This window comes from Polypterus senegalus, chromosome 3 (genome assembly GCF_016835505.1).
Source record: "Polypterus senegalus isolate Bchr_013 chromosome 3, ASM1683550v1, whole genome shotgun sequence".
Taxonomy (NCBI): domain Eukaryota; kingdom Metazoa; phylum Chordata; class Cladistia; order Polypteriformes; family Polypteridae; genus Polypterus; species Polypterus senegalus.
Genome location: NC_053156.1, coordinates 300,810,136 through 300,882,224, shown reverse-complemented (window position 1 = coordinate 300,882,224; position 72,089 = coordinate 300,810,136). Strand labels below are relative to the sequence as shown.

General features: G+C 40.6%; 1 long non-coding RNA gene across 1 annotated transcript; it reads right to left on the bottom strand.

Moving 5' to 3' along the window:
• Positions 1-18,189: 18,189 nt before the first annotated feature.
• On the bottom strand, positions 18,190-30,984 carry LOC120526361. Its single transcript, XR_005633132.1, has 4 exons — positions 30,896-30,984; positions 27,398-27,428; positions 23,926-23,953; positions 18,190-18,286 (listed from the first exon to the last, which is right to left on the bottom strand). It is a non-coding gene; the product is annotated as an uncharacterized LOC120526361 (long non-coding RNA).
• Between the last annotated feature and the right edge of the window lie 41,105 nt (positions 30,985-72,089).

The window sequence follows — 72,089 nt, the reverse complement described above, 5'->3', positions numbered from 1 at the left end:
ATTGTGTAGGCTTATCTACATCTTTTGGAGTTTCAGTTACCGACGTGGGTGCGCTGTGCTGAGTATCTGCTTTTTAATAAGCCACCTATGCATAGCCTTTGGTGTTACCAACCAGAAAGTAAAAGAAGAATGGAAAGTATACGCTGTTTTAATTAAAGAATGCGGTCAACAGGTTCAAAACGTGCTGCAAAATGTACGGCGAAGTAAACTGTGAGCAGCACGGTGCCAGTCTAATCGGAAAGCAACTCAGTTTTGAAAATCAAATGTTATTCTTCTTCAGAGTTTTCACTGAACAGACAGATAATTTCGCAGGGTGGGCACGGCTTGTCTCTGGGGGGCAGTGCCCACCCCAGCCCCCCCGTGGTCATGCCTCTGTTAAGACTGCACTTTTAAATTGAGTTCATGAGTTCAAGTCTTGATAATGACACTATGTGACCATAAACAAGTCACTTCACCTGTCTGTGCAGCGTGGGGGGCACTGGGCGAATGTAACTAGTAGTATCTAAATGTTGTATGTTGCATAAAGGTGTTTGTAAATATAAAATATGTTGCCTTCAGAATGAATAACTGGTTTCAAAAGTAGTGTGAAAAAGTACTGTGGCCGGATGCAAGCAAACATGATCCTGGAATCAAATAAGAAGACGGCCCAATACATACCTAACTTCAGCTTTGTGTTCATTACAGACTCAAGGGTAGATTCTGTTAAATAGTATTAATTACCACCAAGTCCTTTCGCAAACGTATTGTACGGAATAAAATATATAGTGCCGTTTAAACGCAGATGCGTCTTCTAGCCACTTGTCTTTACACTCCATGACTCTACCGGCCCTTGAATTTCTGTTTCTTGCCCCGCTCATTTCCACTGAAGATCACGTGAACAACCAATATAGTTCACACGAAGAACCGATATAGTTCATACACAGAGTTGTGATAGGGTGCGCACGCATAACCAATATGTTTCATACGCGAAACCGACATAGTGCACGCATACAACCAATAGAGTTCAAGCGCAAAATCGACAGGTTACCCACATGAAACCAATATAAGACGTGCATGAAACCAATATAGTGCATACGCAAATCCATTGTTAGACCGACACAGAACACAAGCCAATATAGTTCATACGCAAACCGATAACATGCAAGTGTAAACCAATGCAGTTCACTCACAAACCAATAACAAATCGTACTGGAACCAGTGATATACACATGCAAATCAATATAGTTCATATGCAAACCAGTGGTATGCACGTACAAACGGATATAGTTCACGCACAAACCGATAATATACGGATACGAACCAATATAGTTCATATGAGTGAAACCAGTATTGTACGCACGCAAACCAATTAGGTATGCATGCAAACCGGTAGTAAATATTCATAAACCAATAGTGTTCACACGTAAACCAATAGATTACACACAGAAATATATGATTTATGGCCTGTTTGGCCCCTCATAGAAACATAGTTTGTGTTTTTCATCCGTTGGTCACTGGATTTGCTGAATCTGGAGAATAAGAACATCTATAGATTTAAATTAAACTTTCATGCTTATAATACTTTTCACGAAATTCAGATTTTAAAATTCTTAACTCTTTAATTGACCATGTTACAAGTTATTCTGAGATTCGTCTAGGTCAATAAGTCATGGCGTTATTTAAACTCTGCATCTGTTTGCAGGCTTCAAAGACACAGACCAGGCACAGATTGTGTTATCAATCACCAGTCATGATCACGTATAGATATTCACATGTATTACAATTAACTTATTATATTATTATATGGGACGTCTCCCATTTTTCTAGTTTTAAAACTCTAGTTTTAGAGTTTTATTTAACCTTCTTAGTCAGCTGACGAACATAGAAAGACAGACTTACAAATGACATAAACACGCATCTGCCACCCCAGACTCTGAATAAAGATAATTTATTCATATTTTATTTTTCTTTTCTAGATTCTAAACCCTGCTTCATGCCCAAGAGGAAATTCATTCACTGGAGAACAGACAATCAACCTTCACTCGTTTCAGTCATTTTTACACACAGTATTTGGCAATTGCTTCATTCTTTCACATATCTTCACATACTCACGTTCTCTTTTACAATAACACTTCATTCACAGAATAAAGTTCTCTTCCACTTGTATTTCATTCACAAAGATCTCTAGCACACGTGCTATAAACTCACTCGAGGTTGTGCTTTTTTGTTTATCTATAAGGTTTCACCGTGCAACACACTTAAACGTGTCTTTTCATTCATGCTTATTATTAATCCTCAGGCCATAAGCTGATACTACTGTAAATATTAGGAGTATTTCTTACCTCAGTTTCATATGCGCTATTTTCCAGACCATGGAAATTTCGTGGCGAACTCCCGAGTCACCGGCAACAAGGACAAAATATTGTCCGTGGCGATCCGTGAATTCAGCAGCATCAAGAAGAATCCACTCGTGGGGAAAATCACGCGGCACAATTCCACAACAAGAAAGTATTCCCCGAAAAAGTTACGCGGTCACAAAGAATATCCTGACTTAACAAGGAAAACATATATGCTTGAACCTTTATCTCGTATCACTGGGCAAGTGTACTAACCACTGCGCCACCATACATTCCCTTAAGAGTTCCCAAAATACACAACCTCCATTCATGCACAATCGGGCAGATGCTGCTTTATCGCAAGAACTTGTCTCCCTTCTTATTTAGTATTATTAAAGAGCATTTTTCCTTTAAACTTGATCAGGGTTTAAAAGGGAAAATGTTTTGCAAGTTTACAAATCTTAAACAAAAGTAGAGACATTCTATTTTGATTTGCTTTAAGCCAATTAAACATATCGATAGTTATCTTTCTTTGTCTTATGAGAAACTGCCTCATGTTTTAACTTCACACTTATCCAATTTAATCCCTTCTTAAAACAAAGTTTGGCCAGTACTTACCAGAAGGTACAAAGGCATGTTTCTCATTGCAAGTTTTAACCCCAAATATATTTATTCATTTTCCAATTTTCAGTTAGAGCTCTTTTGCATTTTAGCGCTATATGTGTACACCGTTTTACAGTTTCTTTTTAAACATTAGCTTATAACGTAAATTCGTAATTTAAGCTATATTTAAAAGGCGATTTCAATAATTTCTGTGTGTTTAAACACACGGCAATTACTTAACAGTACCAAAATAGGTGGGGGTTTTGCCAAAACCTTTAACCTTATAGGTAGAATGATAGGAACAACTGGGCGGTTTTCAGACTGCTTTTAACATGTGGACGAAGCTTGTATTTTTTACATCGGGCTGCTAGGATGCCATTAAAGATTTCTACAAATTATTTTAGCGATCGTGATTGAGACGTTATGGATTCTATCACTGTTGGTTTTATTTTCATCATTAAGTTTCTCAGCTCTGCTAGATTATTACGCAAACGGCAAGGTAAGTAAATTGCCTGCATGTCTGTCTGCCTGCCTCAATGCTAAAAAATAACACGCAGTTCTGTATAGCCTTATAAACATATTGTTTTCTAATGGCTAATGATGTATTTTATTTTAAATACGTGTTCCCCAACACGGCATTTACTTTTCTAGGTAGATTTTGGACTTGGTACGGCCATTAATTAATCCCGTGAGTGCCGTTTCATTTTACTGGACAGCCAGTCTCGTGCTATAAGTTTCAATCTTGTTGTTTTCCATTTATTTTGTCCGATTTTATTTATTCCCACTTTATACTTATGCTTTGAACTTAAAAGTCCACCCTTAAAAGTCCACTCACATACCGTATGTCAGCCTCATGCACTGTGCCAATTTTGACAAGACCGCCTCTTGTCTTTTGATGGGATTAATTAATATCCATCCAACCATTTTCTAACCCGCTGAATCCGAACACAGGGTCACGGGGGTCTGCTGGAGCCAATCCCAGCCAACACAGGGCACAAGGCAGGAACCAATCCTGGGCAGGGTGCCAACCCACCGCAGGGATTAATTAATATCCCTGTTCCAATTCGGGCCAGGCATGTTAAGGCAGGTTTATTTCTCAGTCAGGAGTCCATGACAGTGCACTTGACCATCCAAATATTAAATATTTCAGACCGAGCCTCCCATATCGTCAGTATAAGCATATTTTAATATATATATATAGAATATTATAAATAATATATAGTTATTAATGTACCTGCAATCACGCTCACAGAGGCAATTATGTTTCCTGAAGAGGCATTAGCTCTCTTGGAAATATGTTCTTTTGAAATTGCGGCATATTAAGTAACTAAACAATATAGTAATATAACTGAAAAGGCGATATCCCTCCCATCGTGATTACGGCGGTACAAGAATCACATGAGAAAAAATATATTTTAGTTTACATTTACTGATGGTTAATGCAGTTACAGACGGGAGGCATATGACAGACTTTATCCAGGTGGGAATCTGGATCAACACAGTCTGCAATTTCTCGTCCCCACGCTGGGAGGTTTTTCGGAACTTTGCCGACTCGTGCCTCAAAGGGACTGGCTGTTATCCAAGCCTTTTATACTGTTCTTCAACTTGCTGGTCCTCTCTGTCTCCAAACATGGGCAGGAAAGGGCTGAACTCCTCCTCCACAAAATACAGAAATATCATAGTGCTTGCATGCCAGTTCTCATTCTCCCAACAAGGAAAGAAGACTTTGTACTGACAGAGGACAGAAATACTCTTCTGTGTTTAAGCTGACTATACAATCATCCAGTTGTCTTTGGCTATCTAATCCAATGCTTGGTTGGCAATTCAAACTGCTGAGCTCCTGTGTGCCGAATTTAGCATGCACATATGAATAAATCCATACCAGTGAGCATAGAGACAGTGACATTAATATTAAAGAAAAATGTAGTAGAACAACTATACCTTCAATAAATCATAAGAATCAATTCTCAGTACAATAATAACAATCCTCCACACCTCCCAGCAGCTCAGTCACCCTTCCTCCCAACTCGGCCCACTGCTGGGATCTCCCACAGTTCTTTTAAAGTCTTTGACCCGGAAGTGTTTCTGTCCCTCAGTCCATGTGACTTTTTAACACCTCCGGGTTGGGTGAAAACTCCTTCTTTTTCTTCAGCCCGGAAGTATGTCATTTCCTATGTTCTCGTGACTGGGATGTACTTCTGGTCTATACGAAAAATACAGGTCCTTGAGCCTTACTGCAGCGTCCCCTGGAGGCCACCACGTTATCCAGCAGGGCTGCGAATTAAAACTTCAAAGTCCATGATGCCCTGCTGGAATTCGGGGAACCTCTATGTTGCAGGGAGGGCTCCCTCTGGCTGTTTAGGGGTATTGGCCGGGATAAGCTGCTGGCCATATTCCACTGTACTGATAAAGTGCACACCTATTCCTTGTGTCTTCAATTGTCAATCCAGACTGAACACATAGATTTGTCATGCCACCGTGATGGCTCTCGTGGATTCCTTTGATTTCAGACATTTCTGTGAATGATCAAGTTTAACGGATGCTATACAACCACTGGAGATACCTTGTGTTTATAATCCTTAGTGAGGTATACAATCTCCTTTGATGATAATGATGATGACAGCAGAAGCTAAGACTTTCAAACCAAAAATCTTGAAAAAATCAGTCTGTTTAAATGTTATTAAAAACAGCAAATAATCTCTCATGCAGTTTAGCCAAATCATCCCAAAATTCATTTACCATTTATTCATTCAATTTGTACAACTTACCTGAAGTTGGGTCACTTGGCAACAGTCTTCGCAAAGAGGCCCATACGTCCTTTTCCTTGCCACACTTGCCAACTCATGCTGTGGGATTCCAAGGTGTTTCCAGGCCATCTGAGAGATATAATCCTTCTAGCAAGAGCTTGTACAACCAAAAGGAGGGATTCATGGAAAATGGAATCGGGATGTGCAGCACTGTCAGGCTCCCTGGGTGCTGCAGTGGGGTGCTGTCAGGAGAAGACTGTACTAGTTCCGAAACATCGCAGAAGTGTATGAAAAACAAAATTAGTATATTCATGTATTAGTATAAATAGATATAGAAAAATGTGTAAGCATTAACCTTAGTGCAGATATTAATGCAAGTCAAGTATCTATACTAATAAAAGGAAAAGCCCTCACTGACTCACTCACTCACTGACTGACTCACTCATCACTAATTCTCCAACTTCCCGTGTAGGTAGAAGGCTGAAATTTGGCAGGCTCATTCCTTACAGCTTACTTACAAAAGTTGGGCAGGTTTCATTTCGAAATTCTATGCGTAATGGTCATAACTGGAACGTATTTTCGTCCATATATACTGTAATAGAATGCAGCTCGATAGCCGTGGGAGGCGGAGTTTCGTATTAAAATATTTAACCAATCACATTTCAGCCGTCATTTGTTACCAGGCAGAGAGAATAGACTGCAGCACGATAGCCATGGGAGGTAGAGTTTCGTATTAAAGCATTTAACCAATCACATTTCAGCCATCATTTGTTGCCAGGCAGAGAGGCTTTCACAATCTTCTGTGGAGGCACTCTAATACAGAATAAATGTCGATTAACCTGTTGCTTCAACCAATCAGATTTTGAGTTGGTGTCAGTAGGGCCCTCTAGCAGGCGTACAGCAACGTCACCATATTCAGACCCATTGATTGGATAGAAGCCGATATGAGGAACTCTACGAGGCCATTGAACGCACCACAAACGCTTCGAGTGAAAGATCGTCGCGTTCACTACGGCCAACTCCATGGCAGGATTCTGGACAATATTATTTGCCAGACACAGAGCAGATTTCAAGACCATGAAAACCTGATGTTCGTCACGCTCCTCGAGCCCCAGAAGTTTCGGGAATACAAGAAAAATTTCACGCATGCAGCCTTCTCCACTTTAACACAAGAGCCACGGAGTGCTTTTTGATCTGTCTCGGCTAAAAACAGAACTGACTGTAATGTATGCCATGGATGATTTTGCAGGAGAATCTCCCACTGATCTCCTTGACTTCCTTCATCAGAAAAATCTGAATGAGAGCATGGGACAGCTGTTCACCTTGGTATATTTGGTGGTGAGCATTCTTGTGTACACTGCTTCTGTCGAGCGGACATTTTCAGCCCTAAAGCAAAATCAAACTTATGCCAGAAATACCATAGGGTGGGTTCGCCTTTCAGCATTAGCTTCGATGGCGATAGAAAGTGAGGTTTTGATGGAACTGAAGCGCACGGATAATCCGTACGACAGAGTAATTGAACTGTTTTTGAGGAATTAGAGGATGATGGATTTTGTTTACAAATAATCCGAATTTTTGGTGAGTAAAATGTTGCGATTTTCCTAAATAATATTGCAAGTTTCTGAGTTATTGTTGATGTTTTTTATGTGTGTTGCGGCTGTGGCTGCAGTAGAAAGGAACTTGTTCATCCCTGGTTTGTCTATAAAATAAAGGCATTTATTGTGGCTACAGGAGTATATATACACCCCGATCTACAAACTGTCAAATAAACGAACCACATGCCGTGGCGCAACACGAGAGGCTTCGCCTCTAGTGCTGACGTCCGAGGTTCGATTCCCGAGAGGGGGTGCAGTGAGTGTGTATGCCTGATGAGCCCAGAATTAGGGCGAAACACGCGTGCTGCACTGTTTGCATTATTTGACAGTAAAACTATTTCAATATATTCTATATATATATATATATATATATATATATATACTAGTAAAATACCAAGGCTTCGCAGCGGAGAAGTAGTGTGTTAAAGAAGCAATGAAAAAGAAAAGGAAACATTTTGAAAATAACGTAAATTGTCAATGTATTTGTTTTGTCACTGTTGTGAGTGATGAGTGTTGTTGTCATATATATATATATTTACACACACACACATAAACATATATATATATACATATCTATACATATACACATATATACATACATATATATATCTACATATATACACATACATATACAGACACACATAAATACATACACACATACATACATACATACACACACATGTATACACACAAATACATATATATATATATACATACATACACACACACATATATAAACATATATATACATATACATACATATCTACATATATACACACACAGCTATTTCGTATCAGTGAAATACGCTGCTTGTTAAAACGGATGACTCCTGCTCTTACGTGCAAGTCTGCGTGGATATTATGAACTAAATTTTAAATAGAAGGAATTTTTATTTAGTCGACAGAAATATCTTTGGTAGGAATGGTAAAAACAGACAGGAATATTATTCCTGAATAAATCAACTCAAACCTTAAACAACTTATAATATTTTGCTCTCCATAAAAATATATCCTGTCTAAATTATACAAGTTAGAAATAAAGTAAACGTTAAAAGAACAAACATTCAAATTTCTTTACTCTTATGTAATTTTATATAAAAATAAACTTAGATTTTAAATATCCCAAAAGATTTTGCTCTCCATAAAAATATATCCTGTCAAAATTATACAAATTCAAATATGAACATGCTGCATAACAAAACCTGGAAATATAAATAAAATGTGTTCCTTTCAGCAATAACAAATCAAATCATTCAGTTGTCTTTGCTCATATGTCATTTTAGAGCTGGACGCCTGGCATCTTTTTGGCAACAGGTTCGTTTCTGTTTGTGTGAGGTTCTGTGTTGTGGAGATTCTCAGGATGGATTGCAGGTGCTCATCAGTGAGGCGACTCCTGTGTGCTGTTTTGTTAGTCTTTATCACTGAGAAGAGCTTCTCACACAGATATGTGCTACCAAACATGCACAAGGTTCGAGCCGCATGTAGACGGACTTTTTTTGTTCTTCAAAGTCACCAAAGCGCCGTGCAAACTCAGTGCGCAGCGCCAGTTTATCAGCAAAGTGCGATTTGGGAACACCGTAGTGACGACTTGGTTTAACATTACTTGGCAACAGGGAAAGTGGGGCAAGGTGAACTGGTGCATTTGTGTCTCCCATAAAAGCAGCTTCACTTGAAATCACTTTGTGATTGTGCACGGGTAAAACGTCCGCTGAAGTGTCAGATTCTTATTTAATTATCTGCTTTCTGTATCTTCTGCATTGCATTCAGGTTACCCTGATGTTTTGTCTCGTAGTGCCGCCTTAGATTAAATTCTGTAATTACAGCCACATTAACTCCACAAATGAGACACACGGGTTCAGTAAACATATACTCAGCCTCCCATCGGTTTTAAAGGCTCTATTTTCAGAATCAACTTTTCTCTTCAGCATCGTGTGAGCTAGCTTCGCAATAACTTGCAGCATCATAAGGTAGACTTGATTAACGCGGTAAGTGTTCGGCAAGGCAGCTGAAGCGCTGCATTATGGGATCTGTAGTTTATTGTGTTACCAGCGCTTCATATACCCGGCTTTAATAACAATAATACAGTATATAAAATGATCTCGCGGTCGGATATAATTACACACGGGCCGGATGTGGCCCGCTGCCCTTGAGTTTGACACATATGGACTAAATAGAACTTGAAAAGATATATTTTTTCAAATGTGATCGCGCAATTCAGATAGAGTTGACGCCAAGACTACAGCCTGCATGCCTCAATAAGTCATCCCCCTCGCTCTTACTTTTTACCGCTCATCTAATGAATACACTGAGTATGGCTTTACCAAAACAATCATTGATGGCGAATAAAGTATCCATTATTCGAGTATGTAGATCGGGATATATATATACATATATATATATACCCGCGTATCGCAGCGAAGAAGTAGTGTGTTAAAAAGCTAGAAAAGAAAAGGGAACATTTTAAAAATAACGTAACATGACTGTCAATATACAGTATTTGTTTTGTGAGTGTTACTGAGTGTTGCTGTCATCAAGGATTTGATTATCATTATTTCTTTCAATCAGGTTCGTATTTGTAGGATGTGTTGTGTTCAAGTTACATTCCGTGTTTGTCAATCGCTGTAAAGATGACAGGTTTCATTCATCGATTCGTTTCTTACTGCATCAATAAACAGCTCGCCTTCTTCTTTATCTGAGACCTGACACACTGCATGCACGGGTTTTTTTTACACTGTCTTCCTTTAGCAGGACATTGACTTTTTCCAACGTGTGCTTTGTTTCCGCAGTAGTTGGATTTATGAATATGCTTGTATGTATCAGACGCTTCATATTTTTTGCTGCCTTTTCAATTGTGTAATTCGGTTTTGTTCAGCTTTTGGAACTGTTGCTTTTATCTGTGCACTGCGCCAGTTCACGTGAGCCGCTCGGTGTACATGCATCGAAGTTTCCCAGCTGTGCTGGTGCCATCTCGTGCTATGTCCATGGCTGTATTTAATGTTACCTTAGTGCTGGCACTTAAAACTTTCTCTCGCAGTTTCGCTGAGTTTGTGTCAAACACCACCCTGACCATCTCATCTTCCTCTCCATAAGCACAGTCCTTCACCCGTGAATATTTACCCGTGGCAGTTTGCTATTGGATTGCCGCTGACGGACGGCCTTATATGGGCAGGCACTAAATTACAAACGCCAGCGGCAGCCTGTCTATGAACTTAATTTAAAGTGTAGGTTTACATCGTGCTTTGTTTCCAAGTAGCAGAACTCATGTATATGGTTGTATATGTCACTCGCTCGCTTCTTATTGTTTCGCTGCCTTCTCAATTATATAATGCATGTTTTCTTCAGTGCTTTTTTGAGGTCTTCCTGGTTTTCTATGCACTGCGTGATTACGTGGGAGGCGTGATGATGTCACACGAAACTCCGCCCCCACGGCGTTGAAGCTAATCTCCATTACAGTAAATGGAGAAAACTGCTTCCAGTTATGACCATTACGCATAGAATTTCGATATAAAACCTGCCCAACTTTTGTAAGGAAGCTGTATGGAATGAACCTGCCAAATTTCAGCCTTCCACCCACACGGGAAGTTGGAGAATTAGTGATGAGTCAGTGAGTGAGTGAGTGAGGGCTTTGCCTTTTATTAGTATAGATATCAGCGCTTCCCGATTCATTTTACCCTCACACCCCCATGGTTTGAGAAGAACTATGAAAAAATATGAGGTAAATGCAGAAAAACAGATCACCAATTGAAGCTTTATGAATAATGGATACTTAATTCGCCATCAATAATTGTTTTGGTAAAGCCATACTCGGTGTAATCCTCCTTCCATGTTCTAGTTTTTTCGCGACTAGCCATGATTAAATGAACAGTAAAAAAGTAAGAGCGAAGCGAGGATGACTTATTCAGGCAGGCAGGCGACAGCTCAATAGCTCGAACTTGGATATAAGTAGGTACTATTTAGTCAACAGAAATATGTTTGGTAGGAATGTAAGTTGAATTAAGTCTTTAAATTTCTATGGTGAAGAAAAATATATGCAATGATGAGTAAATTTAACTTACATTCCTACCAAACATATTTCTGTTGACTAAATAAAAATTACTTATATTTAAAATATAAATAGAACTTGAACAGATATGATAGTTCATAATACCCACGCAACACTACAGTAAGTGCACGTAAGAGCAGTAAACATTTGTTTTAACAAGCAGCGTATTGCACTGATACGAAATAACCTGCAAAATTTAATTATTTAGGAATGGATAGATAAATTAAGATTTTGTACAAATAATGTTTTTCATTTATCTTCCTCGATGGATTCTGGCACCCCCAGCAACAGATGTTCGCACCTCAAAGGAGATAGATATATATTTTATATATATATATAACATATATAGAGATATAATATATATATATAGATATAGATAACAGTGACAAAACAATTACATTAATTACATTAACAATCATGGTAATGCTATTTTCAAAATGTTTCCTTTTCTTTTCATTACTTCTTTAACACATTACTTCTCCGCTGCAAAGCTGGTATTTTGCTATATACTGTATATATATATATATATATATATATATATATATATATATATATATATATATATATATGTGTGTGTTACTGTAGATACTGTATGTAGATAGATACTGTATGTGTATATCTAGATATATTTATATGTATATATGTATATGTATATATGTTTATATGTGTGTGTGTGTGTATATATATATATACTGTATATATATGACAGCAACACAAATAACAGTGACAAAACAATTACATTGACAATCATGTTACGTTATTTTTAAAATGTTTCCTTTTCTTTTTCATAACTTCTTTAACACACTACTTCTCCACTGCGAAGCGCGGGTATTTTGCTAGTATTAAGTAGATGGTTAAATAAAGGCACATGTCACATTTCTTTTTTAATTAAAGTTTAGTTCTAGCCACCAATATAAACTAGCTCGAAGGCCAAGGAAGGGGAAATGATAAGATAGAGACAGCTCAAGAATGGAAAAATAAAGATGAACAATAGACAGTAAAAATACTGATGGCCAGCTACAGAAACGAGTCAGGAGATAATAATGGTTGCCATGAAAACTTTGGAAGCCAGCTAGCCAGCTGCAGAAAGGAGTCAGGGGAAAGCAGCGAATGAGCTGCTTCGAGCGAGGTCAGAATGATAAGAAATGATTATATAAACTGTGATTTTTGAACTGTCTGCGACTCGACTCGATTTGGCAAAATTGGGTTGAGTCTGCGTTATTTTTTTATTGCAATAAAGTTATATACTCTGTTTGCCTATTTTATGACTCCTAATAGCCTCCTTTTCAGGTAAAACCTCAACAATTTCGCTTCAACAAGTGCTCCTCACAAGTCATGCTGGATTACCGGAAGCCATTCTGGGTCCAGAATAAAAGGAGTCCGCTGACTTACCTTGAGGATTCAGAGCTGGGAGGCAGAGAACTGGAATTTCATTATTTGAATGATTATTGGCTGTGCTTTATTGTTCAAGGTGCTTGGAGGATGAAAAATCCTTTATTTGAAGCTGTGATTGTGTTGTGCATTATTGGCTCTAGGTTTGGGGGTTTTGGTGGTGCAGCCAACCGGATACACTATGGAGGTTTAATTATGTACACATCCAAACCTTTTACTTTCAAAATTATTTTTCATCGCAGTCCTTGGAAAAAATTAATTTGCCTCCTGACATAGAGAAAGCTTACATTTTGTACACTGGATTGGGTACAAGACTGTCTTATACTTTGTACATGGAATCAAAGGGATGTAATCAGAATCAGAATCTCTTTATTGTCATTGTAAAAAATACAACAAAATTAGGTGCAGTCCCTGCGGTGTCAAAATATAAATAAAATATAATTTAAAAAGGATAAGAAGAAATATGGTAGAACACAAACATTCAGCATAAGACCTTAATTGCACATGAAACACTATTGCGCAAGATGTCATCTATTGCACTGCTACATTAGAGGTGATTACGTAGCATTCAGTGTCCTAATAGCAACAGGGTAGAAACTGTTATTCAGTCTATTAGTCTTTGTTTTGATGCTCCTATATCTTTTGCCTGATTTCAACAGTTGGAACATGTCATGAGCGGGGTGTGAGGAGTCTTTTAAGATGTTTTCTACTTTCCTGAGGCAGCGAGAGCTGTACAGTTCATCTAGCTGGTTAAGTTTGCAGATGATAGCAAACTGAGATAAAAGGCAAAAAGTGAAGAATCAATTAAATAATTGTTAGAAAGGAATACTGAAAAACACATCGGCTAAGCAGATTTTTGTAAAATGAATTTTATTGTAAATAAAACTAAATCATTAAATGTAGAATGTAAAAATTTTACATTCAATCCCGTATGCTCACCCATCTGGCAATAGTTATATAAAAGTAATTAAGTAGGAATGTACACATATTATAATATTATAATAAATCCTGGATGCTCATCATTCTGGGAATGATTGTATTGTAACTTCCAAAGCAATTGAAGCCCATCATCCAGTGTGTTTCTTCGTGCCAGTCCCAAGCCCGGATAAATGGGGAAGATTATGTCAGGAAGGGCATTCGGTGTAAAATTTCACCAAATCAATATGCGGACAATACAAAGTTCCAAACCGGGTTGGTTAACAACGACTGCCACCAGTACTGTTAGCCAGCACTGGTGGAAATTGGGCTACTGTTGGCTGAAGAAGAAGAGGGGGGGAGACGTATCCGGAGGCAGGAGGAGATGAGGAAAGTAAAGAGAGTGGAACTGAGGGTAGGAACTTTGAATGCTGGCGGTATGACTGGTAAGGGGAGAGAGTTAGCAGATATGATGGAGAGAAGAAAGGTTGATATATTGTGCGTGCAAGAGACCAAATGGAAGGGGAGTAAGGCCAGGTTAATTTGAGGTGGTTTCAAATAGAACTATCATGATGTGGATGGGAGTAGAAATGGGGTAGGAGTTATTCTGAAGGAACAATATGTCAAGAGTGCTTTGGAGGTGAAAAGAGGCTCAGGCGGAGTAATAATTATATAGCTGGAAATTGATGATGAAAGTTGTTAGTGCATATGTACTGCAAGTTAGATGTGCAATGGGTGAGAAAGAAAATTTGTGGAGTGAGTTGGATGAAGTGATGAACAGTGTACCCAAGGGAGAAAATTTGGCAATTAGAGCGGATTTTAATGGGCATGTTGGTGAAGAGAACAGTGGAGATGAGGAGGTGATGGGTATGGTGTCAAGGAGAGGAATGATGAAGGTCAGAGGATAGTGGATTTTGCCAAATGGATGGACATGGCTGTGGTGAATGTGTATTTTAAGAAGAGGGAGGAACACAGGGTTACATACAAGAGTGGATGAAGATGCACACAGGTAGATTACATCCTATGCAGAAGAGTTGATCTGAAGGAGACTGAAGACCACAAATTGGTGGCAAGGGAAAGTATAGTTAAGCAGCATAGGATTGTGGTTTGTAGGATGACGCTGGAGATCAAGAAGAGGAGGAGAGTGAGGGCAGAGCCAAGGATCAAATGGTGGAAGTTGAAAAAGGAAGACTTCAAGGTTGAGTATAGGGAGGAGGTGAGACAGGCACTGGGTGGCAGTGAAGAGTTACCAGACAGCTGGGAAACTACAGCAGATGTAGTGAGGGTGAAAGCAAGAAGGGTGCTTGGTGTGACATCTGGAAAAAGGAAGGAGGAAAAGGAAACCTGGTGGTGGAATGTGGAAATACAGCAGAGTATACAGAGGAAGAGGATGGCAAAGAAGAAGTGGGATAGTCAGAGAGATGCAGAAAGTAGACAAGAGTAAAAGGAAATGAGGTGCAAGGTGAAGAGAGAGGTGGCGAAGGCTAAAGAAAAGACATATGATGACTTGTATGAGAGGTTAGACACTAAGGAGGGAGAAAAGGACCAGTAGGCTAGAGAGGGACCGAGCTGGGAAAGATGTGCAGAAGGTTAGGGTGATAAAGGATAAAGATGGAAATATACTCTCAAGCAAGGAGAATGTGTTGAGCAGATGGAAAGAGTATTTTGAGAGGCTGATGAATGAAGAGAATGAGAGAGAGAAGAGGTTGGATGATGTGGAGATAGTGAATCAGGAATTGCAACGGATTAGCAAGGAGGAAGTAAGGACACTATGAAGAGGATGAAAAATGGAAAAGCCATTGGTCCAGATGACATACCTGTGGAAGCATGGAGGTGTTTAGGAGAGATGGCAGTGCTGTTTTTAACCAGATTGTTTAATGGAATCTTGGAAAGTGAGAGGATGCCTAAGGAGTGGAGAAGAAGTGTACTGGTGCCGATATTTAAGAATAAGGGAGATGTGCAGGACTGCAGTAACTACAGGGGAATAAAATTAATGAGCCACAGCATGAAGTTATGGGAAAGAGTAGTGGATGAAGTGAGGTGATGATTAGTGAGCAGCAGTATGGTTTCATGCCAAGAAAGAGCACCACAGATGCAATGTTTGCTCTGAGGATGTTGATGAGAAGTTTAGAGAAGGCCAGAAGGAGTTGCATTGCGTCTTTGTGGACTTGGAGAAAGCATATGACAGGGTGCCTCAAGATGAGCTATGGTATTGTATGAGGAAGTTGGGAGAGGCAGTGAAATACGTAAGAGTTGTACAGGATATGTACGAGGGAAGTGTGACAGTGGTGAGGTCTATGGTAGGAGCGACAGATGCATTTAACGTGGAGGTAGGATTACATCAGGGATCGGCTCTGAGCCCTTTCTTATTTGCAATGGTGATGGACAGGTTGACAGACCAGATTAGACTGTGGACTATGATGCTTGCTGATTACATTGTGATCAGTACTGATAGTAGGGAGCAGGATGACCCTGGAGAGGTGGAGATATGCTCTAGAGAGGAGGGGAATTAAGGTCAGTAGGAACAAGACAGAATACATGTGTGTAAATGAGAGGGAGGTAAGTGGAATGGTGACGATGCAGGGAGTAGAGTTGGCGAAGGTGGATGAGTTTAAATACTTGGGATCAACAGTACAGAGTAATGGGGATTGTGGAAGAGAGGTGAAAAAGAGAGTGCAGGCAGGGTAGAATGGGTGGAGTAGAGTGTCGGGAGTAATTTGTGACAGACGGTTATCAGCAAGAGTGAAAGGGAAGGACGACAGGACGGTAGTGAGACCAGCTATGTTATATTGGTTTAGAGACGTTGGCACTGACCAGAAAGCAGGAGACAGGGCCTGAGGTAGCAGAGTTAAAGATGCTAAGATTTGCACTGAGTGTGTCGAGGATAGATGGGATTAGAAACGAGTACATTAGAGGGTCAGCTCAAGTTGGACGTTTGGGAGACAAAGTCAGAGAGGTGACATTGTGTTGATTTGGACAGAGGAGAGATGCTGGGTATATTGGGAGAAGGATGCTAAGGATAGAGCTACCAGTGAAGAGGAAAAGAGGAAGGCCTAAGCAAAGGTTTATGGATGTGGTGAGAGAGGACATGCAGGTGATGGGTGTAACAGAACAAAATGCAGAGCACAGAAAGATATGGAAGAAGATGATCTGCCGTGGCAACCCCTAACGGGAGCAGCCAAAAGAAGAAGATCCTACACTGAGAAGGATTATCTGTGTGCCAATGATATTCTGTGCTCTGCTATCTGTTGTGCCCTGCGGCCCTGGGCTGAGTAGGTGCTACACCAGGATGTAATGCAGCCGGGGATTCTGATGTTCCTCTGACAATACAATCATGGCGTGTGTGTGATTGTGTCCTGTGATGGACTGCACCCATTTCAGGGTTGGTTACTGTCTAGTGCCATGTGGTCATTCGAGTTTAAAATGGGTGCATCAGGCTTTGTTACGTTACTTGTGCATCTGACATCCAGTTTTTTTTTCTTCTTTTTTTTAGGTAGAGTAGTGATGAGTAAAACTTTGCAAACAAATTGTCTGAACACCATTATCATGTATATATTGCATTTCTCACATTATTCTGCAAATTAAATTATTTATTTATTTATTATTTATTCTGTAAACTAAGAAAAATGAATCGGTTGCATGAATGTCTAAGTAGGCAAGTGCAGGAAATAGAAAAAAAGCATATTGTGCTTTAAGGAAGGAGATGTGGAACACCTGGCAGTGTTGGCAGCCTAGGGATGATGTAGTGACTATGGCTGTGGAATAAGACTTATTGAGAAATATTCCTTGCTTTCTAGCCCAGAAAAAAAAAAACACCAAACAAAACATTTAACTGAGTTTTGCATTTTGTAAATTGAGAGAATGCATGCCAAATGACCTTTGGGTAATGACTGAAAGAATGAGACTGCAGGTACACATGACTGAAATGAGCTTTCTCCGCAGGGTGGCTTAGCTCTTCATTAGAGAGGGTGAGAAGTGGAGACATCTTGGAGAGGCTCGTAGTAAAGCCACTGACCCTCATCATCACGAGGAAACAATTTAGGTGGTCTGGGCATCTGATACAGATGCCTCTCTGGAAGCCTCCCTGTGGAGGTTATACGGGCAAAACCAGCTGCTAGGAGACCCTGGGGAAGTTCCACTCTTGCTAGGAGGATTATATCTCTTAATTGGCCTAGAAATGCCTTGGAATCCCCCAGTATGAGGTTGCAAATGTGGCTTGGAAAGATTGCTGCCCTCTTCAGATAAGTGGTGGAAAACGAATGAATAAATGGCAAATTAATTTTTGGGACGATTTGGCTAAACTGCATGTGAAATTATATACTGTTTTTCATGTATTAAGCAGACATGCTGAAGGTTATTGGAATGAAAGTCTTAGCTTCTGCTGTCATCATCATTATCATCAAAGGGGATTGTATACCTCACTAAGGAACATAAACACAAGGTGTCTCCAGTGGTTTTATAACAGCCATGAAACTTGCTCATTCACTGGAATGCCTGAAATCAAAGGAATCCACGAGAGCGATCACGGTGGAGTGACAAATCTATGTGAGCAATCTGGATTGACAATTGAAGACAAAAGGCTCAGGTATGCATGACTGCTTTATTAAAGTTTATTAAAGTTTAATTACACAGTGTTTTAATAATTAGACGGTTCAGTGGATGCTTGACACCTCTGCATCTGAGAAGAAAAAAACGAAAGATGAATGAGCAGATTTACAACAAATGTAACAATTAAATATTCAATTAAAGGACTGCAGGACAACAAATAGAAAAGAAGGCCAGTTGACAGCAGAGGAGTTGAGACTAAGGAGCCAAAATGGATTATGACACACAAGAGATGATTTTTTAAAAAGATAATAAAAATGAGTGAAATGATTCACATAAAGTAGAATTTGCAGAGAACATAAGAAGCAACAGAAATCTGACAAACGAGAGGAGACCACTCAGTCCAGATCATTGATATTGGTCTATCAGACCATTTTCTTCTACTTTTTAATATAGAAATAATGATAAAAAACACTCGTGAGAAGCATATTGTTAAAAAACGCTTCTTTGACTTGGCAGCAGCTTTAAAACTTACAAACATTCTAAGCAATCAGTCTGTTTATAGTGCCAGCTATAATAACGAGGATAATGTAAATAGTAAGGTGGAAAGATTTAATACTAAAGTGAGAGCTGCTGTTGACATAGTTGCACCTGAAAAGACAGTGAAAAAATCTTCTAGCATTGGTATACCATGGAAGACCCAAAGAGTGTCTGATTTAAAGAGAACATGCCGTAGAGCTGAGCGTAAATGGAGGAAGACTAAACTACTATCCACTATGAAATATTAAAAGTCAAAATAACAGAATACAATAACACTGTCCGTCTTGAGAGGCGCTGCTATTTCTCCAAGATTATAAATAACAATGCTAGTAATCCCAGAGTCTTATTTTCTACAATTGATCGCCTACTAAACCCAGGTAACTCAAAGGAATGCCTCCTAAGTTCTTCCAGTAAAACCTGTGAGGCTATCGCTGTATTTTCAATCAAAAATTAATGATATTAGAAATAACATAGTATATCTCCCCAACACTAAGGATCCTCCTAAACCCCAGCATCCTGTTATAAACAAATTAAACTCTTTCACTAGGATAGATTTACCTGATTTACAAAAATAATCTCTCAATTAAAACCTCCACCTGTGTCCTTGACCCAATACCAACAAGGTTTTTCAAAGAAGTATCAGGCGTGCTAATTGATAATGTTCTGGACATAGTAAATTCGTCATTAGATACGGGGGTCTTCCCAGACTGTCTTAAGACTGCTGTAGTTAAACCCCTACTTAAGAAACATAATCTTGACCCTGGCTCTTGAAAATTTTAGACCCATCTCTAACCTGCCTTCTTAAGTAAAGTTCTAGAGAAGGCAGTCATTATGCAGTTAAATGACCACCTCAATAAACATGCTATTCTTGATAAATTTCAGTCGGGTTTTAGAACAAATCACAGCACAGAAACTGCACTCGTTAAAGTAGTAAATGACTTGCGGGTAAATGCAGACAGAGGCCATTTATCTGTTCTCATCCTCTTAGATCTGAGTGCTGCATTTGACACCATTGATCACAACATTCTTAGAAATCGCCTTAGTCAATGGGTGGGCCTCTCTGGCAGTGTCTTAAATTGGTTTGAATCCTACCTGACAGGGAGAAAATTTTTGTTAGTTGTGGGAATTACAACTCGAAGACACATGATATCCATATGGTGTTCCACAAGGCTCTATCCTGGGTCGCTGTTATTCTCAATCTACATGCTTCCGTTAGGTCAGATTATCTCAGGGCACAACGTGAGCTACCACAGCTATGCTGATGACACACAGCTGTACTTATCAATAGCACCTGATGACCCGATTCTATTGATTCACTAACACAATGTCTGACTTGTATCTCAGAATGGATGAATAGTAATTTTCTCAAGTTAAATAAAGAGAAAACTGAAATCTTAGTGATTGCAATAATGGATACAATGAGGCTATTAGAAATAAACTGGATACATTAGGATTAAAAGTCAAGACGGAGGTAAAAAGCTTAGGGGTGATTGTTGACTGTAATCTGAATTTTAAATCACATATTAATCAGATCATTAGGACAGCATTTTTCACTTAAGAAACATAAGTAAAGTTAGACCTCTTATATCACTGAAAGATGCTGAGAAATTAGTTCACGCGTTTGTTTTCAGTCGACTAGATTACTGTAACGCACTCCTCTCAGGACTACCCAAAAAAGACATAAATCGTTTGCAACTAGTGCAGAATGCAGCTGCTAGAATCCTAACTAGGAAAAGAAAATCAGAACACATTTCTCCAGTTTTAATGTCACTACACTGGTTACCTGTGTCATTCAGGATTGACTTTAAAATTCTGCTTATGGTTTATAAAGCCTTAAATAATCTGCTCCATCTTATATATCGGAATGTCTGACACCTTATATTCCAAATCGTAACCTCAGATCCTCAAATGAGTGTCTCCTTAGAATTCCAAGAACAAAACTTAAAAGAAGTGGTGAGGCAACTTCTGCTGCTATGCACCTAAAATCTGGAATAGCCTGCCAATAGGAATTCGCCAGGCTGATACAGTAGAGCAGTTTAAAACACTGCTGAAAACACATTACTTTAACATGGCCTTTTATAACTTCATTTTAATCGTAATTTAACTTAATCCTGATACTCTGTATGTTCAATTCATCATAACAACTATTCATGGTGGCTCTAAAATCGGTACTGACCCCTACTCTCTTTTCTGTTTCTTTTTCCGGTTTCTTTGTGGTGGTGGCCTGCGCCACCTCCACCTACTCAAAGCTTCATGATGCTCCAACAATGATGGACGGATTAAAAGGAAGAAGTCTACGTGACCATCATCATCATCAAGCCCTTCCGTGAGAACCCTAAATCCAAAGAGGACTGTTTCATTTATGTTAGGTAGAATGCCCAGAGGGGACTGGGTGGTCTCATGGTCTGGAATCCCTACAGATTTAATTTTTTCTTCATCCATCTGGAGTTTTTTTGTTTTTCTGTCCCCCCTGGCCATTGAACCTTACTCTTATTCGATGTTAATGTTGATTTATTTTTTTATAATTATGTCTTTCATTTTTCTATTCTTTAATATGTAAAGCACTTTGAGCTACTGTTTGTATGAAAATGTGCTATATAAATAAATGTTGTTGTTGTTGTTGTTGTATTCGTTATTATGTAAAGCACTTTGAGCTACTGTTTGTATGAAAATGTGCTATATAAGTAAATGTTGTTGTTGTTGTTGTATCAAGCCCATTTATTTAGCTGATCGCTAAGCTGCTTCAACTCCGTGTGAAATTCGTTGGATTTAGAAAGTATTCAGTTCTCTTCACTGTCTACGCATTGTATGGTGTTGTAGATTTATTTTCAGTGGATAAATTGTCAATTTTTGTCCATCAGTCAACATTCAGAAAACCAAAATGATAATGTGTGAACTTATTTTTCTGAACAGTTACCAAATTTTTAAAATCTATAACTGAAATCTCTCATATATTCCTCTAAGTACTCAGACAGTTTGCTGTGTCACACCACATGATGTTCACACACAGTATGTGCCTCTGCGTATAGAAATTCACACTGCATGTTAGGACAACAACCAAGCCATGCAGTCCAAGGATCTCTCTGTGGACCTCCTCAAACAAATTGTGGTGAAGTTTAAATCAGGGAAAAGTTATGAAAGTATTTCTAACATTATGAGTGTTCAAGGTGACCTCATGAAATGTGAAATGAAAGAAGTTTTGAAACACCAGGACTCTTCCTAAAGCTGGCCATCCTTCCAACCTGAGTGATGAGGCAAGAGGGTCTTAGACAGAGCGGCAAGTAAAAAATCAATGGTCATCTGCTGAGATGTGGGAACCTGTGAGAAGGAGAGCCACTTCGGCAGCACTTCATCCATCAGGTATTTATGGTAGAGAGGCTTGTCAGAAATCACTCTTCAGTAAAAGGCATATTACAGTTTAAAGGACGCTTAGAGATCGAAGAAAAACATTCTCTGGCCTGATAAGACAAAATCTGAACTATCTGAACCTGCCTGATACTATCCTGATAGTGAAACATGGTTTGTGGTATCATCTTACCATGGGGATGCTTCTCAAAGGCACGGACAGGGATACAGGTTAGAATAAAGATGAATGCAGCCAAATACAGAGAGGTCCCTGAAGAAAACCTGCTCCAGAATGCATGCCACCTCAGACTCGGGTGCTGGTTCACCTTTCATCATTGCAATGACTTGAAGCTTACAACCAAAACAAAGCTGGAGTGGCTTTAGGACAAGTCTCTTAGTGTCCTTGAGTGACCCATTCAAAGCTCACTTAAACACCACATTCAAAAACAACTTAAAAATAACTAAATCTGCCATTAGGAAAAAAAAAAACTGAGTTAACCTCCTGAGGGTTAATCCTGAGAATGACTCAGGCGCTGAAGTCTATGTAAATATGGAGTCACACATGTGGGAACTTGGGAACAGCTTAATGGTTCTGGTGGTGGTAATTCTTCATCTATCCACAACATGGCGCAATTTACTAACGTTCTTCTCCTCTTTCCTCTGCCAACTGGATGACTGACAGCAATACCACCTCTGAGATCACTTCCAGTGAACATTCTCCATGGACCCACCTCTTCTTCCCTGGCCTATATTTAATCAGAAGTGTCACCATCTTGGAACAGTCATTCTTGAGACTTGCGTCTGTGAAGACATTTTTATTCCCTTCTTAATGTGTTTCTATTTTGTGTTTGTTTTTCAGTTGTATGTGGTTTGCCCTGCAGGTGCCCCAACTCTTTATGCCTATTGGCGTTTCATCTAGGCGATGAAATAATATCATGATGCGGAAAATCATTTCTCTATGCGTCTACCACTTTATGGCAATTCTATTTTAATTCTTCAATATTCATGATGGGACAGAGATTTCAGACAAAAACACAATGACAAATGAAAAGCTCTGGAGCAAGTTTTAAAACAGAGTGAAACTGAACCATTGGTTGAATCGTGCAGTAGTGATGATGATGTGAATTGGTCATAAAACATTGACACAGATAGTGAAACTAACACCTGTCTGGTAGATCCTGACATGCCATGTTTCAGTGATTTTCGTATTTGTCATCTTCTTCTTGTAACTGCGGACAATCCTGCTGTTTTTCTCATTGCCCATATATGGGTAACCCCACTCTAAAGATGCCAGTAGATCCGGATTATCAGAACTATTTATGATTTGTCAACGACAGTCCGGTGGACTAAATGGTTGTTGTAATGAACTGCTATGCTGAGCATTGTCAGAAAAGTCACAGTAAACCAATTGCTTGTCACATTGACTGACAGCCTGTCAATGAAGATGACATTTGGGTGTTTTTCAGTAACCTGATATGGCAGGGAATAGTGGTAAAGAAAACCAGTCCAGAGATGGTGCTGGTCCACAATTCAGTTGTTACAGACACCCATTTTCAGTGAAGAGTGAATGTCGCTTATCGCTCATTATGAAATACCTGCATTTAACTAATTATAATGATTATGATGTAACACATTGCATGAAGGATATCAGTTAAATCTGCACCATTATTGCAGTGGACACGAGACTTGTCTTTTCTTCTGTTATTCTGTTAATGTGTTGATATTTGCATGTTTTTGTTACACATAATCCTTTTTGTTGTTGAAAATAAAGCTCAACCCCTTTTGCCCATTTCTGTCACGCTAAGGAGGTTAGTCAAAGTTGACTGGGACACAGACAATGAAAAGACAACGACAGACTCTTATAATATCTTACACTCAATGCCTTACCTTTACACGTTTATACACCTATGAGGGACTGTAAAAGAAAGAAAGCATTAAAATGACATACTCTGAAAAAAATTCCAGCATTCTGCTCAGAAGGTAAATATACTCAACAAAATCAAAAATATCTGAATGAAAACATCTGCACTTCAAGTGGACAAAAAAAAGCATGAAAACTGAAACCAAGGAAATTCAGCATTAATAATATTATTATGTATTATTATTATTCATGTGTTAATAATAACATTTCATTATATTTATGTAGTGCTTTCCTCACTGCTCAAAGCGCTTTACATAGTGAGTGGGGAGCCACTTCAACCACCATCAATGTGCAGCATCCATCTGGATGGATTACTCTCAACACACATTAGCTGTTAGGTGGTGAAGTGCTGAGAGATAGTTAGCCAATTAGAGATGGAGGATGATTAGGGGGACAGAATGACTAGGCCTTGGTTGGTAATTTAGCCAGGATATCAGGATACACCATACTCTTCACGAAGAATCTTTTATAATCACAGAAAATCAGAACCTCGATTTTACGTCTCATCCAAAGGACGGAGCCACCTTTACAGCACTAGGCAAATCATTGCTGCTGTCACTGATTGTAGAAGCGTGCAGTTTCATATTTTCCGTAGGCTTACAGAACCGTCTTCAAAGAGAAACAAATATCCTCCATGTGTCCTGACAATTATATGCACAGGTACTGTACTATCTCTGCATTGCACTGACATTTTCCACTGTCTCTTATCTTTTCTTTGCACTGTAATTTGCAGTTTTATGCATCTTGTGTAAAATAACAAAATTGCTCAGTTATGCTGTAATAACATTGGATTGAATTGAAAAATGGGCTACAAGGCCAAGGTTGGGTTCGGCTAAAAAAGTTAATCCAGAAGAAGCAGAAGAAGAGGAAGAGTGGGGAGGGGAAAGAAAAGAGTAAGTTAAAGGTAAGAGTGGGGATACTAAATGTTGGGACAATGACTGGGATTTGCCAGATTTGATGGTGTGATGAATGGCGAAAATGGGGCAGTATGATGTAAGAATTTTGGAATACCTGCTCCCCAATAGATGGCAGCATCCCTCGGCGGTGCTACTTGTACTGACACCCACAAGGAATGCTGGCCAATTAGATAGGCTTGTTGAATTCCCTGGGGGCGGCCATGGTATTGCAGCAGAGATACATGATCTCTACTTTGTAGAACTTCTACTGAACCTGGAAGATCTTCCAACGGGTTCTGCCTTGGCACTGTTCGACTTCATCCAGGTCAGTCGGAGTCAGGTGTGGTGATGGACTGGGAGATCAGAATCAGCAGGAGAATAAAACCAAAGCAAGCAGCACCAGGGATGAAGTGGTGGAGATTTAAAGATGAAGAGGCTGATGAACAGGTTTAAGAAGAAAGTTTGAAATGAAGTGCAGTCATTTGAGATTATGGAGGAATGGTGGGAGAAGAATAGCAAAGTTGTATTCATTAAAGGTGAAGAGATGTTGGGATAAAACAACAGGAAGGAGCCCACCTGGGGACAAAGAGACATGGTAGTGGAACAGAGAGGTGCAGGAATTGATAAAGGGTAAGATAGAGGCAAAGAAGTACTGGTACCACCACGGAGGGAGGAAGATAAAGTAATGTTTTGGCGGACAAACAAGAAGGCAAAGAACGCACTGGCAAGAGTCCAGGGACAGACTCTGGAGAAGGTGTAATAAAAATTGGAGAGAAAAGAGGTGGATAAAAAAATTTACCATAGCAAAGAATAAGAACACGGCTGGGAGAATTTTAGTCAGATAAAGTAGATGTAAGATGAGCCAAGTGTGGTCTTAAATGAGCATTATAAGATCATGAATAGATGGAAGAGGTACTGTGAAATGCAGTGGAATGAATCAAATCCAAGGGTGTCCCAAGTGAAGGAAAAACACCAAGAGTAAGGAGGGAGGAATTAAAGGAGGCACCAAAAAGAATAAAAACTTAACAAACAACAGGACTGGATGACATAGCAGTAGAATTTTAAAAAAAATTTAGGAGAGATGGAATTAGAAGTTTTGTGGGATCAAATGTAGAAGATCTGAGCAGGAGAGAATACCAGAAGAGAGGTGGAACAGTGTGATTGTACCCAAGAAGAGGGGCGATATTCAGGATTGAGGATTAAGAGGAAAAGCAGATTTCACACACAATGAAAATCTTGTAAAAGGTTAAAAAGAGAAGGGAAGAGACCATCATTTAGGAAGAGCAGTTTGGTTTTATGTCAGGGAAAGGAACAACTGATGAAGTCTTTACTTAAAGTTTGTATATTGTGTTTATTGATGGAGAATGTACCACGTCAAGTGGTCCGGAAGTGCATGAGAGTCAAAGGTACCTGAGTAGTAATTGAGGATTGTATGTGAGGATTGGGCAGTAAAAGGAGCGCAGCAGGAGAAGAAGTTAGATGTGACAGAAATGGGAATGTTGAGCTGGATGTGTGGAGTTACAAAGAAGAACAGAATAAGAAATGTGATACTCAGAGGTTACAACAAACACGGGAGAAATATCTAAGAAAGGACAGAAAGTAGGCTGAAGTGGTATCAACATGAAATGAGGGGCGACAATAAATATGTGGACAAAAGAAGGATGGGGAAGGAAGAGAAAATGATGGATGGAAAAGTGGAGGAATATGGATAAAGTAAAAGAAGACCTGAATGAATAGGGTCTGACTAAGGAGGAGGTGCAGGACCGAGCTGTATGGAGAAGGTTGATCAATCACACTAACCCCACATGGAAATGGGAAAAGATGAATAGGATGAAGAAGACTGAAATAATGGAGAAATCCTGACAACTTTTGTATAACTGGAGAACAGACCTTAAAAATGGCTTATATCAGGTGACACCTTTTAGGCTGACAGATTTCCGGTTAACAGCCAAGGCCTGTCCAGGAAGACCCAGAACATCACATTAATCCTGCATTTTTTTATTTCATTATTATCTGTGCAAGGAGTATTTTGTTTGCCCGTTGTTACTGAAAGCCGAAAAAACAAGCAGTGGCTCATGAGATGGCTGCGTTAGAAACCTGGCAGAACATTACGAGAGAAGATCCTCACCTGGTGATGTCTATGAAATGCAGACTTCAAGCAGTCATTGTATTTGAGGAATATGCGACAAAGTCCTAAATATGACGGCTTTAATGGGTCTGCCATTGCTGTGTCACAAAAATTATGGTGCACTGAAATCGACTGACCATGTAGACAAAGTGTTGTCATTTCTGTGTGGTGTTAATGAAATTTATGAGAATCCCCTAATGTGAAAGTCTACAATGTGCACTTCAATCCCATCTGAATTGTTTGAGTGTGGAAATTAAGGAAAAATGTGTCTATGTCTCAAACAGTATGGAGAGCACTGTATGCTCTATTTTGTATTCACAAAATCTCAAGGGAACTCATTACAAAACAAAATATATTGAATAATAAGTTCAAATTATTATAAGTTTCACATATTGTAATGTATGAAATTCTTACTTATTGTGCACATTCTCCAATCCGGAGCGCCCTGAAAGAGAAAAATATGTGACTGATCAGAAGAGTAAAGCATTGGAATTTGCTATTCTGTATCAGTCATAACCTCTAACAAAATCACAGGACATTGAAAATGAATTAAGTTAAAAATAAAGAATCCTTGATCGGCACTCAGATGACAGAGAGACGTTCACATCAGTAAGAGAGCAGCTACTCCATGGTAGGTGTCAGTACATTTTAAAAGCATGTGGTGATCAATCAGCTGCAATTATTGTTTGCATTTTGTAGACCTCATTGACAGAATCGATGTCCCCATCTGCTCTGTTAAGATAATATTTACCCTTTTCCAAAACAAAACAGGGAAATTCTTTGAGAAAGCAGCATATTGAAAATTAAAATGAAATGTATAACTCTGGAATATCATCACCAACACGTCAATACATTTCACTTGTACAGTGGATTCAGAAAGTATTCAGACCCCTCCACTTTTTTCTCATTTTGCTATGTTGCAGCCTTGTGCTAAAATCATCTCATTTCATTTTTATTCATCAAGCAATACCCAATACCCCAGAATGACTAATAGTGAAAAATACATTTTGGCACATTATTGTCACAATTTATACCCTTTACTCAGTACTTAGTTGAAGAACCCTTTGCAGCAATGCCAGTCTGGAGTCTTATTGGGCATGCTATGACAAGCTTCTCACATCTGGATTTGAAGAACTTCTAACATTCGTCTGTGCTTATTGATGGGTCCATTATGTTCAGGTTTCCCTAGAGATGTTCGACTGGGTTAAAGTCTGGGCTCAGACTAGACAATTCTGGGACATAATCAGAGGTGTCCTTAAGCCACTCCTGTGATGTCTTTTCATTAGGTTTATTGTCATCGTCCTGTCGGGAGTTAAACCTTCAGCACAGTCTGAGGTCCACAGCACTCTCGAAACAAGTTTTCATTAGTTTCAGCTTTCCCTGAAACCTTACTTGTCCCCCAGATGCCAGTCACACAGCATCGTGCTGCCAACACCATACTTCTCATCAGATTCTTAGTCACTTCCAGTCTCTCCTAAAAGCACAGTTTCTCCAGGTGTCCTGCTCTAGGAATGTTTTTCTAGCTTTCTTCTGGTCTGTCCCAACACAATACTCTCTTGTCTCTAAACACAGCAAATAGTTTCTTGAACTTCATGACTTGGATTTTGATTTTTTGATTTTGATATACTTTACTAATCCACAAGGGGAAACTGTCATTTTACCCAACGTTTGGAGACAGAGGAACATTATGGAGGAACAGATCTATTCTGGCAGTAGCAGGATTGAACTGACACCATTCCGGATACCAGCACAGATCCTTAGCCACAGGTCTAACACTTCTGCTGATCTGTTGGACCTTTTATAGACTGGTGTGTGTCTTTCCTAAATAGTCAAATCAAATGAATTCACCACTGGTGGAATCCAAACAGGGCAGCATGGTGGCACAGTGGTAGTGCTGCTGCCTCGCAGTTAGGAGACCCGGGTTTGCATCCCGGGTCATCCCTGTGTGGAGTTTGCATGTTCTCCCCGTATCTGCGTGGGTTTCCTCCGGGTACTCCAGTGTGTGCTTGGGGTGTGTGTGTGTGTCCTGCGGTGGGTTGGCGCCCTGCCCGGGATTGGTTCCTGCCTTGCTCCCCGGGATTGCCTTCAGCAGACCCCCATGACCCTGTGTTCGGATTCAACAGGTTGGAAAATGGATGGATGGATGGATGGATGGATGGAATCCATACAAGAGGTAGAAACACCTCGATAAATAAAATTGGGTGTACCTGATTTCTATTGTAACCAAAAAGAGGCTGAATATTTCTGTTGATGTGAGATTTCACTTTACTATTGTTATTCAGTTTTATAAGTACTATCTAAAGTACTGTTTCTGCTTTCATTCTGAGATACTGAGTGATGCTTGATGTGAGAAAAATTGATACAAATGATTATAACATAAAACAACAACATAACAAAATGTGTAAAACATTAAAATTGTCTGAATAGTTTTTGAGTATTATGTACTTCACACCATTGTGGACCACCTGGATAATAAAAACTGCTGTGCTAGACTTCTATTTATAGACAAGAGTTTAGTATTTAAAGGATAAGTTTGGTATTGTTCAAGTCAAAGTTACTTCTTCACAAACATGATACAGATGTGGACACATTAGCTGGTCTCCTTCTGGCACATTGACAAAGTGCTGTATGCCCCCTGAAAAGTGATGACATGAAAAGCAATTGTCCCCTGTATGTCTTTGACATGTCATTGAGTTAAGCAAAGAAAATGCGAACAGACATCAAGTAGTGCTTCTACTGCATAGAAATTCTGAAATGGCCTGAACATATTTATTCAGGACCCCTAACATACCCTAAATAATTGGATTGAAGTGATTTATCAAACTAGCAGTTCTCTTGAATTTGTTCCACACGTCTCCAATCGTGCAATCAGTCATTCTACCCATTTAAATGAAGAAATGTCGTCACTCTGCTGTGTGGTGTCATTGTGTGTCCCAGAAAGGAGTGAGATGTCTGAGGAGACCAGAAGAAAAATGACAGGCAAGTACATTTTATGTCCTACTGAAAATATTTATACTACATTAAGCCGTCTAAAGTTATTATATTTTTGCATGTGTAAAATTAAGCAATGCAGTTCAATTTTCAATGTGTGTGTTGTTAGCAATTTTAACTACATACTGAGTAGAGCAAAAATTTTTTTTGTGTAACCAAGCTTGGTTTCTTTGTAACTCTTTCGACATGCAAGAGAATGAATTTCGACTGCCAGCTTCCACCTATTTGGCGAGATGGTGAACTCTCTGTCTTATCAACTCCCTTTTGTTCACCATCTAATTTCCAAGAACAACACAATCATGATTGGACTGCCTCTTTCCCCAACTGTTGGTGCCCCGCCTTTTGATGCTGATTGGTCAATTCATTACATTTAGATTTGACACGAATAATCTTCCAAAAATGAATGCAAACGGGGTTACTAATAAGATATTGAACAAATGGTCTGAATACTTTGATGAATGTGAGATTTAAGCTTTTCATTTTGAATCAATTTCCAAATCAATTTCCAAAACTTACTGAACACACATCTCCACTTTGTCATTATGGGCAACGGAGAGTAGATTGATTGGAATGAATGGCAAATTTCTTCATTTCAGATATTAAATGTAGGACACAATAATTTGTGCAGAAAGTGGAAGAAGTCTGAACACACTCTGAACCCACTGTAACAACGTAAAGAAATCTGCAGATGTCAAAAGTGCACAAGTACTACTCTCCTCTTCACTCCATAGTTACACTCCATAGTTATTTGTAAAATATGTTAAATTAACATTTAAAAATCAACAATAATTTAATAGCATTTAATTCAGTTAATAGCATTATATCTGAGAAGACCCTGCAATATTCATTTCACGTTTAGAGTAAATAGCAACACTGACCAGACATATTGAAGAGGTCACCTAATAGAGCGTTAATACTCACCGCTGCCACCATTGCAACAAGCATAGCGACGGTGGCGATGAGGCAAACTGCTTTCACAGCGAACATGGTGATCGTCTCAGAGGATGAGGTCTCAGGATCTCTAAATGCTTGGACGTATTATGCACTTTTATATATTTAGACTATTCAAATACATCAATGATAAAATTTAAATGTGATCTCACTGATTTGCATTGGTGTGTAAGGTGGGCAGAGTAGGAAGCATTTGCTTCTTTATCAGTAATTCACAAAATTGAACTATTAGGACATAAAAGGTAGTCTTATTAAGGCACGTGTTGATTACAGTAGTGTTAGAAATGAGAATAAATTATACACTTTAAAGTGCAGAGGTGGCCTTTACTTTTGAAATAATCAAGGGAGTGACATAAGAAATAGTGAAATTAGACAAAAAAGAACTAAATAAATCAGTTAGTATGAGCTCAGGCTGTCAAGTTTTTTGAAAGAGCAGGTCTCAGATGTACTGATAAAAGTGAAGAAAAGGAAAACCTGACTGGAGTGGGGGAACCAAATGTCCTGACCTGAGCAGTGGCTGAAGTGGAATAAACATCTGGTGGCACTCGTTGTGGTGGGCCATGAATAGCAGAGGTGCCGTAATCCTTGTTTCAACAGTACGGGGCATTGGAACACCACAAACCCCAAGACATAACCACAGTGACACAAGTCCCGCATTCACATAAAATGTTTATTATTAAAAATTACCTTCACAAAAGGCTTCTTTATGATAATGTAATAGTGACCATACTACAAGCATAAAACTCATCTTTTCCTTTCCTCCACTAGACCCTGAAGAGCTTTTTCATCTTCCACCCAGCACCAACTCATCTGGATGATATCCAGCAGCTCCTTTTATCTTAGACACAGGAGTACTTTCAGGTCTGTCACATTGCATCTAGGTTAAGGCAGAACTTCACTCTAGAGGTACCTGAGGACCCCAGAAGTGCTCCCCACCAAAACTCCAACTCCCATGCAGCCCAATGAGTATCAAAACAGGAAGGACACAGAGGGTATAGAATTCTTAATCAATGTATAATAATCTTTAACAATCTATTACAAGTATATACAGTATATATATATATATATTGGAACTGGACCCGGACACAGACAGGCGGACATCGTTGTTTCACCCAACACACTCCTTTATTTACACTTATATTTACAGTGAAGTCAGTGCACGAATCCAGTGCCTCCAGCACCAATCCCCCAGAGTCCAGGCCTCACAGTCACAAAATGCCTTTCTGGCCACCTCCACTCCTCTCTCCAAGCTCCATCGTCTTCCACCCGACTCTTGCTAATGAATGGAGGGAGGCGGCCCCTTAAATACCAGCCCGGATGGGCTCCAGCTGCTTTCCCGGCAATCACCCGCGGACACACCCCCGTGTGGCGGAAGTGCCGGCTGCGCACCCGGAAGCCCTCCGGGTGTCCCCAGTCTTCTTCCCTCCAGCACTTCCTGGTGTGGCAGAAGTGCTGAGGTCCAGGGTTCTTCAGCCACCAGGGCACCGCCTGCCGGTGGCCACGGGCCCCTACAGGGTTGGGCTTCCAAGCCCTCTACCCGTGGCCCCCAACACAACCAAACTATAACAAATGAATTATTAAATATCAGGAAAAGCATTGAAAGTATCTTGAGGGTTAACGAAATGTAACTTAAAGCTAAAAACGTGAGGTCTCTGCTTTGTCTTGGAGAGGCCATCAATGTAATTTTCCAAGAACTGAATGAAGTAAACAAAGTAACAAACACAATTCCTTAAAAAGTGCTACTTAGATCAATGGGAGAATCCTCTAAATATTACTTTAAATGGGGCCGTGTTCAGAGTAATGGGAGAATCGATATGAGTCAGAAGTTATTGGGGGTCTACTTCAACTCTTGTTAAGGAGAAATCTTCAGAAAAAATGAGCAGAGTCTTCAGAAAGGCAGTCAGAATTCCGACTTTATTGCAGAGCATAAGAAACAATTGCAGAACACATAAAGCCGTCTCAGCTCATGGAGTGAGCCTGGTGGTTTGGGCATGGTTCATTTTTATTTCAATTCTAAACATGAAAACATCTCCATTTCGTACATACTGTATATCTCATCATCCACTTTACATGTTGCCTTTGTAATGATGACCTGATGCTGCACCTGTTTTCATAACAATTACCCCGCCTTGTATACTCCTTTCTCCTAATAATCATCAATCCTTTAGGACATTATCATTAGGACTCGAAGGTCGTGCTTCCCGCCTGGCCTGGAAATGACCATCATCTGATCATGTTTTACATTTCTCACATTCCTTTAATTGATCAGTACTCATCATTAAGTTGGAACCAGGGTGACCCACATATGAGGAACTGCACTGTTCAGTTAATAATTGCTTGTTGCACCCAGCATCTAGTAAGGCTAAAATCATAGGCAGCTGTGCTGGTAAGCGCCACACGCAGTTTTACTGATAAGAGCTGATCTTCTTTGAGCTGGAAGCAGGCGAGTGGCCTTGAGTCAGCAAACATAGTGCTAAAGCCTTTTATTAATGAACCCTTACATTTTTAAATTGCTCAAAGCCAGCTGATATACTACATGTTGTTTCACCTTTATTTATTAAGATATTGATTCATGAGAAAGCACTGACATAGGAACTTAAATGCTTTCTGCAATGTATGTATACAGACCTATGTTGCAGCCAGTGAGCAAAGGCAGCTGCGTCATCACCCAGTGATATGTAGCCACATACAGTCTGGAGTACCAATACGGGGGATAATCTTGATAATCAATTCTTAAAACCACTGTATAATACAACCTAACTAACACAATTCAGCTTTCTTTTAATGTGATCATCTGAAATGTTCATGAGCCTTAATATATAAATTTAAATGCTAAAATGTTTATATGTTTAAAGTGTTTATGCACCATTTAAGTTGTGGGTGTTGAAGGTTTTTCCAAAACCTTGTTTAGACTTTGGTGAGTCAAAAGTCCCAGCAGAGCTGCCATGTCCCAAAACAAAAACCTGTTTCCTCAGTTCCCTCAAAACACAGCAACCTTTATCCTTAGACAACTAGCCAAGTGAAAAACAAGTAGGCTTGCTAAAAATAAAAGCAGCGGCCTGTAAAATAATTGTGCCTATTCAAGCCACAAAAGATGTCAGGCAACTCCTTTTAGTAGTCAATTGTACTAAAATTAATAACAAAGCATAGTGATCCTTGATCTAAACCTCAACATTCTCTGACGGCAAGACTATCGGCAAGCATCACCAAACCACTGCAGATGATTCAAAGATGGAAAATATAAAATAAGGCAACAGGCAAGAAAGTCATGTTGAAAATAATGTCTGAGTTTGAGAAGCAGGACTTATGTGAGGACAATCGAGAGAGGGATCACCAGTTAAAAGATGTCTGCACTCACGCGAATACAGAGGAAAGGTGCCAATGGTATACACAGGGCAAGAAACAGCAAAATTTTAAAAATATTTTCTATTATCAGTCTATGATATGTACTGTGGCTAGAATAAAAATAAAAACAAGCATAAAGAGGCTAAAGTCTGTTCCTATCTCCAGAACACAGCTGATTAACTGAAGTCTGTTGGCATCTCCTCTTCTTCGTGCCACTGCCCCAACATACCGTTCACTAAAAATTGCCCACTTGCAGCCACTGACTATTAGAAAATGTACAGGAATGTCGTGTCCAAGAAGCCTCAGGAGTTGCCGTCAGCTCTGCCCTATTTTTGCATAGTTGTTCAATTCATTTATTTTAATTTTACATTGTAAAACTGACATGTTAATTTGTGCCTTTACCTCGTCTTTATTAACTCTTTACCTCTCAGATTCAGTTGTATTAAGTGTTAGCATTGTGGTAAAAAATATCATAACAAGACAAATTAATTAATAGTTGTTTGGTTTGGATTTTTAATCTTAAAGTAATTAAGCACATGTATCAAAGTTCACTATATAATTTAAAAGAGTTTCCAGGTAACTTAGGGAAGCTGAGTCGGGATGAAAGCAGACAACATTGGGCCACCAGCAGGAAACTTTCTGTTCATTTGCTGTATGAGGATGGCATCTGCCTTCATCTTCTGTGCTAATAAAGAAAGGAGCTGAAAATGGCAAAGCAAACATGCGAGGCTTGACATTAATGATTTAAGTGATTTTGCTGACCATGTTTACTTATAATTCAGTTTGGTTAATTTTTTTCTTTTTCTAGCTAGCAACTGGATGCAGCTAATGACGACAGAAACATTGTATGATGTAATCTAATTCTGTAACTTTTACTTGTGTATAAAAAAGACTTCATCTAGCAGAAATGGTGTGCTTCTTGTTACAGAATGCTGCGTTCATCAAGTTACACTGTCCAGTAATAGAAGTGCTCCCACTTTGAAGGGAATAACAGTTATGATTTAAACTTCCTTCTGCCTGTTTTCTCTTACAGGTTTTAGTTCACCCAGGGGGTGACGATCGTTGCTTCCACAGCATCATCCGGAATTCTGCAAAAGAAAATGGAGAATATAATTTGAACTTTACTGCCAAGGAACATAGCAGGTAGGAATTTCTCTTGGTGTTCTATACATACACATAATAAAGTAAAAACAATTTAATCACACAATATGCAATACATGACATCATCACAAACAGAAGTGATGAAAACTATATTCCAAAAAACACAAATATCTAAAACAAAATATACTGTAGTAGTAATGTACTGCAGAATTGCACTCCCGCCTAGTAATACATTAAGTAAGTCTTCGTAAATGAAACACAAAAGAAACATAATTTATTTTGGATGGAGGAGTTTAGATATCAGGTAAAGAGAGAGAAGAATCAGAGACAATGGTATCTAATCATCGTAACTTCCATAGGACATACAGAAACTCTTTACATGTCTAGACGTTTGTGCCTTTACTGGCAGCTAAAGTTTACATGATGAGAATAACTGAAAGAGATGGTTGCCTGAGTTAGTGTTGTCTCCAATTACATTTCTGATCCATGATGTTCACAGGACCTTGAAAACTGTATGGTATTTCGTAGTACCCTGAGCCCCAGTCTCAAATCCCAGGTTCAAACACAAGGTATAAGAGCCAGTAAAACTTGAGGAGCCCCTGGGTTGGGGTGCCAGCCAGGCAACATTGTTGAATAAAGACAAAGTTATTAACAGAGTAGAAAGAAAAGTCAGCCAATCCAGTCTTTTTATCAAACAAATGGCCACAGTTACTTCTGTTTTAGAAACAATGAAATAGGTCGGCTTCTTTTAGGTCAGGAGCTCCTTCCACGACCAAGGCTAAGGTTCAAATGAGATGTGGGGCTTAAGGCACACCCCTTTTTAATGCATCTCTGGCACAAAGGGCAGAGCCTACAGCGGGCCAAGGGCATGGGGTCAGTGAGGCTGACCAGGTTTGTGATAAATAAGAATGGGACAACCATGTCTACTAACTGCAGCCATCAACAAGAACGTCATAACCAACTGGTGTTATAAGCTTGACATTCAATGGTTTGTGTCCTATGATGGGCCTTCTGTATAACGTGTGATGCACTTTTAAGAGCCCTAGCACAAACTTTTGTTCTGCAAGTATTTTTTTGTTTGGATATCGACAGAATGTGCTGGTGGTCGAAATATTATGATATGTTACTGAATAATTTGGTATTTAAGTTACGTTTTCTTGTAAAACCGGAGTAGATTCAGTTGTAAAAACCTTTTACAATTTGGACGCAGAGTACACGTCTTTCACAAGGGACATAAAGCTAATCGCGTTTTAAGGAGCAGGCAACCCTGCACTTTCTTTCTGTGAGGTGCCTGCTAAATTAAATTCCTACACTTCATTCAAAAGCAACTCGACTGTCCAAAATGGAAAAATCCACAAGCTGTGCCACTCCAGTATCAGTTTTACAGGCTTTGTGGCAAATGTTGTGGTTGTGCGAAGTACGACAACTGGACTTGAAAATGGTGGGGCACCCTGATGAATAAAAATGGTGTACAATGGTGGTGTACAGAAACTTAAATGTCCATAGCAAGGAATCCTTGTCTGATTTGGAGCTCCTTCTCTCATGAGTGGGGGTCTAGACTGAGACGCCACCTTCTCTGTGCATCTCGCTTTTATACTCCTCAGTGTGAAAGGTGCAGAGTCAATTACCCTCAATGGGCATCTTCTCCTGGATGCTGGTAGAGAAAGAGATGTGACCATTAGCAGCAGCGCCCCCTCTCGTCCCAGGGTTGGGCTTCTTACCCAAGATGAGTCAGGAGGTTGATCCACAGACACTCGTGTGATAAAGACACCTGTAAATACCTGAAGGAAAAGACGAGGTGATGCCTTCATTGTGATTTTGTTTCAGTGCATATCTGAGGCACATTTTGCCTTTGCCATTAAATTAAACTTGGCCCCGCCAGGCTGCCCCTCAATCACACAATCAGCAATGCAGTGATTCACCTGCCCAGGACGTGCTTAAAATCCAGCAGCATCGTAATGTCATTACTGATCTTTTGGTGGAACAGCAGAGACTGGCTTTTCTTCCTGATTTGTATATTCAGGCACTCAGTGGAGATCCTCTTGATTACAAGTTTTTCATTAAGCTTTTTAAGCATGCAATTGAGGACAGAATTGAAAGTAGCAAAGACAGGCTGTTTTTCTTGAAGCAGTACACCAGCAGACAGGCCCAAGGTGCTTGTTCACAGTCGCCAACATATGGATCCAGACAGAGGTTATAAGGAGGCAAAGAAACTGCTACATGAATATTTTGGTAATGAATACGTAATTACTACGGCATGTATGGACAAGGCTTTGAACTGGCAAAGTATCAAATCAGGAGACTGTCACTAGTTATTGTGACACCACAGACAGTCCCATGTTAGCGTGTCCCTGTGTGGCCTATGTTGGTCCCATATGGGCTTGGAAGTGGGACCACCTGTGCAGCCAAACTGGGCCCCACCAACTTTTGTCTGCAGGTTCTAGATGGGCCCCACATGGGATTTTTGTGGGGTAGAGTGTAACTTCAGTATCGGGTACACATAAGGGTTATAAGTGGGCTACATGGGCTACCTTAGATTATAGTAACCACTTCTGAAACAAAAAAAAAGAAAAGAAAAGGAAGAGCCCAATCAAAAAATACAATGAATGTTATGTCACAATAATGAGACATACTCAGGTAAAGATTTGGGGCAGCCACCCATATAATCTGGTGTCCTGGTTGCAAAGTCGTTCTTTTATGAAAATACACAGCAGTGAAGTGCATTTAAATGAGTCCAAAACAAGACTGAGGGAAAAGGGAAAAAGGGCAGGCTTTTAAAGGGGAAGACAGGAAGTGAGGTCATAAGGATCGGGCGCGTGTTCTTCGATCATTGGATCGAACCCGGACGTGACATCACAGGGGCCGGAGCTGGTAAGGTCTACTTTCATTGACTCGGTCCCGGAAGTAACATCAAGAGAGCCAGGTGGAATCTCCCGGGAATGGTCTACAGGAAAGGGAGAAACAGAGTCAGTGCACCCTCCCACATCCCAGCATGCCTCGGAACCGCCTTCACTCAAGCCCTTTAGCTGCCTCCCATGTGCACGTGTGTGACAGTTGTTTATTATATAAAGTAATAATAAAATATTACATTTAAAAATTTTAATAATACAAATAACTAATAATAAAATGACCAAATTATTAATATGAATAACCAGAAATTGAAACAACAATTCATTGTTTTTGATTTCTATATTTTAATATTATTCAAAAATGCAACAGAAATATTAAAGAATGCAAAATAAATGAACAATTACAGTAATGCATACACTTAAGTATTATTTACATATTGTATTTTAAAATGAAATCATTGAACAGCAATAACTATCACAAATTCAGTTCAAAAAATATTTCTATATAATAAAGCTTGATAGTAAGTTAAAAAAGAACAATACAGGAAATAGCTTGAAAAAATGTAAGGGTAAAATGCACAAAACAACAAAAAATGAAAAATTGTGCAATAAAACAACAATACAGTTCCAGAAGCACGGATCTCTAATTATATTACAATTTTGATATCTAAAATTGTACATCATCAGTAATATTTATGCATCAACAAAATATTAATACATATACAGTAATCCCTCCTCGATCGCGGGGGTTGAGTTCCAGACCCCTCCTAGGTGAAAATCCGCAAAGTAGAAACCATATGTTTGTATGGTTATTTTTATATATTTTAAGCCCTTATAAACTCTCCCATACTGTTTATAAATATTCCCCGCACAGTTATACAGCATAATCCCTTTGTATTCTCTTAGATATTAGGTAAGAAAAGGGAACATTTTAAAAATAACGTAACATGACTGTCAATATACAGTTTTTGTTTTGTGAGTGTTACTGAGTGTTGCTGTCATCAAGGATTTGATTATCATTATTTCTTTCAATCAGGTTCGTATTTGTAGGATGTGTTGTGTTCAAGTTACATTCCGTGTTTGTCAATCGTTGTAAAGACGACAGGTTTCATTCATCGATTCGTTTCTTACTGCATCAATAAACAGCTCGTCTTCTTCTTTATCTGAGACCTGACACACTGCATGCACGGGTTTTTTTTTTAACACTGTCTTCCTTTAGCGGGACATTGACTTTTTCCAACGTGTGCTTTGTTTCCGCAGTAGTTGGATTTATGAATATGCTTATATGTATCAGACGCTTCATATTTTTTGCTGCCTTTTCAATTGTGTAATTCGTTTTTGTTCAGCTCTTTGGAACTGTTGCTTTTTATCTGTGCACTGCGTCAGTTCACGTGAGCCGCTCGGTGTACATGCATCGAAGGTTCCCAGCTGTGCTGGTGCCATCTCGTGCTATGTCCATGGCTGTATTTAATGTTACCTTAGTCCTGGCACTTAAAACTTTCTCTCGCAGTTTCGCTGAGTTTGTGTCAAACACCATCCTGACCATCTCATCTTCCTCTCCATAAGCACAGTCCTTCACCCGTGAATATTTAGTGGCAGTTTGCTATTGGATTGCCGCTGACGGACGGCCTTATATGGGCAGGCACTAAATTACAAAAGCCAGCGGCAGCCTGTCTATGAACTTAATTTAAAGTGTAGGTTTACATCGTGCTTTGTTTCCGAAGTAGCAGAACTCATAAATATGGTTGTATATGTCACTCGCTCGCTTCTTATTGTTTCGCTGCCTTCTCAATTATATAATGCATGTTTTCTTCAGCGCTTTTTTGAGGTCTTCCTGGTTTTCTATGTACTGCGTGATTACGTGGGAGGCGTGATGATGTCACACGAAACTCCGCCCCCACGGCGTTGAAGCTCATCTCCATTACAGTAAATGGAGAAAAACTGCTTCCAGTTATGACCATTACGCGTAGAATTTCGATATAAAACCTGTCCAACTTTTGTAAGGAAGCTGTAAGGAATGAACCTGCCAAATTTCAGCCTTCCACCCACACGGGAAGTTGGAGAATTAGTGATGAGTGAGTGAGTGAGTGAGTGAGTGAGTGAGTGAGTGAGGGCTTTGCCTTTTATTAGTATAGATAATGATCAGTACACACAGAGGATATGAGTTTCTCTTTGAAGAAGGTCCTCTAAGCCTATGGAAAATATGAAACTTCCATGGACTTGGTGTTGGGCAAGGTCATGGGGTCCAGCGGCTGTGGGGTATCTGTTGGTGAAGGGAGATTCACTGATCTTGGTTTTGCAGATGATGCTTTGATCTTCATGGAGTCAATGGAGGCTCTGATCGGGGCTCTTGAGAGTCTGGCAAAGGATTCTGAGTGTCTGGGCTTGTAAGTGTCCTGGGTAAAAATCAAGGTCCAGGTCACTAATGACCTCTTGGGAACAGCAATCAGGTGGCATATATTCTGGAGGAGGTTTTATTCAAGGACCTCTCAGTATTTGGCTGCATTCATCTTTACCTCAATTCTAATTTGCCTCTCCCCAGAATGATGACACCACCACCATGTCTCACCATTAGGATGATATTAGGCAGTTTCAAAGAGATCAGTTTTTGTCTCATCAGTTCAGAATCTTTTTCCTCAGGCACTCACAATCTTATAAACTGTCATGTGCCTTTTGCCTAAATGTAACTTAGTCAAGCCACTCTACGATAAATGCCTGATGGATGACGGGCAGATGAGGAAGTAGTCCTTCTCACAGGTTCTCATATCTCAACAGATGGAAATTTCATTTTTTGTTTCCTCTCTGGATATGACCCTTCTTGCCCGGTCACTCCATGTGGCTGGATGGGAAAAGAAAGAAAAACAAGGGCAAGAGAAGCAGGTGCTCCTTCTTACCCATTTTCTGATGTCCTCCCTGGGTCTGAATGGACAGTTTCGCCACATATGGCTCAGCCAGTGGCATTCATAACACTGTTTCCTCCCTCCTGTTAATCGTGCCCTGCAGGTTTGGAAACAGACTTGAAACGCCTGCTCTGCCTTCCGGACCGATGAGTTTGGACCGTTTCCTCCACCCCGCGGAGAGTGTCCCTCTACTTGTTTTTGTCCAGGGATTTCCCTTTTGCATTGGGGTGTATTGACAGTGTGGGTCTCTCTATGCGAGAAAGAGAGACTCCTTACTGTCTGTACCCCTTTAGACTTGTTTTTGACCAGCACCGACGTAGAAAAGGGTCTGGACGATCTGGAAGTCAGCATTACCCAGCAGTTCCTGTTCATCCGATCCTTCTATGGGATGATCAGTCATCACCCTTCTATCAGCTGTAGGACTTGAGGCTACTTGACAGGCAATATCAGTTAATCTTACTGCCCTTTCGCTGTGGGTCCTATTTCCTATGCTGTACCAGTATTACTTACCTGTACTGCTGAAATTACCACGCGGGGGAATCTCTGGCCCAGCTGTCTCTGGTATTCTTCTACCTGTCTCAAGGGTGCCTCGGTCATCATCCCCAGTGCCTCAATTAAGTTCTTCATTCTGGAAACAAGCTGTACGAAGGTCTGTATGGGCTGGAGTAACGTTTCCAGTTCCTGCAGATGCAAATTAACATTTTGATCAGCCACTGGCAGGCTCGGGGTTTCACACACCCCATCTCCCGGTCATGAGTTGGTAAGCATGCTTCTTCCATGCACATGCACCATGGGGTATTGCTGTTTCACTTTATCAGTGGATTGTTCAGTCACTCCTCAAACCTTCTTACCTTTATTTTTTGTGGTTGGAACATCACTCGCCTCCCCCTTCCCTTCTGGGAATCCGAGTCCGTCGAGACACGGGCAAAGCAACTGATGGGTTGACGGTGACCTTCTCTGTCCCAGGATTTTTTGGGGTAGGTCACATGTCCCTCTTCAGCAAGCCACTGATTAAAGTCTCCTGCCCTCACATGTCTATCGGGAAGGCCACCATCGTCTTCAGAAGTATTCATGGCTCCTCGCCGGACCCCTGGATGGTCCTTCTCTATGAGGTATGAGCACAAGACAAAGTTTATTATTTAGAGAAAACTCTTGATCCCCTCAGCACCATGTACCTCATCCTGGATGTCGTCATCCGGCCCTTTTTCTCCCAATGAATATAGCCACTACCTGTCTCTTCTCTGATGCAGATGATCTTGGGAGCTTGACTTTCACAGCGTTGTGGGTCTATTTTGTCTTTTTTGTCCCCATGACAGATGGGTGAAGTTTTTCCTTGTAGGCTTCCTTGTGTCGCAGCACTGTCGTATTGGGTTTGTGTCCACCAAATAAACACAGGTTTCTGCCAAACTGACATCCAGAAATTATGCTGACTACGCCACTGTGAACACTAGAGGGCACTGATTCTCCTCAAACCCAACAGACACACACTGAGGACACAAGGTAAAAGCACCAAGAATTTATTTATTTGTTTTAAATTCCTCAAAGTGCTTTCAGGTCACCACATCCATAGGTAAACAGGCAAATAAGCACTACAAACCACACAAATATTTCATTCTCCTTTCATTTTCTCCTCTGCACCTCCCAGCAAGCATTGTCTACCTCCTCCCGACTCAGACTCGCTGGCTGGGTTCACGGCAGTCCTATATATATTGTCCAACCCAGAAGTGCTCTTCCATCCACATGGTCTGAGAGCACTTCATGTCCCTCGGTCTATTTGCAGCACCCAACAGGGCTGAGATACAAAACTCCAAGTCCCATGGTGCCCTGTGGAAAACTGGGGTACTGCTGCAAACCTAAAAAAGCTGCCTTCACCCTTCCTTCCATATCCAAGGAGTCCCGGCCGGGCTGAAATACAAATATGGCAACCTTTCTTCCCTGAGATATTGAGTAATCCTGTACTTTTTGTGGCAGGTTGGATTAAGACATATCAGGGGTTTGTGCCAATTGAAAAGCTCCACAGTAGGTTAAAAATTGAAGACGATGCTTTATCCTTAACCCTAACCCTATCCAGTTATAAGCCTCATCAAACCAGAATATCTCAAATTAGCTTTTTAATTCCAACCGTCACACATTTCTTGTTTGTTTATTAGTGTGTTTTTTGATCCATCCATCCATCAATCCATCGATCCTCTTCTGCATATCTGAGATCGGGTCGCGGGGTCAGCAGCTTGAGCAGAGATGCCCAGACCCCTCTCTCTGGCCACTTCATTTAGCTCTTCCAGGGGAATCTTGAGGCGTTCCCAGGCCAGCCAGGAGACATAGTCCCCCCACTGTGTCCTGGGTCTTCCCTGGGGCCTCCTCCCAGTTAGACGGACACCTCACCAGGGAGGCGTCCAGGAGGCATCCTGATCAGATGCCCAAGCCACCTCATCTGACTCCTCTCGATGCGAAGGAGCAGCGGCTCTACTCTGAGCCCCTCCTGGATGACTGAGCTTCTCACCCTATCTTTACGGGAAAGCCCAGACACCCTGTGAAGGAAACTAATTTCAGTGCTTGTATTCGCAATCTCTTTCTTTCGGTCACTACCCATAGTTCATGACCATAGGTGAGGGTAGGAACGTAGATCGACTGATAAATTGAGAGCTTTGCCTTATGGCTCAGCTCCTTTTTCACCACGACGGACCGATGTAGAGCCTGCATCACTGTGGACGCTGCATCAATCCGCCTGTCGATCTCACGCTCCATTCTTTCCTCACTCATGAACAAGACCCCAAGATACTTGAACTACTCCACTTGGGACAGGATCTCGCTCCCAATCCTAAGAGGGCACTCCACCCTTTTCCGGCTGAGGACCATGGTCTCGGATTTGGAGGTGCTGATTCCCATCCCAGTCACTTCATACTCGGCAGCAAACCAATCCAGAGAGAGCTGAAGATCATGGCCTGATAAAGCAAAAAGGACAACATTATCTGCAAAAAGCAGTGACCTAATCCCGAGTCCACCAAACTGGACCCCTTCAACACCCTAGCTGCACCTAGAAATTCTATCCATAAAAGTTATGAACAGAATCGGTGACAAAGGGGAGCCCTGGTGGAGTCCAACTCTCACTGGAAACGGGTTCGACTTACTGCTGGCAATGCGGACCAAGCTCTGACACCGGTTGTACAGGGACCGAACAACCCTTATCAGGGGGTCCGATACCCCATAGTCCTGGAGCACCCTCCACAGAATTCCCCGATGGACACGGTCGAACGCCTTTTTCAAGTCCACAAAACACATGTAGACTGGTTGGGCAAACTCCCATGCACCCTCCAGGACCCTGCTAAGGGTGTAGAGCTGGTCCACTGTTCCACGACCAGGACGAAAACCACACTGTTCCTCCTGAATCCAAGGTTCGACTATCTGACGGACCCTCCTCTCCAGAACCCCCAAATAGACTTTTCCAGGGAGGATGAGGAGTGTGATCCTTCTGTAGTTGGAACACACCCTCCGGTCCCCCTTCTTAAAGAGGGGGACCACCACCCCAGTCTGCCAATCCAGAGGCACTGTCCTCGATGTCCATGCGATGTTGCAGAGGCGTATCAACCAGGACAGTCCTACAAACATCCAGAGCCTTGAGGAACTCTGGGCATATCTCATCCACCCCCAGGGCCCTGCCATCAAGAAGGTTTTTGACCACCTCGGTGACCTCAGTCCCAGAGATGGGGGAGCCCACCTCTGAGTCCCCAGGCTCTGCTTCCTCATTGGAAGGCATGTTAGTGGGATTGAGGAGGTCTTCAAAGTACTCCCCCCACTGACCCACAACGTCCCAAGTCGAGGTAAGCTGCACACCATCCTCACCATATACAGTGTTGACACTGCACTGCTTCCCCCTCCAGAGACGCCGGATGGTGGACCAGAATCTCCTCGAAGCCATCCGAAAGTCATTCTCCATGGCCTCCCCAAACTCCTCCCACACCCGAGTTTTTGCCTCAGCAACCACCGAAACGGCATTCCGCTTGGCCTGCCAGTACCTATCTACCTGTAGGACTCCTTCTTCAGCTTCACGGCATCCTCACCGCCTGTGTCCACCAACGGGTTCGGGGATTGCCGCCATGACAGGAACCGACCACCTTACGGCCACAGCTCTGGTCAGCCGCCTCAACAATAGAGGCACGGAACATGGCCCATTCGGACTCAATGTCCCCCACCTCCCTCAGGACGTGGTCGAAGTTCTGCCGGGGGTGGGAGTTGAAGATACTTCTGACAGGGGACTCTGCCAGACATTCCCAGCAGACCCTCACAACATGTTTGGGCCTACCAGGCCTGACCGGCATCCTCCCACTCCATCAAAGCCTACTCACCACCAGGTGGTGATCAGGTGACAGCTCCGCCCCTCTCGTCACCCGAGTGTCCAAGACATGTTGCCGCAGGTCTGACGACACGACCACAAAGTCGATCATTGAACTGAGACCTAGGGTGTCCTGGTGCCAAGTGCACATATGAACATCCCTATGCTTGAACATGGTGTTCGTTATGCACAGAATTCCAATAACAAAACACCACAGGTTCAGATCGGGGGTGGGGCATTCCTCCCAATCATGCCCTTCCAGGTCTCACTGTCATTGCCCACGTGAGCACTGATGTCTCCTAGCAGTACGAGGGAGTCCCCAGAAGGTATGCCCTCTAGCAACCCCTCCAGAGACTCCAAAAATTGTGGGTACTCCAAACTGCTGTTCGGCTCATACCCAGTCCCCCCACCCGAAGGCAGAAGGAGGCTGCCCTCTCGTCCACTGGGGTAAACCCCAATGAACAGGCTCCAAGTCTGGAGGCAATAAGTATGCCCACACCCACTTGGCGCCTCTCACTGGGGCAACTCCAATGTAGTAGAGAGTCCAGCCTCTCTCAATGTGCCTAGGGTATCATGTGATGAAATTCATATGTAAATAAAATATGTAGTACTAGGGTGTTGTGCCGTGTTAGCCATTGTGAATGTAGTGAGAAGTCAAGCAAAATTACACCTTTTATTGGCTAACTAAAAAGATTATAATATGGAAGCTTTCAAGGCAACTCAGGCCTCTTCTTCAGGCAAGATGGAAGGGGCCCAAGTTGCCTCAAAAGCTTGCATATTGTAATCTTTTTTGTTAGCTAATAAAAGGTGTCATTTTGCTTGGCTTTTTACTATGTAAATATATAAAAACATACTGATGGGAAGATTGTGCTGTGCAGTTGATCATCAACATTCCCTTGACTTGAGGCAAGGTGGATCCACAAACATTTACAAGAAGTAAATGAAGTCATTAGCAACGCACCTTGAGGCTGTACATCCAAATAAGTTCATCATGAATCATTCCATAGCTCTTGTACATCCAATGTACGTAAATTAAAGTGTTCTAATTTCTGAGAAATTAATTCATGCATTTATCTCTAGTAAGATTGACTAATGCAATGCGGTGTTCACTGGATGTTCAAACGGTTCTCTATACAGCCTCCAGTTAATCCAAAATGCGGCTGCAAGAATTATTACAAGAACAAGAAAATACAAACACATAACTCCAGTTCTTAAATCCTTAAACTGGCTCCTGGTTAAGTTTACGGCAGATTTCAAAATCTACCTTTTAACATATAAAGCATTAAATGGCCGAGGTCTGGCTTACTTGTCTGAACTTATCATGACTTACAAACCTGAGCGCACATTAAGATCTCAAGATGCCGGTCTGCTTATGATTCCAAGGATTTATAAAATAACAGTGGGAGGTCGAGCATTTAGTTACAGGGCCCCTAAACTGTGGAATGGTCTCATAAGAGATGCCCCTTCGGTCTCAGCCTTTAAATCCCGACTGAAGACTCACTACTTCAGTTTAGCATATCCTGATTAGAGCTGCTGATTAACTGTACAAATAACATGACAGTTATAATTGAATACTAACCTTCACCTATTCTGTTTCTCTTCTCGGTACTCAAATGTGGCACCACAGCCCACCTGCTAAGTTGTTTTGCCTGCCTATGGTAAAGTCATCCCTGATGGAGGATTGCAGGAATCATGGGAAAGATGGGTCCTTTCATCGGATTGGCTGGCCCAGACTGTTTCAGCTGTGGAATGGCCAAATGGGGGAGGCAGCTTGATAGATGAGGTCTCCAGGACTCTAGAAATATCCAAATCTTATTATGTGATATCATCTACTGTTAAATTCTGCTCCGTACTTCTAATTTTTTTTGTATTTTTATGCTATATTGAGGATTTGTTCTGTTCTGTGTATTGTATTGTATTAACCCCCTTCTTTTTGACACCCACTGCACGCCCAATCTACCTGGAAAGGGGTCTCTCTTTGAACTGTCTTTCCCAAGGTTTCTTCCATTTTCCATACAAGGTTTTTTGGGAGTTTTTCCTTGTCTTCTTAGAGAGTCATGGCTGGGGAGCTGTCAAGAGGCAGGGTCTGTTAAAGCCCATTGTGGCACTTCCTGTGTGATTTTGGGTTCCATTTAACTTTCATTGAATTTTTGTATTTTAATTGTGCTTACCACCTTAGTGGTGTCCTTTGTTACTTGTTCAGACTGCCACAAAGGCTGTACAAAGTGCTGCTGCTGAAGAAAACAGTTTGTATTGTAAGGTGGGCACCTAATGACTACACACCAGTGGCCCTCATGTCCCTCAGCATGAAGAACTTTAATAGACTGAATCAGTCATCCTGTGCAAGACCACTTGGAATGTGGGGGATACTTTTCTCATATCTATATGTGTATAATGTCTTCCATTATATATATAGTCCTTTTCATGATGATGATGATGGTAGTGATGATGATAATTCATTTTATTTGCCACATACAATTTACTGGATTAGGTTTTTGTCATTTTTTGCATTCCCCTGCAGGCCCAATGACACACAGGGAGGAAGATTAGAAGCTTGTGGTGAGGATTCAGGGTCAGCTATGTGAACAGTCCCCCTGGAGCAATGGCAGGTGAAGGACCCTGTTCAAAGGCCCATTGGAGTAGCATTCCTTCTGGCACTGTCAGGATTTGAACTGGCAACCATCTAGTGACCAGCACAAGATCCATTACTTAATCTCTCTATTATGAGAGGGGAAACTTATATGGTCTTATTTGTCTATGCATTTGAATTTTATTATGCATTTCATTATGAACTTCACTGTGACCAACAGGGTGAGTAACAGAGCCCCTATACCCCAGACACAAATGTACCCGGGTTCAAAACACAAAATTTTATTCAATAGAATACCTTTGATAGACTACTTCAGCACAGTAATATATAATATAATTTTTCTTCTTCTTCTTCCTCTTCTCCTCCTCTACTTCTCCCAGGCGAGTGTTGCATGTCTCCTTTTCCTTTTCCATCTGTCTTGGCGAAAAATTGTCACCAGAAGGCTTTTTACCTGAAAATGAAGGCTATTAGGACTCAGGATAGGCAAACAGAGTTTTAAAGCTTTATTGCAATAAAACAACAATAATAACACGGACTCAACCCAATATGGCCAAATTGAGCTGAGCCCCGAACAGTTCAAAACTCAAAACTTATATAGTAATTTCTTATCACTCCGACCTCGTTCAATTAGCTCATTCTGCACCTGTCCATACTGTCCATTGTTCATCTCTAGTTTCTGTTTTTGCTTATTTCTTTCACTGGCCAAGGCCAGTATAGATATTCTCTTTCTTCCATTTATGGGCTTTCTTTCTCGTCACTTCTTCTTTCTTGAACTTTCAAGCTGGTTTCTCTGATGCCCAAAGCTAAGCTTTAATTGAAAAGAAATATGGCATATGCCTTTATTTAATCATGTGCTTGATTTGCTTGACTTGCCTTAATTTCTGCGCTAAAGTTAATTCTAATATATTCTCTATATTTATTTATGCTAGTGCCTGAATATACTAATTTTACTTTCATGCATTACATGATCTTGACCTTGTTTATAGCAAAGCCTTTTGCTGTCTTTCTGTTGATTCACCACTCCAGCTGCTTTCTCACATGCCTACCAAGGCCATATCGTTTCTTAGCTTCCTAACTTGCTGAACACAGGTGCACACACACACACCCCTCCTTCTTCTGTCCTGGGCAGTTTCTATGCGTCATCCTTTTCCTGTCCTGTTTTTCCTTTCATACACTAGCAATTCTGCTTAAAGCTTAAAAAATAATGCAATATGACTGATTGTTTAGTTAAACATTTGCTTGACTTATCTTATTTGCTTAACATTCCATTTTATGCTTAATCTAATGTTTCAGAAGCTTTTAATTACTTTTATGGCTATTTATGCTAACTTGCTATTTATGCTAATATATACATTTTTCTCTTCCATACCACTCACCTGGATATGGCAGTGTGGTTCCTTTTATTGAAAACCCGGGAGTACTTCTGGTGCCAGGGCATTGCCTGTAATTATCTTTATAAAGTAGGGAGTGCAATTCCCCGCAGCACCCCAAGATCGCTGCACCCACTGGACTACAGTTCCCAGCATACCCTGAAGATGAAACCTTTTTTAAGCCACTGCTGGAGAGGCCCACCCATTGTCTAAGGTGAATTCTAAGAATACTGTGGTCTGTGGTGTTTGAGGTCTAGTAGAATAGGAACAGATATGTGTCCTTTGTCCTCATTAACCCGTAAGGCATTTACCACATTAAGCAGTGCAGTCTATGATTTGTTCTAAAACCTGACTGAAACTTATCAAGAAGAGAATATTTGTTTTAAAAATTATTTAACTGCTAAAAAACTGCTGTGACTAGAAGTTTACTTTGGAATGACCAATTAGAAATAGGCCTAAAGTCGTCAAGTACAGAGGAGTCAAGGTTATTTTTCTTCGGGCAGGGGTATAACTACTGCAGTCTTTAGACAAGTACATAAGCAATGAGAACATCTGACATAAAAGAAAAAAATAACCAACTTCAATCTTATCGATCAAAGCCCCTCACTTTACATTTCCATGTATTTGCTTAGTAGACACTGTAATCCAAAAATGACTTACTGTACAAAGAAGGTTAACATAATTGAGTAAACATCCATTGGGGGACTGTTTTAGAAATAAGTGTAACAGGACAAGCGTAAAAGATTGATCATCACAAGTGAAGAGCTCAGAACAAAATACAAGCGTTTCAGTTCCTAGAGTCCATGGTGTAGGTCAGAATGTCAAAGAAATTTGACAAACGAGAGGAGACCATTCAGTCCATCAAGCCTATTTGTTTAGCTAATAACCAAGCTGCCCCGAAAATTCAGATTTTTTCTTGAAGGTTGTGAAGGCTTCTGCTTCAACTACATGTCTCTATAGTTTTTGCCACTTTGAAGCCCACTCTAGGGTTTGAAGTTTACAAAATAGGCTCCTATTTGCACCTGTTCTATGGTGTACTTTTTCTGATTGACCATGTCAGCAAAGGTCTTCAAATTTTGTGAGAAAAGCGCAGTAAATTGCATGAGTAGTAGGACCACCTTTATGTTATGTTAGGGGATTGAGGACAGGCTGACATTCATTGTAGTTTAATTAAAAATGCTACTATATTGGCACACATGTATGTTTTTGTTAACTCTACACTACGTTGATATATAGCGTATACGCTGATGATATTTAACATTACCCATTCAATTTCTATCTATATGCTCATTGCTCTGTCAGATATTCTCTCACCTCTTATACACTCCTAACATAGTCTTCCTTCATAATTACTCCTTTCCCATTTCTCTTCCCATCCACACCATAGTAAAGCAGTTTGCACCCACCTTCAATGCTTCTGGCCTTACTCACTTTCAGCTTGGGCTCCTGTACACACAGTACATCTACCTTTCTCCACTCTATAATATCAGCCAGCTCTCTCCCTTTACTAGTCATTGTGCCAACTTTCAAAGTTCCGACCCATAATTCCATACTCTTTTCCTTTCTCCTTTCCTGTTGTCTTTGAATACATTTTCTCCCTCTTGTTCTCATTCTTCGCCCAGCGGTAGCATAGTTTCCGCCGATACCTTGCTAGACAGTAGCATCGATGGTGGCCGTTGGTAAACCAGGCCATGAACGATCCGGTATGGACATTTTGTTTCTTGCTCACATGTCTGATTTGGTGAAGGATTTGTGCCAGATGCCCTTCCTGATGCAACCCTCCCCAATTTACCTGGGTGTGGGGCCGGCAATAAGATCACGCTCGCTTTGGCAAGCCCGGTGACTGAGTTAAAAATTAAATAAATAAAATTATATTTGAAAGATATGACCCTATTCGGATTCAGCGGGTTAGAAAATGGATGGATGGAAGATATGGACGATGCTAATTAACTTCATATGTATACAAATGCAATACTGCAAACCTTCATTGGCCGGTAGAGTAGCTTAAGGCCAGGTTTATTCTTCATGTGACGCAACGCATGCTCCAGCGGATGCTCCTGCTACGCAAGCGTTTTACTGTTTATACTTGCGTGCGTACTTTACATAAATCTGGAAGAATCCACCAGGAGGCAGTGCAAGATATTATCACTGTGAGATCAGGTTTGGCTTCACTGTTGTGAATTGCCTGGAACAGCCATTAAATTCCGATGACACCTTACCACAATATCTATAAAAAGGATGTTTAATCATTAAATCCATCAATCCAGGGATGTGTTCATTCCAGCAAGCAATGGGCACGAGGCAGAAACAATCCCTAGACGGGGCATTAGCTCATCGCAAGGGGAATATAATCACTCATATACACTAGCGTCATTTTAGTATCACCAAATCTGCATATCTTTGGAAGGAAACTGGAGCTCACTGTGGAAACCCAGCAGGAAAACATGCAAACTCCAGGCAGGGAATACCAGGAACATGAATCCCTGTGAGACAGCAGCGCTACCGCTCCGCCAACATGTCACCTGCATATGTGTAATTATTAACAGTATTCATTATTTAAACGAAATTAACGACTTATCTGTAAAATGTAACAAAAATACTTTAATGCATTTCATCATGAAAGTGATATCAAGTATAAATCTAGGATTCTAAATGTGCAGAGAGTTGGAATATCATACATTTAATGTGTTCTGTGTGGTGATCTATTGCTGTTTGCCACTGCTGTCAGGTCAGGAGGATGCCCCAGAAAAAGAAGACGGCACAAAAGATGGTATGTGAGACTTTTAAAATGTGTCGTGTCATTACGATCGGGAATATGCGACGCTTGAATATAAAAGCACCACAAATGCTTTTGTATGTCGGAATTTTGCTTCACCACATCGAACCATTCAGGGTCCATATAGAGGCTTTCTGTCACATGTAGATGGTAGCCAGAGACTTCACATTCCAACTTTTCTCACACTGCGCCCCCAACTTTTTGCTGGTACTGTAACTCGCGCACGCGCCACATTAATTTCTGAGGACCTGCTCAGAGGATGCATCAAATGAACGCTGGGAACGCGTGGCAGCCATGATGCGTGAAGTATAAACGAGCCCTAACATCTATTGCATTGAGACACTACCACCTACATCTTGCCTGCATTTGAGGAGTCAGTCCAGCATTTAAGTGTAGGGTGGGGGAAAGCCATAAGTTGCCAGGGTCTGAGCGGGTAGCTGTTATCACCTGTCACATGTAAAAAATGCGGGTACATCCAGTTACCTCACCAAAAATCCATCCATCACATACAGTAGCATGGTCAGCAAGTCGCAACACTTTCTCGAATAAATGAAGCAGGTGACCCTAGTCATGACGTTCATCAGTCTCACCTTGGCATCGCAAATGACTTGTGTATTAAGGAATTCTAGAATTTAAGTGCAACATATAGCAATTTAAAATGGGTGATTTTTAACCACTTAATTTTGATATTTAGCAATTTAAGTGTGACATTTAGCATTTCTGTTGGATGTGTAGCATTTGCACTCAACATTTAGCATTTAAGTTAGAAATTTAGCCATTTAAATGTGACTTTTAGTATTTAAGTGCATCATTTAAACATTGACGTGAAACGTTTACCCATTTAAGATGGCCATTTAGCAAATTAAGTGTGACATTTACCCATTTAAGTGCAACATTTAACTGTTTAATTTGGATGATTAACCATTTATGTTGGACATTTAGCAGACACTTTTAGCATTTAAGTAGGATGTTTATCATTTGGAATAGACACACAGCATTTAAGTTACACTTACCGTTTGAATATGTGACATTTAAACAATTGATTTCATATTTTGCCCCTAAAACGTACATGCATTTCAGAAAAAAAGAGTGTTTTTACATTTGGCACAATGCACAATAAATGATTGTGAAAAGAAAAGATCAAGTACACCATTTTACAAATGACTCCCCATAGTTTTTTTTTTTGTTTCTTCTCAACGCTGCAGTTGTACTGTCAGGATTTCACAACTAAAGTTGCTTCAGTATTGCAGATTTGCTAGTCAGAAGACAAATGGATTAGTAAAGTAATTCAGTAAGTCAAGAACATTCAATTGTCTGCACTGTATGAAGATTTTTGACTCCTTCAAGTTAAAAAAAACTCAAACTTTAAGAGCTCTGAGATGTAGTAGCTAAGATAGTACACATTATACTTCAAGACCACCTGTCCACTTCATGTGTTTACTTCACTTGGTGGTCCTGAGGAGGTCACCTAACTCATCATTGCAGTTCACTCGACTGTGAGTGTTAAAACTTTAATCAGCAGACCTCGTTCTCCATCATTTTCATTAAACTTGTTCCAAGTTGTGGAGTACCCTTTCCTAAGTGGGGGATATGAAGAAATGTCAAAACCAGTTGCCTGTAACCTTTGACTGACTTGTCTCACTGTATGTATTAAATCCCATGGGACTCCCTAATGGCAGGCTGCTCGCTGATCAGAACTGGCCTTTATTTCCAAACTTCGTTAGCTTTACCACCAAAGCAGGACTTCACCCGAGTATCGTCAAGTACACCTTAAGGAACCCCAGCTAGACATGGACTGGACAATCCAGCCACTCAACAATGCTGGTAAGAATTAGACAAAGGAACTGACCTTGAAGGTTTTACTTGTAAATTACATTTATTTTTATTAAAAGCAATAGCAGCAAAAATACAGAGACAGACAAAATCATACAACCTGGGTGCTTTAAATTTTCATTCAGGCCAAGCAGAAGTAATAAGATGGTGATGATCACTCCAATCCTAGGTGTCTTCTTTTCCTGTAAGTTGTGTTTTTGACATAGCGGGTGAGAGACAAAGAACTCTTTAGCAGTGGAGAACGTGCCCTCCAGCATCAGCTCTCACCCAAACAGGAGAAACAAGCACACACACGCTGAAGTGATCATTTGCAGCTTCTGACAGCCCTGTGAATGCTTCAGACATTCTTATCAGAAGCACAAGGCTGGCTGCAATTCCCAGCTATGTAAGCAGAAAACTAAAAGAAAAAAACATCCAGATTTCCCAGCATGCACAGCTCTTCTGTTCAGCTTGACAAGAATTCATACTAAAAACAAGAAGCTTCTTACCTGAACAGTGTAAAGTATCTCCTATACACAGATCAATATGATAGTGACTCTCCATCTTCCTATTTTCCATTTATGTCTAATATGATTAACTGCAGGATGTATGGAGGATGAAAAAGATATAACTCCATTTCTCCTCCACTTCATTACAAGTAGTCCACCTAAAGTATGTTTGTCCCAGATAGAACAGAACTGATTTGAGTGCGTAAAGATGATGGCTTTAAAGGTGTCATCGTGACCAGAAGTGACATCTTCATGGGCGCCAGGCCCAAAATTGACATCATCGTAGGCACCAGAACTGGAAGTGACGTCATCATACCGGACATGACATCATTGTAGGAACACTTTGGGATTTCCCATGAATGGTCTGCAGAGGATCGAGAGAAACAGCCAGTGCACCTTGCCACCCCCTGGACTGCCATGGAATTCTTATTTTTCAAACCCTTTAGCTGCCTCCCATTCACAAGTGTATGACACAGGTTAATTGGCGATGTTTAATTGGCTGTTCAGTTTTTGATCTTGCCTTGTACCCTATAACTGCAGGGATGGGCTTCCAAGACCCTGCCCTGGATAAGTGGGTTAAGAAGATGGATGGATTTTTTTTTTCTGATTTACACTTGATCACATTTTTTGGTAACAGTTTATTTCCTTCAGTAGTTAGTTTGAATTTTATTTTACATTATGTTGATGTGTAGCAATTACAAAAGAACCTCACTGGAGCTACATACTGTAAGTGGCCACCAAACCAAAAGTTGGACTTGGTGATTTTTTGCTGAGTAACTGAGGTTAATGTCTTGGGTGCTCCCATTGCCTGTTCTCTCCATGCAACCGAGCTCCATTCCCCTTCCCTTGATTGACATTCTCTTTGAGCGAATTGGGGTAGATATAGTAGGACCCCTAGTGCCCTCAGCCCGAGGACACAAATATATATTAGTCATCGTTGATCATGCTACTTGATATCCAGAGGCTGTTCCCTTGCACTCAACCACGTCTGCAAGGGAACAGCCTCTGGATATCAAGTAGCATGCTCTGCAAGGTGGTCTGCGGGTATGGGAAAAACTGGGATTTGCTCCTCTCCCTCATATCCGTTGCCTATAGGGAAGTCCCACAAGCCTCTACGGGGTTCTCGCCTTTTGAATTATTATATGGACAACAACCTCAGGGAATATTGGATATTATAAAAGAAGCATGGAAAGGAGGGGCTCTTCCCTCTACCAATGTATTAGAATATATAGCGCAGTTACGTGATAGATTTGGGAAAATTCGACCGATATTAAAAAGTCACATGGAGGCTGCGCAAGCAGCTCAGGCCCATTATTATGACCGTGGGAAGTCTCTCTGAGAATTCCTTCCGGAGGATCATGTCATAGTATTAGTTACTACCTCCCATTCTAAATTGGTGGCCCATTGGCAAGGCCCATATGAAGGAGAGGAAAGGACTTGTCGATTATTTAGTAAAACAACCCAATTATCGACCAAGTGAGTAATCTTGTAAACTTGCAGAAGCCATGGAAGGAAAGGGATCCCGATCCCTTCTCTGCTCAGTCCTGCTGCTTCTTTGCTCAGAACAATAACCTTAACTTCGGCACTGAATTCACTTTTAGACAGAGACGGGAGCTGGAAGTAGCCATCTTGTCCGTCCCAGATGTAGTGAGTGAAAAACCTGGAAGGACCTCCCTGATTGTGCACTCAATACAATGGGGTCATGGTTCGAGAGCGTCCTTATTGCCTTCCTAAGGTAAAGAAGGCAGCGGTGGAGCTTGAAATCAAATGCATGCTGGAACTAGGAGTGATAGAGGAAAGTTATAGTCCCTGGTCCAGCCCAATCGTATTGGTTAGTAAGCCCGATGGGAATTAATCAAGTCTCCCAATTTGTCGCTTATTTAATGCCTCAAGTGGACAATCTCCTTGAGAGGCTTGGACAGGCGAGATTTTTGACCACTCTTGAAATGATGAAGGGGTACTGGCTGATTCCTTTAACAGACTCCGCGAAGGTAAAGACTGTGTTCAGCACCACTAGTGGACACTAGCAGTATTGTGTCCCTCCATTCAGGTTACATGGGGCTCCTGCAACTTTCCAGCGTCTGGTGGATAAAGTGCTTCATTCCCATAACGTGTATAGTGCTGACTACTTAAATGATGTGGTCATTTATTCCAACACATGGAAGTAACACATACAGTAGGTTAAAGCGATATTGTGGACTCTGGGAAAAGTTGTACTTAGTATCAATCCAAAAAATGTTTTTTTGGGCTTAAGGAAGCCACATATTTAGGCTACCTGGTGGGTAGGGGTACTGTGAAACCTCAGTGTTCAAAAATTTATGCCATATTGAAATAGCCTTGTCGACGAACCAAGCAGCAAGTCCAAGTATTTCTCAGAATAGCAGGGTGTTACTGTAGGTTTGTACCTCGGTTTTCCGAGAGATCTGTGCCCTTGACTGATTTAACAAAAAGAGGGCTCCAAACAACGTGGTATTGACTGATAAGATAGACACTCCATTTTGTGACCTGAAGCAGGCCCTTATGTCAGCATCTATATTAAAAGCACCTAATATTTCACTTTTATTTTATACTGTAGACAGACGCTTCATTTACAGACCTGGGTGCCGTGTGGAGCCAAAGTAAAAGATTGTTACACATTGAGTAAAAATTCCATTCCCTCAAGTTTCCTTTCCATTCAGACACTCGTTGGGCTATATGGGAGTTGCAGATTTGGTGGGAAGCCTGTTTGGGGTCCTCAGTGCCACTAAGGGGAAGTTCCACCAAACCCTGAAGATGCTTCCTAGATGCAATGTGATAGACTTGAAAGTACTTCTGGGTCTAAGATAAAAGGAGCTGCTGGACGTTATTCAGCTAAGTTGGTGTTGGGTGGAACAGCACAAAGCTCTCCTGGGATACGTGGAGGAAAAGGAAAGAAGAGAGTTGTGCTTGTGGTATGGTTACTATTACATTAATATAAAGAAGCCTTTTATTAAGGTAATTTTTTATGATAAACAAATTATTTGAATCCGGGACTTGTGCCTGGTGGTTTGGGGCTCTGCAGTGCCACCTACTGTTCACACAAGGAGGACAACACCCTGTTGTTCATGGCGCACCACAAGGGGCACTGCCAGATGTTTAATCAACTTGGGCCACTGCTCAGGACAGGACATTCGGTTCCCACTCCAGTCAGGCCCACTGCTTTCCCTATATTCATTTTTTCACTACATCTGAGAGCTGCTATTTCAAAAAAGTTGACAGCCTGAGCTCATACTAGGTGATTTATTCAGTCTTTTGGACTTATTTTACTGTTTCTTATGTCTTTCCCTTGATTATTTCAGAAGTAAAGGCAACTTTTGCATATTAAAATGTATAATTTATTTTCTTTTGTATAAACTCTTGTCATAAACACATGGCTTAATAAAACTACCTTTAGGTCCTACATAGTCAAATTTTATGTATTACTGATAAAGAGCCAAATGTTTCATCCTGTGCCGATATTACACACCAATTCAAATTAGTGAGATCACATTTTATCACTGATGTATTTACATAATCTAAATATATACAAGTGTATCATACACCCAAGCATTTAGAGATCCTGAGACCTCATCATCTGGGACAGCCACCATGTTTGCTGTGAAAGCAGTTTGCCTCCTCGTCACTGTTGCTATGCTTGTTACAGTGGTGGCTGTGGTGAGTATTAATGCTCTACTGGGTGACTCCTTCCATATTTCTGGTCAGTTTAGCTCATTCACTCTAAAAATGAAAGGGATATTGCAGGGCCTTCTGACATATCAATTAACTGAATTTCTTTTTAAATTCTTGCTGATTTTCAATTTTTTAATTTACATATTGTACATATAACAATGAAGTTAGCAGGAGAGCAGGACTTGTGTACATTTGACATCTGCAGGTTTTCTTTCTGCATGTTGTTGTAGTGTGTTCAGTGTGTGATCAGACTCCTTCCACTTTCTGCACACTTTATTGTGTCGTACAGTTGTGGCCAAATGTTTTGAGAGTGACACAAATATTGGTTTTCAGAAAGTCTGCTGCTTCAGCGTTTTTAGATCTTTTTATCCAATGTTTCTATGGTTTACTGAAGTAGAATTACAGCATTTCATAAGTTTCAAAGGCTATTACTGACAATGACATTAGGTTTATGCAAAACAGTCGATATTTGCAGTGTTGGCCCTTCTTTTTCAATACCTCTGCAATTTGTCACGTTCACGCTCCCCCCGATCTGACACTGCTGTTTTCAAATAAACACATGCTATAACAGAGGTGAACTCAGATGAGAATGAGGGTTCTGCATCAGAGAAAGAGAACAGAAGCCCTCCCCACAAGAAGCGTCCACTCACATGGCATAAATGCGAAAGATGGCACAGTTTGGATGCAGCAACGAGTCAGGCATCATCCTGCCAGTCAGTCTGCCCCACACATGTCCATATTCGAAACAGCAAGGCTTACAGAGCTCACCAAAGTATGGTGCAAAGTTTTGTTTGCGATTATGTTTTTTGGTGATCTTCATATGAAAAACATTTATATGTTACTTATATACTCAGCAAAAAAAGAAACGTCCTCTGACTTTCAACTGTTTTTACTTTCAGTAAACTTAATGTGTAAATATTTGTATGAACACTAAAAGAGTCAACACCATAAGACATAAACTAAAAATATTTCACAATGTGTCCCTGAATGAAGGGAGGCTCAAAATCAAAAGTACCAGTCAGTATCTGGTGTGGCCACCAGCTGCTTGAAGTACTGCAGTGCATCTCCTCCTCATGGACTGGACCAGATTTGTCAGTTCTTGCTGTGAGATGTTACCCCACTCTTCCACCAAGGCACCTGCAAGTTCCTGGACATTTCTGGGGGGAATGGCCCTAGCCCTCACCCTGCGATCCAACAGGTCCCAGACGTGCTCAATGGGATTGAGATCCGGACTCTTCCACTGCGAGGATGATCAGCTGTCCTTCCTGTCTCCCTGTAGCGCTGTCTTAGGCGTCTCACAGTGCGGACATGGCAATTTATTACCCTACCTACATCAGCAGTCCTCATGCCTCCCTGCAGCATGCCTAATGCATGTTCACGCAGATGAGCAGGGACCCTGGGCATCTTTCTTTGGGTGTTTTTCACAGTCGGTAGACAAGTCTCTTTAGTGTCCTGCGTTTTTAGAACTGTGACCTTAAATGCCTACTTTCTGTAAGCTGTTAAGGTCTTAACGACCATTCCACAGGTGCAGGTTAATTAATTGATTATGGTTAATGGAACATGCATGGAAAACATTGTTTAAACCCTTTACAATGAAGATCTGTAAAGTTATTTGGATTTTTAAAACATTATTGTTGAAATACACAGTCCTGAAAAAGGGACGTTTCTTTTTTTGCTGAGTATATAATCGCCACTGTCTGGAGGACACCAGGCACCACTCATCAACTGTTACAATACAATTCCAGCAGTGAAGAATAGTGATGTCAGCATCATGCCGTGTGGTTGGTGACTGGAGGACAAGTAAGGGTTGAGGGAAAGCTAAAAAAAGTGCAGAGATATCCTCAATGAAAACCTACTCAAGAGTGATCTGGATCTGAGACCGGGACAAAGGTTTACCTTCCAACAGGACAATGACAATCAGCCTAATAAAAAGACATCAGGAGAGGCTTAGAGACCCCACTGAGAATGTTGATTAGTTTCCCAGTTACAGCCAGATGTTAACCCAATTGAACATCTAAGGGGAGACCTGAAAAGAGCTGCCCACCAGTGAACTCCATCCAACCAGACAGAGTTTGAGAGGATCAACGCAGAACAATGTCAGAAAATCCTCAGATTCAGGTATGAGAAGCTCATCATAGCAGGCTCAAGAAGAATCCACACTGGAACTGCTGCCAAGTTTTCTTCAACTAAGTACTGACTAAAGAGTATAAATTCTTACAATAATGTGCTATTTCAGATTTGTATTTTTAATAATTTTGCAGAAATTTGTTTTTCTTTATTATTGATTCTGGAAAATTGGGTGTTTCTTGATGAATAAAAAAATAATTTAAATGATATTTAGAACAAGGATGCAACATAGCAAAATGTGAAAAAAGTGGAGAGGTCAGAATACTTTCTGAATCCACCATACAAGGGAAATGTATTGACCTGTTGATAATGATATTCTAGATGTCTACATTTCATATAATTTCAATATGTCAGCGTCTCAATTAATTGTTTTCATTAGGAATGGGGAAATTGTCTTTACGGAGCAGGTGCGGACATCGATTCTGTCAAAATGCAAGCAATAATGGCAGCTAATTGATAACCACAGGCTTTTAAAATGCATTGACACTGTGGCATCCGGCTGGGGGTGGAGCCCAGCCGGGACGCCCAGGACGACTGGAGGAGGGCTTGTACCTCCTCCAGACCGTGAGGGGGCGACTGCCCTGGTTGTGTTGGGGGCCACGGGTAGAGGGCTTGGAAGCCCAACCCTTTAGAGACTCGTGGCCAAAGCCAGATGGCGCCCCGGTGCCTGTAGAAACCTGGGAAGAAGACAGGGGACACCCGGAGGGCTTCCGGGTGCGCAGCCGGCACTTCCGCCACACTGGGGTGTGTCTGCGGAGGAATGCCAGGAAGCAGCTGGAGCCCATCCGGGTTCCTATATAAGGGGCCACCTCCCTTCATTCAGTAGCGGAAGTCGGGTGGAAGAAGGACGGAGCTGGAGAGAAGACTGGAGGCGGCCAGGAGAAAGGCATTTGGACTGTGAGGCCTGGACTTTGGGGGATCGGTGCTGGAGGCACTGGGTTGTGCACTAATTTGTATATAGTGTAAATATAATAAATGAGTGTGTTGGATGAAGTAAAGATGTCCGTCTGTTTGTGTCTGGGCCAAGTTCCACAACACCTATAATGGAGTAGCTGCTCTGTTACAGCTGTGAACGTCTCCCAGACATCTGACTGCCAATCAGGGATTCTTTCTTTTTAATTTGATTCACTCTAAATGTCCTGTGATTGTCATGTGAAGTTATCATTGATACAGAAAACCAAAGCTTTAGTCTTCTAATTAGTTACATATTTTTCTCTTTCAGGGAGCTCCGTATAGGAAAGTCTGCATACCACGTAAGAATGTCAAGCTTGACAATATATGAACCATATAATAATTTGAACTTATTATTCAATATGGTTTGTTTTGTAACGAGTTCCCATGAGATTTTGTGATTACAGGAAAGCACATACAGTGCTCTGCATACTGTATGGGACAAAAACAAATTTTTATTTGATTTCCCCCTCTGCTCAACTCACAAAATCTAGACGTGAATAGAGTGAACAATGTGGTCTTTCCCAGGGCATTCTCATATATCTCAGTCACACCATGTAGAAATGACATCAGTTTATCTACATGTTCACTCGATTTCCGTGCACCGCAATGTTTGTGACCCAGCAATGCAAGTCTATTAAGCTGACATATTTAGGACTTTGTTGCATATTCCTCACATGTAATGACTGCTTGAAGTCTGCAATTCATAGACATCACCTAGTGCTGAGGATCTTCTCTAGTAATGTTCTGCCAAGTTTCTAATGCAGTCATCTAATTAGCCCCTGTTTGTTTTGTCCACTTTTAGTAACAACGGGCAAACAAGATACTCCTTGCACAGATAACGAAATAAAAAAAACAGGAACATTGTGATGTCCTGGGTCTTCCCGAACAGGCCTTGGCTGTGTACCAGAAATCTGTCAGCTGAAAAGGTGTCACCTGATATAAGCCATTTTTAATGTCTATTCTCCAATTATGCAAAATTTGTCAGGATTTCTCCTTACTTTCTGTCTTCTTCATCTTTTCCCACTTCCACGTGGGGTCAGCATGATTGATTAACCTTCTCCATGCAGCTCAGTCCTGTGCCTACCCCTTAGTCAGACCCTATTCATTCAGATCTTCTGTTTCTTTATTCTTCCTCCTCCACTTCATCGTCCATCATTTTCTCTTACTTCCCCATCCTGCTTTTGCCTACATATCCATTGTCTCTTCACATCACATGTTCATACCAGTTCAGACTACTTTCCTGTCCTTTCTTAGATATCTCACCAACATTTGTTGTAACCTCTTATTGTCTCATTTCTTATTCCTTCCTTCTTTGTAACTCCTCACAACCAGCACAACATTCTCTTTTCTGCCAAATCTAACTTCTTCTCATGCTGTATTCCTGTTACTGCCCAATCCTCAAATACAATCCTCAATTACTTCTCAGGTACTCCTTTACCTCTCATACACCTCCAGACCTCTTGACGTGGTACATTCTCCATCAATAAACACAATATACAAACCTTTTGCAAAGACTGCATCAGTTGTTCCACTCCCTAGCATAAAACAAAACTGCTCTCCACTATGGTAGTCTCTTCCTTAATCCTTCTCTCTTTAACCCTTTACCAAATTTTCATTGTCTGTGACTTCTGCTTTATTCCTCTATAGTTTCCACAATTCTGAATCTCACCCTTCTCCTTATATATGGGTACAGTCACACTGTTCCTCCATTCCTCTGGTATTCTCTCCTGTTATGATCTTCTACATTTGATCCCACAACACATTGACTCTTTCTTCTCCTAATCTCTTTCAAAATTCTACAGCTATGTCATCCAGTCCTGTTGTCTTTCCAGCTTCATTCTTTTAATGCCTCCTTTACTTCCTCCCTCCTTTCTCTGGGTTCTTGTCGTTCATTTGGGACTCCAACACCAAATGGCACCCTTGGATTTTCTTCATTCCACAGCCATTCACAGTACCTCTTCCATCTATTCTTGATCCTATCATGCTTATTTAGGACCACACTTGCTCATCTTTATTCTGCTGTATCTGACTAAAATCTTTTCCAACCGTGTTCCTCGTCTTCTCTATGCTAAAAGTGTTTTCTCCCCTCTTTTCTCACCAATTTTTCATACACCTCCTCCAAAATCTGTCCCTGAGCTCTTGCCACTGTCTTCTTGTTTGTTTCCCAATTCATTTATTTATCTTCTTTCCTCCCTGATTGTCTTCTTTGCCTCCTTCTTAGCCTTTATCATATCCTGCACATCTCTGTTCCACCACCATGTCTCTTTGTCCCCAGGTGGTCTCCTTCCTGTCGTATTATCCCAACATCTCTTCAACTTCTCTTAATACAACTTTGCTATTCTTCTCCAACCATTCCTCCACACTCTCAAATAGCTGAACTTCATGTCAAACTTTCTTCCTAAACCTGTTCATCAGCCTCTTCATCTTTAAATCTCCACCACTTCATCCCTGGTGCTGCTTGCTCTGGTTTTATTCTTCTGCTGATTCTGATCTTACAGTTCATCAGCACACCTGACTCTGACTCACCTGGATGAAGTCGAGCAGCTCCTTTTATCAGACCTGAGAGTACTTCCAGTGCCAGGGCGGAACCTGTTGGAAGATCTTCCAGATCACACAGAAGGTCTACAAAGTAGAGCTCTTGTAACTCTGCAGTAACCTCCTGGCCACCTCCTTGGAACCTGACAAGCCTGACATTGGCCATCATTCCTTGCAGGTGTCTGTACAAGTAGCTCCGCCGAGGAATGCTGTCATCTAAAACGGGAGCAGATATTCCAGATATGTTGTCTCCCAGTATTCTTGCATCATAGTGCCCCATGTGCACCATCCATCACACGATCAAATCTGACAAATCCCAGTCATTGTCCCAACATTTAGTATCCCCAGTCTTACCTTTAACTTACACTTTTCTTTCCCCTCCTCACTCTTCCTCTTCTTCTGCCTATTCTGGACTAACATTTTTAGCCAGATCCACCCTTGGCTTTGTAGCTCTTTATTTCAATTCAATTCAATGTTATTACAGCTTAACTGGGACATTTTATTATTTTACACAAGAAGCATAAAAGTGTACATTACAATGAAAAGAAAAGATAAGAGGCAGTGGAAAATGTCAGTGGAGTGCAGAAATAGTACAATATCTGTGTGTATAATTATCAGGACACATGGAGGATATGCGTTTCTCTTTGAAGAAGGTTCTGTAAGCCTATGGAAAATATGAAACTGCGACCTTCTGCAATCAGTGACAACAACAATGATTTGCCTTGTGCTGTAAAAGTGGCTCTGTCCTTTGGATGAGACATAAACTCGAGGTCCTGATTCTCTGTGATCATAAAAGATCCTTCGTGAAGAGCAGGGTGTATCCTGACATCCTGGCTAAATTGGCTACCAAGGCCTAGTCATTCTGGCCCCCTAATCTCTCAGCACTTCACCACCTAATGTGTGCTGAGCATAATGGCGCAAAAGTGGCTGCCGTTGCATCATCCAGATGGATGCTGTACATTGATGCTGGTTGAAGTGGCTCCCAACTGACTATGTAAATCACTTTGAGCAGTGAAAAGCACTATATAAATGTAAAGAGATGTTATTATTATTATTATTATTAGTGGTTGGTAAATTTCCTGGGTGTCATAATTATCATGCTTTTCTTACGTCCACTAGAAGTGTAGTCATTTTCAGTCTGATATTTTTGATTTATTTGCGTCCTGAGCAGAATGCTGGACATTTATTTCAGAGTACATCATTTTAATGCTCTATTTGTTTTACAGGGCCTTACATTTGTTATGAGTAGTAAAGGTAAGACAATGAGTGTGAGACACCACATGAGTCTACCATTGTCTTTTCATTCTCTGTGTCCCAGTCAAGTCTAGCTAACCTCCTTACTGTGACAGAAATGGGCATAAGGGATTGAGTTTAGTTTTCAGCAACAAAAAATGGTATTATTTGTAACAAAAACATGCAAATGCTAACACATTAGCATAATTACAATAGAAAATACAGGTCTCATTTCCACTGAGGTAAAGGTGCAGATTTAGTGCACATCTTTCACACAATTTGTTTTGAAACAGTCACAGATGCACATAGTCACTGTTCAAGCAGATATTGAAACATTTTTTTTTGTAATATATTTTTATGTTGCCTCTGAATGACAGGGGTCACACATGCATGCCATGGTGTCTTTTTCCAGGCTTGCCTAAATGAAGTAACACAACCCCAGGAAGTCAGGGGGCGCTGCTGCTTCTTTCCTTCTTCCCTCACAGCCACGAGTAACCATCCCTTGAGGGCACTGGAACAAAAAAGAAGCCAAAATAAAAGGAGACTGTCCACGGAGAACGGCGTCTCATTTTAGATGTTGACCAGACTTCTGCTCTACCCTGAGCCAGAAATGCACCCATCTAAAACGACTGATTGAAATGACTATTTATTGACAAGAAAACAGACATTGAAGGGCTTGAGTTTTGTTCCATTGCTTGCTTTTTCTTGAAATTAAACAGTTTTTTTTACCCACTTGGTATCCAAAGCAGGCTAGTTTTGTCCTGCACCTTTATTTTGCCCCTCTACAGAGGGTAGAAAGTTAGTGCCTGACATACATGCCCAATGCAACCTTTTGTGTTATTGTAACTTACCCTAGCTTCCAGCTTATTTACACATTTTCCCCAACATGGACATTGACAGTAGTTGCATTGTGAGCAGTGCTTAGGAAGTAGACGTCTTTTTTGCCCTTCCACTTCATTACAATCATTTTGCCTGTTTTCCACACAGCTACTGCATCATTTCAACTTGGTGTGATCACATGACTGGAAAAACCAGTTCTGTCATACAGTGCCATATACATCAGTTTTTGAAGTAAAATCTCACACAGTTCAGGTCCAGTATAGAAACTGCTCTTCATTATACAGTAACCTTGGTAAAGCAAAGGTTCTGGCAGTCACAGCACAGATGATGTAGCAACGCCTTATTGACTCTACCTGCCAACTCAGTTCCTTTACTGGTGTAAAGTATCCTGTCTTAGATGTTGACATAATTTTCTTGGCATACAATGTAGAACTTAAAACCAAATTGTTCCCATTGAGAACGAGAACATGGAAGGAAATATTAAGAAAAAGATTGAGAAACACATGGCAAGGGAGAAGTTTTACTGAACAGTCAGCATGGGTTCAAAAGAGGGAGGTCGTGTTTCACTAACATGCTGGAATTCTATGAGAAGGCAACAGCAGGATACAATCAGAGTGGAGCGTATCATATTACTGATATTGACCTTTAGAAAACATTTGAGAAGGTGCCATTTGGGCATCAAACTAAAAGTTGTGGGAATTCAGGGTGTGGCGTGAACTTCAGATGGGTGCAGAATTGGCTCAGACACAGGAAGCAGAGAGTGATGGTGTGAAGAACCTTATCAGATTTGGTTGATGTTAAGAGTAATGTCTTGAAGGAATCAGCACTAGGGCAGCTATTGTTAATTTATATAAATGATTTAGATATGAAATTGCTTAGGTTTGCAGATAATACCAAGATAACTGAATTGGCAAATAATTGAGAATCCATTGAACCATCACAGAGGGACTTAAACAGCATACAGGCATAGGCAGATTTGTGGCAGAGGAAATCTAATGACAGTAAATATAAAGTACTACATATTGGAAGTAAAAATATAAGGTTTAAATACACAATAGGAGGTCTGAAAATTAAAAGTGCATCTCATAAGAAGGATTTAGGAGTCACAGTAGACTCAACACTAACTGCCAGACAGTGTTCAGAAGGGATTAAGAACACTAACAGATTGTCAGGTTATATAGCGCCCTGACGTGTAGAGTACAAGTCCAAGGAAGATATACTCAAACTTAATAACACACTGGTGATGTCCCATCTGGAGTACTGTGTGCAGGTTTGGTCTGCAGGCTACAAAAAGGACATAGCTGTGCTGGAAAATGTCCTGAGAAGAGCAACTGGGCTCAGTCCAGGCTACAGGAGATGAGTTATGAGGAAAGATGAAAGGAGCTGAGCCTTTACAGTTTAAGCAATGGGAGATGAAAAAGAAGACGTGAATGAGTTTTTTTTTTTATTTTAAATAATGAAGTAAATGAATCCAATGGATTGAAACTGTGACTTAAAATGAGTTCATCAAGAACACGGGGGCAGACCTGGAAATTAGTTTGGCTAAATTTTGCATAAACATTAGGAAGTTTGTCCTTCACACAGTTAACCACAGCTACATGAAATAAGTGCCCAAGTAGTGAGGTAGACACATTAAGAAGGGAAAAGAAAAACGTCTTCACAGACACGAGTCTCAAGAGTGACTGCTCCAAGATGGTGACATGTCCAATTAAATATAGGCCAGGCAAGAAGAGGCTGGACCAGGTGGACGTACACAGGAAGTGATGTCAGTGGTGGTACCACTGTCAATCATCCAGTCAGCAGAGGAAGGAGGAGAAGAGTGTTAGTAAATAGTGCCACACTGTGGATCAATGATGGTACATGTGTGTGACACTGTATTTACATAGAATTCTGAGCTTGACTAGTTCTCAATGTTAATACTCTTAATAATTTTTCCTAATGGCACCATTAGGTCTTTTTAGTTTGTTGCTTCATGTGGGGTTTAAGTAGGCTTTGGATGGGTCACTCATGTACATTAAGAGACTTGTCCTGAAGCCACTCCATCTTTGTTTTCGCTTTATGTTTCAAGTCATTGTAATAATGAAAGGTGACCCATCACCCCATATTAAGTTGCATGTATTCAGGAGCAGGTTTTCTTCAATGACCTCTCTGTATTTGGCTGCATTCATCTTTACCTCAATTCTAACCTGCCTCCCTGTCCCTGCCTTTGAAAACAATCCCCATAAATGATGATACCACCACCATGCTTCACCATACGGATGGTATCGGGCAGGTTCAAAGAGTTCAGGGCACTTTAAACTGTCATATGCCTTTTACTCAAGTGTGATTTAAGTCAAGCCTCTCTGCCATAAATGACTGATGGATAAACTGCGGCCGAGGTGGTCACCCTTCTCACAGGTTCCCACATCTCAGTAGATGACCATTGTATTTTCATTTTCCACTTCTTCAAGACCTTTCATGCCTAATCACTCAGTTTGGCCTTACTGCCAGCTTTATGAAGAGGTCTGGTGGTTGAAAACCTCTTCCATTTCACATTTCCTGAGGTCACTTGTAACCAGCTTAAGAAATGGTTTGAATAACTTCTCAATGATTTATATTTAACCACAATTTGTTTCTGGAGTTCTACAAAGAGATCTTTGGACTGCATGGCTTGGTTGTTGTTCAGACATGCAGTGTGAGTGGTGAGACTTTCTATACACAGGGACACGTGTGTCTTTCTAAATGATGTCCAATGCATTCAGTTTGCCACATGTGGACTCCAATCAAGTTCTCCACACAACTCAAGGATCACTAAAGCAAAAAGGATGAACCTGACCACGATGTGAAGTGACACAGCAAACTGTCTGAGTGCTCTAGGAAAATATGAGAGATTTCAGTTTTAGATTTTTAAAAGTTTTCTAATTGTTCTGAATAATATGTTCTTACTTTACCATTTTGGGTTGCTGAATGTAGATTGATGGATAAAAATGGACAATTTATCCATTGGAAATGAAGTCTACAACACCATAAAGTGTGTAGTCAATGAAGGGGACTGAATACTTTCACAAGTCAGTGCATTTCCCATTAAGTTGGGACAGCTTAAGGATTAGCGCTGGCTAAGCTGCCTTCTTCGTATCTCACCGCCACTTGCTTTTCTGTGTTCCTGCCAAACTTTTGCAAACCGGCTTCTTAGACTGAATGGCCTTCTCATTATTTTATGCTTCTTATTTTGTCTGCAAATTCTATTTTATATGAATCGTTTCACTCATTTCTACTTAAGTTTGTTAAAACATCTTCTCTTGTGTGTCATAACTCATCTTAGATCCTTACCCTCAGCTGTCCATTTGATGTCCTGCAGTCCTTTCATTGAATGTTTAATTGTTACATTTGTTGTAATCTGCTCATTCATCTTTTTTTCTTGTTTCTTCTCAGATGAAGAGACATCAAGGATCCATTGAAAACATTAATCATTAAAATCCCGGTGTAGTCAAATTTTAATAAAGTAGTCATGCATACCTATTCCTTGCGTCTTCTTTTGTCAATCCAGATTGATGACATAGATTTGTCATTCCACCATGATGGTTCTTATGGATTTTTTTGATTTCAGATATTTCTGTGAATGATCAAGTTTGATGTCTGTTATAGGACAACTAGAAACACCTTGTGTTTATGTTCCTTAGTGAGATATCTAATCCACTTTAATGATGATGATGGTGGCAGAAGCTGACACGTTCATACCAAGATCTTGGGTTTCTTCTTCAATAATTCAGTATATTTGCTTAAATGGTATAAAAAACAACATATAATTTCACATTCACTTTAGCCAAATAACTCCCAAAATGAATTTGGAATTTATTCATTCATTTAGCACCGCTTATCTAAAACTGGGTCGCGGGGACAACAGACTTAGTAGTGAGTCCATTATGTCCTTTTCCCAGCCGCACTTGCCAACTCACTGTGGGATCCCTAGATATTTCCAGATCATCTGAGAGATATAACCCCCTGTTTCCTTTAGGTGGCGATATCGCTCCCTAGTTAGAATAAGTTCTTTTAAATTGCGGCATTTTAAGTAACCAGAAACCATACAGATATAATTTAAAAGGCGATATCCCTCCCATAGTGATACAGTGGTAAAAATCACATAAGAGAAAATAACTTAGCTTCCTTTAATGACGATTTAGGTGGCATAACAGACGGGAAGCCTTGACAAATTTATCAAGGTGGGATCTTGATCTATACAGTCTGCCATCTTTCACTGCGCTGAAAGGATTTTCAGGATGGATGACATAATCTTCCGTCCATCGGCTTCGAAGTGTTTGGCTGCTGTCCAAGTATTTATATACTGTCTTCTCCACATGTAAGCCCTTCCTTGGTTTCCAAACAAGGAAAGGAAAGGATTCAATTTCATCTCTAGCATACAGAAATAGTACAATTCCTATTTTCGCAGTTGTCCCCTTCATTCTCCAAACGCTAGGCTAGCAGTTTCTAAATGCTGACAGTCCCTATGTGCTAACTTTGGCCTGCACATGTGAGTGAATTTATAAAATAATTTATTGTACAGAGCACAGTGACATTAAACTTACATTCTTTTTACACCCCCCAACAATTCCCGGATATTCCCCTTGGTCTCCTCGCAGCTGGTTGTACCTTTAAAATTTCCACAGAGAGGCATCTGTATCAAATGCTCGAACCACCTCAATTGTTTCCTCTCGATGCGGAGGGTCAGTGGTTTCTCCAAGATGTCTGCAATTCTCACCCTCTCTAAGGCACAGCCCAGCGACTTTGCGGAAAAAACTCATTTTGATCTTGTGCACCTGCAGTCTTGTTCTCTCAGTCATTACCCAAAGCTCATTTGGCATGCATTCTCTCAATTTAAAAAGTGCAATACTCACTAAAATGCTATTTTTTGATATTTCTTTTAACTGGAAAGCAAGGAATTTTCCTCCCTAAGGTTTCTTCCATAGTCATAGTCACTTCGTCTTTCCTAGGCTGCCAACACTGTCCAGATATTTCACATCTCCTTCCCTTAAAGCTCAAAGTGATTTTTTCTGCTTCATGCTCTTGCCTACTTAGATATTCATGCTGTCAATTCTGCACTAGAATATACATATGGAGAATAATGTTACATATAAAATGGAGTTATGTGCAAATAGTGCGAAGATAATTTCTTTGCAAAGTTTTTTGTGAAGTGCAACTTTCCCTGTAAATTTATTTTCACAAAAATTGTTTTTTTCATCATTACTCTTCTTAAAAAAAAATATTGATAACTGAATGTCAGCTAAACAAGTAACATAACAATTCCAAAGCCTAATGTATCCATTTCAAAGGCAAAAGTGATCCAGGATTAGCATTGTCAGTACAAGGCACAAGACAGTAACCAACCCTGAAAGGGGTGCCGTCCATCACAGGACACACTCACGCACACAACATGTTTATATTGTCAGAGGAACATCAGAATCCCTGGCTGCCTTACATCCTGGTGTGGCACCTACTCAGCCCAGGGCCACAGTTCACTACAGAAATCAGAGCACTGAGTATTACTTGTAGTCAGATAGTTCTTCTCAGTGTAGGATGATGGGCTTCAACAGGTTGTGATGTTATATCACTGTATAATCATTCCCAGATGGGCAAGCATCCAGGATTTAACATTACATTTTAACATTCTACCTTTAACACTTAACATTTACGTACATTAACACTAGAATCCTTGAAGCCTATGAAAAAGTCATAATTCCGGACCACCTTAAATTCATTTGCACCTCTCCATTAGCATCTTTTTTTTTTGTAAATGTGTCGATCAACACAAGCAGTCTTTAATCCCATTCCATCTGACCCAACTCACAGATACAGCTCAAGTCGCAGGGAAGATTCTCAGAGCTAAAGTCTGTTTATTTGGGCGTGAGGTGCCTGGAATTGTAGTGGGTAAATAATACAGTATATCGTCATTTGGAATTTCATGTGTCTCCTGTGTCTACAACAATCTCTGATGTAGGATGACAAGAAATGCGAGGCAGGAATTGCTGAACACATAACTAAAAAAGGAATGTTTTTCATATTTTAGTAATAATTGACAAAATGTAGACATGAAGTGCATAATGTGTGAAGACTGAAGTCCTAAAATCAAATAAACACTTTCACAAAAGGTACAAGTATAACAAAAGAAGTACACTTTTATGAAAGAATATTTATATATATATATATATATATATAAATATTTATTATAAATA